The sequence below is a fragment of the Gigantopelta aegis genome, chromosome 4 (assembly GCF_016097555.1).
Source record: "Gigantopelta aegis isolate Gae_Host chromosome 4, Gae_host_genome, whole genome shotgun sequence".
NCBI lineage: Eukaryota > Metazoa > Mollusca > Gastropoda > Neomphalida > Peltospiridae > Gigantopelta > Gigantopelta aegis.
Window position 1 is genome coordinate 89946962 of NC_054702.1, and position 61342 is coordinate 90008303.

Consider the following 61342-nt stretch of genomic DNA (forward strand, 5'->3'; position numbering starts at 1 on the left):
ATCAATATGATCTGGTGGTGTCGTTAAACAAAACAAACTTTTTATTTAGGTTGTAGTTTGCCGGGCACATTTGTAGCTGATTATACACTCAGAAATAAACTTCACATGACTAGATATAATACAATTACTCTCTGAAGCAAGAAATAAAGTTCTCGATAGAAATGCCATGTACGACTAAGTACCTTTAACGGATTTTGCATGTCTCCGTGACTGTACGTGAGTGAACAAGCGTGCAGTATCTTTGGTATCATCGACTTGGTAACTGACAATATACCGTTCGCTTAGAGTTCTAAATTACAACGGTAAAAGCAGTCTAACAGTGTCCATGTTGGGGTTGTTGGTAAATGCCAGCAGTAAATTTATAAAAGTATGTAAAACGAAGGAAGAAGGAAATATTTTATTTAACGACGCACTCAGCACATTTTATTTACGGTTATATGGCGTCGGACATACGGTTAAGGACCACACAGATATTGAGGGAGGAAACCCGCTGTCGTCACTTCATGGGCTACGCTTTTCGATTAGCAGCAAGGGATCTTTTATATGCACCATCCCATAGACAGAATAGTACATACCACGGCCTTTTATGTACTAGTCGTGGTGCACTGGCTGGAGCGAGAAATAGCCCAATGGGCAAAAGTATGTAAATGCAGGGGCAAGTTCAGCCAGCTGTTTGTCGCTAAACGTTTGCAAAAACCACTCTAGCAAGCGTGAGTTTTAAAAAGTTAAAGTTTGTTTTGTTTAACGGCACCACTAGAGCACAAGTGTTAGAGACAAACGGCTGGTTAGTGTTAACCCAGATCCATGCGATCGGGTGTTTTGTCTGTAGGAGGCATGGCAATCCCGAGAACTGTATGTCCTTTCTATTCCGTCTCTAGGAGGACTGCTACTCCAGAATGGTTTGACGAATACCATTAATAGATATTTAGACAATGCTGATACCATGATATATATATATTTTACAGTTTATATATATATAAACTGTCGCAAAATTTAGGGGGCCGCCCCCCCCCCCCCCCCCCCCCCCCTTAGATCAGCCACTGGAAGCCGTTACACACATGACGATTACGAATTTGTCTTTAGCATATTCAATACCGTATTTCTGATTCTAAAACAAATTATGATAGTCATGAATGTATGCAGGTACTCTCAGGTGCTTTGTCTATTATATAGAGGATATCCGATTTTAACTACGATAGTGGTTCCAAATCTGTCTGTAGTAGATGGCCACTTAATAGCGCATCAGAACAGACGCAAAAATGTACTTTGATTTTAGTATTGTAAAAACTTTTAAAATATACTTACCTTGATATTTTTATTGTATTCTATTGTACGTTTACGACAGCTCTTTACATGTGTTTTACATAATTATACAATTTTCATTTTTAATGAAAATAATCATATTGATTTGTGTTCGGTCCGAATATTCGAATATTCGCCCACTAATTTGCTATTCGAAATATTCAAATAGTATTTTCAAGTATTTTAGGTCGTGTGGGATATCCGATTTTAACTACGATAGTGTTTCCAAACTCATCTGTAGTAGATTGCCACTTAATAGCGCGTCAGAACAGACGCAAAAACATTAGAAAAAACATTAGAAAAAACAATATATATTAAAATAGTACATAACTAATCCTAGCCTTTTTTAAAATGAAAGGCATGTTTGTGTAATGCACCATTATTGAAAAATCTTTTTTTCATTATAATGATCTAGCCCTGTGAACTTGTGAATTGGTGTATCTCCTTCGTACCTTTTAGCTAGTTTGATTGCGTACTTGGTGTTCATAGTTAACTATAGATATTCTGTGTCGAGGTAGGTAGGTAGGTAACGTGCTCATAAACCACTGGGGTTTCGAACACGCCCATCCCGAGTCCGACCTCCGATATGATTGTGTTGATGCGTGTTCTTGTCGCGTGTGTTATTGTCCTCTTGTTACATACTGTAATTAATGTGTCTTAGTGTTGTTAAATAAATTCACCCGAATCCGTTCCGTCCGCAATCCTAGGCGCGTCTCGAAATCTTTTAAATCTGAGCACTATCAGAATGTTACATTTTCTAGCCAAAAACAAAGAATACCCCCGACCCCCTACCCCCCCCCCCCCCCCCAAAAAAAAAAAACAAACAAAAAAAAACCAACAAAAAAACACCTAAATAAACAAACAAACAACAACAACAAACAACCACAAACATGGGAACGGATCTGGTGGTTCCCGCCGCATATTTGTTTTCGGTTATACTGTTTTAGTGTTTTTCATAACTTGATATTAATAATTCTGTCATACTAGACGAGAAGTCAAAATATATGGCTAGGTTATCTACCAGTCACTACTGCATTATGATTTTTATTATTTGTTTACTGTTATAACTTGCTTTTGGGGTGTTATTAAAAAGGTATTGCACAATTCAAACTATATTAAAAACACCGTTAATTTGACGAGTCAGTTGTTGTTTAGTGAAATATTCAAATAATAGTATTCGCTTGTCATTTCCATCGAATATTCGAATACCATTTTCGGACCGAATATCAAACACTAATATTGATGTACTTACCTTTGTTTGACACCCCATAGCCGATCTCTGTTGTGCTGGGGTGTTGTTAAACATTCATTCATGCATTCGGGGCGGGACATAGCTCAGTGGTACAGTGCTCCACAACTGGTGTAACAAAGGCCATGGTATGTACTATCCTGTCTGTGGGATGGTGCATATAAAAGATCCCTTACTGCTAATCGAAAAGAGTAGCCCATGAAGTGGCGACAGCGGGTTTCCTCTTTCAATATCTGTGTGGTACTTAACCATATATCCGACGCCATATAGCCGTAAATAAAATGAGTTGAGTGCGTCGTTAAATCAAGCATTTCCTTCCTTCCTTCTTTCCTGCGTTCATTCATTCATTCATTCAAAAACAAAAATTTACAGCTTCCGTAAATTATGGGACGACTGAGTAATATTTCAAAAAAGGAACTGTAGATATTTTACAGAAATATTGCTCATATTATTTCCATGGAGATGTACCTTTAATGAAAGATATAAACGTTTTCTTTCTTTATTCACTTTAGATGGATACAGTTGCGTACCAAAAGAAAGTGTCGGGCTATTTTTCTACAGCTTGTGTTCAGATGTGCTTAGAACTGGCCAAAGAGGTTGGAATTCTTGATATATTGTTCTCTGCTGAACAACCACTGACCTCTATGAAAATAGCAGAGCAAGGAAAGCTTAAGGAAAGGTAAAACCGGAATTATCTTTTGTTTATATGTGCTTTAGGCGCAGAGCGATTTTTGTTTTGACAGCGACCGAAATGAAATTTCACCCATTGAACAAAATGAACAGAGCCACGTGTTTCGTTAAAACTGAAATATGATTGGTCAGACCAAGGAACTAAAACCGTGAACAAATTCACATAAGCATGAAATAGCAAATTCACCAAGCGATTCGATCACCAGTGTGTTTCTGTCCATAAATCTATTTCTAGCATTCAGTTTTAAGACGGGTTATTGTTGTAGTACATATTTCAGCTACTAATTCGTATATAATTATTTCATAAAAGCGGATAAATCTAATTTCACAATTTAGATTTCGTATTGGCTTTCTTAAGCTATTAATAAGTTAAACATTGGTGTCTCGCAATGGTTCAGTTATGTCATAGATATAGTCATCAACTAATATCCTGAGAACTGAAGAATGTCATTACAAGGTCAATTTTATTACATACGCTCTTGTTTATTTTAGATATGTGAGAGAGATCCTTGGAGCGTTGGCCGTTTCAGAAATAATACAAGTGGACGATACCTCGACGACATTCCATGTGCCTAAACATCACAAAAAGGTGCTTCAAGTATTGACAACGTTTGGAAAAGCAGTACCTATCATGGGCATGAGGATGGAAGTAATGAAGGCCATTATTTCCAAAGATGGTCCAGCTGGTACATATAAAAACAGTGTCTACTATCTTACAGATAAAATAGTATTTTGTACAATATTGAGAAACGAAGCATGAAGGGTGATTTCTCTTCTTCTTTTTTTTCTTTTTCTTTTTTCTTCTTTTTCTTTTGGGGGGGGGGGGGGGGATGGGTACACTTCAAAATGAGAACATTCTAGTATGTTATTTTGTTAAATTATTTTGTTTATGTTTGCTTTGTTTTGGGTTGTTGGTTTTTGGGGGGTGTTTCTTTTTCAGGTGGCCTTTTTTAGAGAGGGGTTGGGTTGGGGGTTTTGTGGTTTAGTTTTGTTTGTTTTGTTTTGTTTCGTTTCTTTGGGGTTTTTTCTTTGGTATTACATTAATGCTCTTGTCATGCTACTTGTGACAAAATCATGCGTGTTTTGTCTTTATAAATTACATTGTATTATATAAATAGAGTAAATTACGGATGATGATGATGATGATGATGATGATGGTGGTGGTGGTAAGATACGGTTTTAATAGCTCCGTGCTGGTAACGATGAAAATTATTTGAGCAGAATTCTGACTTGCGAAGATGCGTCAACCATTTGCTAGGATTAAAACTGATCCTTGTCCCAAACTGTTATACTTTATTGCCAATTCTGGCATACGGTATGTGTTTAACGTAACTGGGCTTAAATATGATGGTACTGTTTTGTTTTGTGAGTATTGTGTTTCTGTTTAATTTTGTATATTAATGTGATCATTAATGTGTACGGTTATACTTTCAGGCATTCCATTTGATGATCACGTGTTTAACTGGTTGAGAGATACAAGACTACTTACACAAGATTCCATCGTAGATGATGATCTCCTGGCCTTCTTACCCGATATCAAAACTCGGCTAGGTATGCAATAATTATTGTCTCGGGTACCCAGTGTACACAATGTTACACCTGCATGATAGGGTTCATTTCAGCCATCCAGAGCAGGAAAATGTTCGCTAGACTGGACTTTTTTGTTTTTGTTTGTTTGTTTGTTTGCTTTTGGTGTGGTTTTCTCGTTGTTGGTGGATTTGTTTTTGTTGTTGTTGCTGCTGTTGTTGGTGGTGGGTTTTTTGTTTTGTTTTTGTTTTGCTTTTTGAGTGGGGCTGTGCTTCACGTTAAACCGAATGACCACATCGGGAATCAATCAAATCGTTCGCGGACGTTAGTGTTGCTCGTTTTCGCTGAACGCGTGCGAGATTTAAACAAAGCAACCGTGTCATGACAAGCAGTGAAGTTATATTATAATATTTGTTTTTGCTGAAGCAAAGTATTTTAGTTTTGAAATTGGTCTACTTTGAATATTGTTATTCTTTTCAATTTGTCTTACTAATTCCTTTATATATGAATATATTGAGAAAAGGAAGAGAACATAAGTTAATTAGCAAGTACTAGTATGCAGTTTTTAGAGTCTTTTTATATAGATGTGTGAGGTTTTGTTGTTGATCTGTTGATTTTTCTTTTACAGAAAAGGGAATACATGTTTGCGAGTTTGGCTGTGCTAAAGGAATAATTATTTTGAATCTTGCCGCAAGATATCCCAAGTCAACTTTTGTTGGTAGTGATATCTCCAAGTCTTCCCTCCTCGAGGCTCGGAAACTGGCTGCCGACAGAGGACTCAGAAATATCACATTTAAAGTAGATGATCTGCTGGAGCTACCAGAAACTATCAACAACTCTTTCGACTGGGTTTTGGTTCAAGACACGCTTCATGACTTACCAAGTCCCGTGAAGGCGCTGCGGGGCATCAGGCGATCTTTGAGGAAAGATGGAACCGCCAGCTTCATTGATTTTGGAATGAAAGGTAAACTGGCGGACAACAGAGGCAGTATCTTCTGGGGCCAGATGTTTTCATTAGGGTCATTCTTCTGTGTTCCTGGTAGTCTGGTGCAGAGCAAAGACGCAGAAGCATTTGGTCCTTGTTGGGGAGTGGAGAAAACTCGACAGTTGATCAACGAAGCAGGATTATCTGTCGTTAAGGAAGATTTTAGCAGCCAAAACCCCGGAGTCGTGCATTATAAATGCAAATGCAAGGCTTAAAAAGCTGGGATGGATTCAGATATTGTGACAGATACTGGTCACAAAATGAATATTATACAAACACTAATAGATCTAGATTTTTCATATTTATTCCATGGACGAGCCGTGAAGAACATTGGCTGTCTTTTAAGCACATATTTATTAATTTCCTTGTTTTCAAAAATTATCTTCATTAGTTAAATAAAGTAGAAACATTGGTTGTTGTTTTTTTGTTGTTGTTGTTGTTGTTGTTGCTGCTGCTGCTTCTGCTGCTGCCACCGCTGTTGTTACTCCTGTTGTTGTTGCTGTAACTTTATTATTGAGCATGTATATGATGACGAATATATTCAGGTACGGAGCAGGTATTTAGATTGTTTGCCAGTTGTAACTTTCGAATAGATCCATCATCAATGTTTTATTTCGACATTCTTGATTTTTTGTTAAGAAGTTATATGTAGATAGTGATCTTTATCGACTAGTTAATGGATTTTAATTTAAGTTGCATGCACTGATTACATTACTCTTTATCGACTAGTTAATGAACTTTAATTTAAGTTGCATGCACTGATTACACTACTCTTTATCGACTAGTTAATGGACTTTAATTTAAGTTGCATGTACTGATTACATTACTCTTTATCGACTAGTTAATGGACTTTAATTTAAGTTGCATGCACTGATTACATTATTCATTATCGACTAGTTAATGAACTTTAATTTAAGTTGCATGCACTGATTACATTACTCATTATCGACTAGATAATGGACTTTAATTTAAGTTGCATGTACTGATTACATTACATCTTTTTATTTTCATGTTTTCTTCTTATCTTATCCCAATGAAGAAAAGGAAAGAAATTTGTAAAAGACATTTCATCACATTTTAATGTACAGCTATTCTGTTATTTCAACACTTGGTCTGGAGAATGAGAGTGGAATTCTCCAGCCACCGCAAAGGCCACGCCTACCGAATAGCAGTTAGAGTTTTTTTATATGCACCAACCTTAGACAGGACATCACATACCACGGCCTTTGGTATACCAATCGCGGGGCGCTGGATGGAACGGGAGGAAATCCAATTAAAAAAATGGGTCCACTGAGGTGGTTCGATCCTACGACACAACCACCTAAGACCATCGCTCTACCGACTGAGCTAACTTCCGCCCCTGGCTGTCCAGGACAATGGGTTAATTGTTAGTGGTTAGTAAAAGAGACGTTGGTGTTGTGGCTATACGCCCATCCATTGAGTCATCAACTCGCTCTGGGTGGGACGGACTATATGTAATATTCCATTCAGAACAGTCCCCTTCCCAACGTGCTATATTATGGGGGGGGGGGGGGGGGGGGGGGGGGGGTGGTGGTTCATTTATTTTCCGGCAAATTAATTAGGCCTAAATACATTGCATTATAAAGTGTAAATGTTGCTGTTGTAACAGCTAAATATATGATTTAACCTAAAACCATCTACCTAGTAACAGTACTTGTTATATTTACATCAAAATATTTAAATAAACATATTTATGTTAGTCTTGCATGACGATTATTTAAGGTAGGTAGATGTCCAACATGTTAAAATGAAGACATTATTGTACACGTGATTATAAGCGTAAGTGGCAGGCAAAACAAAACAAAACTAATATTTTTAAATCCCCCCACAACAGCCGTAACCCCCAAAGAAAACCACATTAACAACAACAACTCTGCCCTCAAATATATATATATATATATATATATATATAATATATATATATATATATATATATATGCTAACATGGATAGTAGTAGTCGGAATAAGACAGCATAAGCTTGGGAGACAATTCTTTTTAAGGTTTACCGAATTTATCCGTAATTTCTTTTATTAATTTGCACAACTTTTTTAGAAGACTTATTTTGTCATTTGTCATTAGTTGTTTAAATTTCAGCATATTGGGTTTGTTATAATAATATGGCTTTAACAAAAAATTTCGGGAGTTATTAAAGAAAGAGCATGTAAGTAGATAGTGAAATTCGTCTCCGATGTCATTTTTGTTACATAGTGTACATAGTCTGCTTTCTACTGGGGTGTTGTTCCATCGTCCTGTTTCGATTGGTAAGTAATGGTTTGATGTTCTAAATTTTAGTAACGTAGTCCAGGATATTTGTGGTAATTTTATAATATATTTTTCTAATGTTAGGTGTTCTTTAAATGTGGTGTACATTTTACCCCTTGATGATGAAGCTATGTCGCTATTCCATTGTTGTAGGTACTGATCGTTTTGTCTTAATTTAACGTGATGAATAAGTAGTGGTATAGATGAAAAGTTTTGTGACATCCAAATACTGGTCATACCTAGTTGGTTAAATATATTTTCCACGCGTTTTATCCACTTATAATTATATCCAGATATGTTAAAGTCGTGTAACATTAGTTTATACAATAAGAAGGATGTTTTTGTTTGTTTTCCAGAAACAATTCGGGCTCAGATACTTATCATCCTTTGTTGGATAATTAATTTAAGGGGTTTTCTTCCAAGTTCACCGTATATCATGAATAGTGGGGTTCCTTTCTTTACTGGTAGGATGTGTTTTAAAAATTTAATATGAATAGCTTCAATAATATCAGTATTTTCATGGCCCCATATTTACATCCATATAAAAGAATCGGGACAACCATGGAATCAAATAATTTTAATTTACATTCAACTGAAAAGTTATTGTCTTTAGATTTTGATAGGATAAAGTACAATGCTTTTGTCGCCTTTTGTGTTAGCAGTTTTTTGGTGATTTTAAACCTATTTAATTTGGTAAAAGTTAACCCTAAATATTTGTACTCTTTTACGTTTTCGAGTGTTTGGTTTCCTAATGTAAATACTTTCTTGTAGTCAGTAGCAGTACCATTAAAAATTATTATTTTAGTTTTGTTTACGCTAACTTTAAGTTTTTTTTGTTTTGTTTTTTTGTTTTTTTTAAATAAATTTTTATTACCCCCAGATCAATTTAACAATGACAAGGGTGGGGCGCCTTGCATCATTGCCTTACAATGAGCTAATATACATAATTATATTATATACACATGGTTACAATAGTACATAATACATACACATATTATACAATCTTAAACCAACATTTACAATAATACACATATACACTAACATTCATGTACATAGAATAGAGGTTTAGCTTTATATATATAAATACATACATACATATATATTGTACCAAAAATATTTACTTTTTGTATAGCATAATCTTTCATAAATGTGAGATTTAGGCATAATTCTTTTTTAAAACTCAAACATTAAGTTGACACGCCCATACGTTATTTCTAAATAACATTTGGTCTGAGGAATGAGAGACAAAAATAAAAGAAACTTTGGAAGGAAAGAAGACAGTAGAAAAGAGGTAGAAAAAGGAAAAAGAGAAGAAAGGAAATGAGAAGTAGAAGATAAAGAAACTAGACGAGTGCTTGGACAGGTGTGTAACGCTAGAAATAAACGTTTGGATGGAGTAAAAGACCGAATTTTTTTAAAGAATATAGTTTGTTAATTGTATACGTCTGTGTCAATATGTATTTTGTTTAAGCTAGAAGATCAAGCCACTTGGACCAGTTGTTATAAAATGTATCATATTCGCAATTTTTTAAATATATATTTTTTTCTATTGGAAATTTTTTACGTAGAATAACTTTAATCGCATTGATACATAAATTTCTTTTAAGTATTTTCATGGTATAAATATAGTATTTAGTATTAATTATTAACCAGTTTATATTTTGGGCCATTTTTCCATCAATCATCCCAAAAATCACTAAATGTTTTGTTAGTGAAATGCGAAATCCCGTTTCATGAAATATCCAATTTTCTAAACTTTTCCAAAGCTCTCGTACCTTGTCACAATCGTAAAACAAATGTTGTAAAGTTTCAGGTAGTTTATTGCAGAATGAGCATTTATTTGATTCAGAATAGTTTATCATATATAGAAATGTATTTGTGGCAAGAATTCTGTGCAGCAGTCGATATTGAAACCATATTAATGTATTGTCTTTTAAACATTTAAAAGGTAAAACATAATATTTTGTCCATGTAAGATGGTCAAATATTAAACCCTTGCTTGCATACTTTGTTTGTGACTTTGGAGTGGTGATTTTATTATTCAAAATATTGTACATAACCTTACTTGTTGTATTCTTGTTCAACAGAAAAATCAGTTTAAAAGGAAAAATTGGTATTTTAATTTTGCTAAACTCTGTTACAGTTAAGCTATCTTGTGTTTGTAAAAAGGCTTTTACAGCGTTTGTTAGCGATGCATAATGTAAAAAGTTAGTATTTATGTTATATTTTTTGGGTAAAGGATTCAAATGTAAGAAAGTCTCCTTCCTCGTCCAGTATGTCGCTAATAAAAATGACTCCTTTGTTAATATAGTTCTTATACATAAATGGTTTATTATTTAATAATATGTTGGTATTATACCAAATATTCAATCCTTGGATATCTTCAGTGGTTTGTAACTTTTGATATTTTTGAACTAGTGCCCAACTACACAAAACATCTTTCCAAAACATATTTCCTTTTTAATTACAAGAAAGTAATCTCCGTATATAACAAGGTCTTTAGTTCGTAACTTTGTGGTGGACTCAAATAATGTAACCCATTTTGTACTTTGTCGGAAAATTCTTTGTATCCACGTTGCTTTTAAAGATGTAACAAGGTGTACTATATCAGGAATATTTAAACCGCCATATTTATAATCTTGTACTAATACATCTCGCTTGATTTTTTCTGGTTTATTTTGCCAAATAAATTTAAAAAACATGTTTTTAAGAGCTTGTATCATATGTGTTGGTGGATTTGGCAGTGCTATTAAAAGATGTGTGATTTTTGGTATTATTAAGGTTTTAAGGACTGTAACCCTTCCAAGTACTGACAATTTCCTAATTGACCAAAGTTTCATTACATTCTGCATATCTTTAATTTTCGAATTATAATTACAATCTATAATTTCATCTAAATTAACTGTGAAATTTATACCAAGGAGGTTAAATTTTCGTTAACTTTAAAACGTTAACTTTAAGTTTCCATTTATTGCAATATTGTGAAAAGGCATTAAGGGATTGTTGTAAATCGAAGGCGTTTGTTGCGAGAAGCGCAGTATCGTCGGCATATAATAAGCATAGAAAATAAAGAATGGTTTCCGAGATTGTTGCTATGTCATCTGTGGCTATAGATACCCCAGTACAATTGTGGCTTTTTAAGTAATTATCTAGATCATTTAAATAAATAGAAAACAAAACAGGTGACAAATTTTCTCCTTGACGGACACCGATATTGCAAGGGAATAGATCTGATGTTTCATTGTTTGTACAAATGCAAGATTTTATTTCTTGATACATTTGGTAGATAATTTTGAAGAATTTTCCATTTATGTTATTTTTAAGCAATTTTTGCCAAAGACATGTCCTATAGATTACATCAAATGCTTTTTGAAAATCTACGAAAGCGCAAAATAATTTCTTTTTTCTTTTCTTCAGAATAAAATAAAAAGTTTTATCTATGTACATATACCAGTGGCGTAGGAAGGTGGGGGGGGGGGGGGGGGCGCACATACACGGGAATAGATAAAAGTGGCCGCTGATTACAGGTTAACACATATACTCTTTAAAACATTTGTTGTTGTTTCTTGTTTTACCGTTTGTACTGCTAATTAACGGATGTGTGCTTCACAGTTGACTATAAATCAACTTTGAACATGCCGCCTCCTTCCAAACAAAAGCAACTGGAATGTATTAAATTAAGAGTTCTCAACAAGTTTTTCTTTTTCATTTAATTATTTAATTCCTACTACATGCGGTGCAATGCTCATAGTAAGTCATATGCCAAGCGTAGCCTGCCCAGAGGCAATTAGCTGCATTCCAATGTCATACTTTGTTAATTGATACACAATTCAGATGTCGGAACTGAATGGGTACTAGTATTCCTGAAGGTGTGAAGATCGGTTATTTGCTGCACTTTATTGCTGTTGTTAAAATATCCCTTTTATATAACAGTAAACATTTACTGTGTCCGCTTAATACAGGTATTTTAGCGATTTGGGATCTGATTTAGGTGGCTGCTGGTCGCGTTAGACAAGTGAGACAAGCATATTACAGGTGTATTTACATTATAAATCGTTTGGTAGGGAGAAAAGTGACCGCTTAAGGCAGGTGACCGCCGATCACAGGTGGCTAGGACAGGTTTGACTGTGTGTGTGTGTGTGTGTGTGTGTGTGTATATATATATATATATATATATATATATATATATATATATATATATATATATATATATATATATATTGTCACGGGGATTCTATAATTCCCGTAACTGAATAAAACACGATTATCAAAATATCTCTCCTAACTGTATATCTATTAGATCTCTCTGTAACAGGCGGTTAAACCCTAGTATGGCTCGTCTAGGTATGATCAGAGATACGATCTTATATAAAGTATATATTATTATAGCACGTTTAGCTCACTAGAACACAACAAAACACAATACACTTTGGAATCTGTATTATCCTACGCTGACAAATGTACAGCCGTAGTAGTTAATTAATAACAGCAATAATAACAACCCAGAACTGATCACTTAATTAGTTAATCTCTAGGTGTCTAGTTACACAATATGCGAATTACTTCACCGTTACACCACACCCACACGTGTGATAATTGAGAAACGCTTCCAGGAGAAGTTAATTAATAAAGGAATTACAAAACCATTCCTAAATGGTTAATTTTTAATTAACCCTTACTACTCGTTCAGTAACGTGTGATAATTTAGGAACGCTTCCAGGGGAACTTAATTAATAAAGGAATTACAGCTCTATTCCTAACGGGTTAATTTTTAATTAACCCTAACTACTCATTCAGTAACCTTGTAACACAGAATTAATACTGGTACCTATCACAATAAAGACAATAACCTACAGTTTACCTAGGTCGTCTAGGATGACTGGCTAAGCTTTATATTACCAAATACTCGTATAATGTTAGAACAAAAAGTCTACGATTTACTTCGTCAGATGACCGAAAGAATATTGGTATAATACAGTATTAAAATATTTAAAGTCACATCAATCACATCAAGGTTATACACAGAGCAGAAATAAAAATATTTACCAAAGTCCAACGGACTACGTTCCCTGGGAGCCGTCCTATTCTGGTTCTCCTCGATATCTCTAAAAACTAGCTATTTATTATAAATCAGAATTCGCCTGGGGGTACAAGGCGGTACCTCCCCCTATCATCTGATATTTCACCTCTACTAGAGTCGATATATTTCTCTCTGATCGTCAGACTTACTGACGCCATGGTCGCCAAATCACGGTTGTAAAACCCGCACTTGCAGAGGTATTACGTAACTACTCGCCACATGGCTCCGCACCTGGGCTAAGAGTGTACGGTCGCGCGGAGATATTACGTAACAAGTTGCCCAGCTAGCTAAGTGCATGTGGAACTGCACACGGCCTTCTAAAACAATTAAAATCGCCACAGGCGAAAACAAATTTAAGAGCATGTTCCGTCACATATATATATATATATATATATATATATATATATATATATATATACACCATAAACCATAGCTGCTGCTAATGGATTAAGAATCCAGGCTCTAGGTGGGAGCCGGTACCGGGCTGCGAACCCTATACCTACCAGCCTTATGTTCGATGGTTTAACCACGACACCACCGAGGTCGATATTCCCTGACTACTCTTCCACCTAAACATACGGTGCGACAGATTTATTACTCCCCTGTCGGCTATCTTAAATTGACCCCTGTTGACCCACGCATAACAGCGAGCAGTGGACCACAGAGACTGAGCATGCGCATACAACTGATAGCGTTATTTGGTAGGTGTTGTTCCTCGAAGTTGTGAAGTTGGACAGATCAAGAAAACAGAAGTAGGTGTTACTAAATTAGTTTATGTCGAACAGGGCGTCTAGCGTTTTCGATATATTAAGAGGGTTTTCATGCAGCTAGCATTTTGTAATAAATGGCGTTAGAACGTCTTGTCTGCAAAATTGTTTTACGTGTAAATAAAATGATACTCAACAAAATAAGTTACTTTGTTACACACTCGTTGGTGAGAAAATCATGCCTTATTTCTTATAACACATGGTTGTTTTCACACGTACGTGTGGTAACAATTTCAAGACATTCGACTGGCTGCACCTAGGTGATGACCAGGTCACCAGTGCCATACATCCAATGAAAAACAATACGGTGGAAATCGATTACACTGTGGCGTATAGACAGTCATGTGTCTGTGACGCGTAAGTTAGCTACAAGTACAACGGCTGTAAATAACTTTTAGTCGAAAAAGATCTTAAAATTTGCTTAAAACCTGGTTTTTGAGGATATTTAAGAAATAGAATAATACATTCGTGTCCATTAGATACCATTTATCTCACAACTTGTTGTTTAAAAACGTGTCAAACTGGCTTTCGCTCGTTAGATACATTTTAAAACAACTCGTTGTGAGATAAATGGTATCTAACGGTCACTCATGTATTATTTTCTGTGTAGCAATGCAAACAATGACAGGCGGCACTGTGAACAACTCCGACAACCGCTGTTGCCTAGTTGATTATTTTCTGGACGATTTATGCCTCATCACACATGTGGATACTACAGCTTATTACCGGCCTCGGTGGTGTAGTTGTTAAGCAATCGGACTTGAGGCTGGTAGGTACTGGGTTTGACTCCTGGTACTGGCTCCCACCCAGAGCAAGTTTAATGACTCAATGGGTAGGTGTAAGGCCACGACACCGACTTCTCTCACACTAACAACTAACCACTGGACAGTTTAGATAGCTGAGGTTAGCGTGCCTGACCCTTAATTGGATATAAGCACAATGAGACCCGTCCTGTTCTCTTGTAGCCTGAGTGTGTGGAGCTCATAGTGGCATCCGTCTGGTAGTGGTTTCCAGTTCTGGTTGGAAAACCGGCCCCTCAGCTTCGCTGTATCCGTGGTGTCACCCTGCAAGTAGTCGTGGAACTGAGCCTTGAGTTTCTCCAAAGCCAAGTGCCAGTCATCCTTGCGAACAGGGGCGTGAGGCTGTCGCGCTGGCTGGACTGAAGGAGATGTTGCCTTCCTCTTTCCAGCCGCCGTCGCACCAACAACATCCACATGCGGCTCAACGGGAGCGGTCTGTAAAGTCGACCGCTGCACCGGAGCAGGCATGGGCGTACAAGTCGACACAGGAGGCGGCGGCGGCGACTGGGTCATGGCGGTGTCCAGCAGGCCTGCCGTAGCGTCGAAGGAAGTCTCCGCTGGTGGCGTCGTCTTCCTCTTCGGCGAAGTAGTGGGGGACGGCGACGCAGAAGGGACCGCCGCTGGTGGTTGAGCCGTCCCTGACGCACGTTCCTTCTTCCTTCCTCTTCTTCTCGTCTTCTTCATAGAGTCCGCGTCGCCGTAAACCAAAGACCCGGTATACGCGACGCGGAACTCCAGCAAAGTCCCAAACGAAGTTATCATACCTCCCAGGTGTGTGTGTGTGGGGGGGGGGGGGGGGGGGTTAAATCGAGAGCACAAGGTACAGCGTCTTGTCTCATCGCGAGCTCGAGTCGAAGTCTTTTGGTTAGTCTAGTGGTTAGTGGTTAGGGGACGTAACTGCCTATTTTTTTCTCGCGATTTTTTAATGGAGGCTATAGAGGTTTGCAAACGAATCACAACACATTTTTGCATGGATTAGGCCTACAACTAATTTTGAGGGTAGAATGGTGGAAATACATGGTAAAATGGTCGGGGGTTAGCACATTTTGCCCGAATATTTGTATAACTTTTGCTTGAATTTGAGGTTTTGCTCCAGCACTAGGAGGGTAGTTGTTCCCTTCCCCCACCCCCCTCCGCCCGTCTCGTACGCTTATGGTGTTATGGACGATTAAAAAAAAAAAAAAAACTTAGAGTCACGCATATTTAACTCCGTGACTTCACATATATACTGCGTGTTATAGTCGTCGGTAGTGAGGGTGGGGTGCCGGGTACTGTCCTCCAACTCTGAAGCTGAAATAGACCGATTAAGCGTTGATACATAGGCATCGGAAGAGGGGAGGGGGGCGGGCAGGGGCACTGGTCCCCAACTCTGAAGATAATGTATTGTCACCCCCAGTTGAAGTTCAAATATATTTTGCCCCCTCCCCCTCCCCTATCGCTGTCATCTTCTGATGCCTATGTGAAAGATGAATTAATAGCTGCCCCCTCCAATTACTGCCATCGTCGGACGTCTATGTCGAGTTATGCACTTATTATATTACCTGCTGAGCTTGAAGAATATATGCCATATTGTGCCTCTTCATTGTTACTACTGTTAACATGTGCATGCGAACTTTACAAACAACGGGCTTAACCTCTAAGTCCGGGCCAGGTGTGGGGTGGGTAAGTTTGAGGTGGGCGGTTAAAGACTTAAAGCTGATTCATCCTACTTATGTCCGGACAAAAAATTAAATCCAAAAATAAAATTAGAGTGCTCGGCCAAAAAGGTTTTAGAGTGATTTGAGCAAATGAAGTGTGTCGGACTGTTTACCAAAAAAAATAAACATAAAAATTTGAACCACGGCCAAAATATTTTAAGTCCGACTAAGCCCCAAAAAGGAGGTTACCTGTTCCAGGAGAGGTTGGCGGCGGAACTCGTGGCGGGGTGAGGGGATGATCGACTCGGAGCCTCGGGAGAGCCTTCGCCAGGTCGATGTAACAATCCAGAAGAATTGCTGGTATTGATGATACGATGGATCGTTGTAATCCATGTCTAATCGCAGCAATCCTTGTCAATACACTCAGTTCCGCTCAGATGTTAGGTACCAAGTGTCCCTGGGTTCGTAAAGCTGTAGCTGGTACCGCCGCCCCTGATCTGATGGTAGTGGTCGCCAACCTGTCTCCTTGTGTGGGTATATTTCCCCCTCACAGTTGTGCGGAATTTCGATGTTCCAAGTTTCGGGTTGGGTCGGCGGGTCCTTATACGACACTTTCCTTTTCTTGGCTTCTCGCTCTGCATCCGCCGCAACAACAACCGCTGGAGACGCCTGTGGGCTGGACGGTAGAGTCAAGACAAACACACGTCCAGTTTCCATTGGCGCTGGTGCTATTGAGGGAGGGGCCGCTACTGACAGCTTTGACACACCCCCCACCCCCCACCCTTTGCCGCTCCTGGCGTGGGATGCATCCTAGTGAAAGATGTTTTAATGTATTAAAAACATAACTATTTTTCTTTATTCATATCAGATGGATAGAGTAGCGTACCAGAAGAAAGTGTCTGACTATTTCTCTGCAGCTTGTGTTGAGATGGCCTTACAACTGGCCAGAAATACTGGAATACTTGACGTCTTGTTCTCTGCAGAACAACCACTGACCTCCGTGGAAATAGCAGAACAAGGGAAGCTTAAAGAAAGGTCAAAACGGTGTTATTTTTATTTTTCATATGACTAAAGTTATTTTATCGTTAAATTTAGACATCGGTTAGTATGAATAGATATTTCCATTCATGATTCGTGTATAATGACTTCATAAATATGGACAAATTTAACTCGTTTGAGGGTTTGGGTTTTTTTAACCGTCTGTAAACATTGAAGTCAAACTCTCCGAAATTGAATATTAAAATGTTACGTATTTTGGTTATTATATAATGCCTGCTTCTGTTCTTGAAACATGTACACATTTACTTCATAAATGCAAACACATTTAACATGCATTTTCTGTTTTCGTTCCACCTCTCTAAGCTACTTGTTATGAATAATTTGTGAAGTCATGTCTCACGATAATAATTGATGACATTAATATAATCAGTAAACCATATCTTGAAAACTGAAGTATGTTACTACACCAAACATTTCAGGAAAAGGAAAGAAAAAAACATTCGAGATATTTTTCTATATTTTCTATTTATGTCGTACTGTTCTCGTTTCTTTCAGATATGTGAGAGAGATTCTCGGAGCGTTGGCCGTTTCAGAAATAATACAAGTGGACGATACTTCGACGAAGTTCCATGTACCTAATCATCACAAAAAGGTTCTCCAAACGCTGGCAGTCATCGGAAAGGCAGCACCTATCATAGGTTCGAGGATGGAAGTGATGACGGACATTGTTTCCAAAGATGGTCCAGCTGGTAAGTAGACAAAACAAAAAGTTGTTCTGACGTCGGATGGCCATATAGTATGTCTGTGCAATATTGAGAAACTCGGCATGTATTGTCGCTGGAGATTTACCCAGGATTTCTTCTTGGCTGGGGTGAATCTTAAACGAATTCTACTCAAAAAGGAGATTCAGTTTTCAATAAATTGATCATAAATGTATGCCTCGTATGCTAGAGTATTATTAAGGTACAATGTTTGGGACGAGTTCATAATGCAATAACCCTGCTAAAGTCTTAAATCGCTACCGCTATTAGAATAATTATCATACTGCAATAACCCTGCTAAAGTCTTAAATCGCTACCGCTATTAGAATAGTTATCATTATTATTTGGTGTGTGTTTAGTTTCATGAAATACTGCGATTATAAAAACGTACACGTTTATGTGTTATAGTGCCACTCTTCAGAAAATAATATATGTATTTCGAGGTGAAGTACACAATGATAGGACCTAAGCACGGTATTACTGTGGGCCTGTTTTGAAGTGTAAATATGACAGTAATATGTATTTTATGCTTATCTTGTACTTGTATATTAATGTGGTCATATACGTCTTTACTTACAGGTATCCCGTTTGGTGAACCCGAGTTTAACTGGCTGAAAGAAACTAAAATGCTTACACAAGATGCTTTCATAGATGGTGATCTCCTGGGCTGTTTACCTGAGATCAAAAGTCAATTAGGTACCGACCAACTCACTATGTCTCGAACACTCAGTTAAACTGTATGGTGGCACCATGTGGAGGGCAAAGTGGGCAGTTGCCTGTAAGAAAAATACAAACGTTTTTTTTTAGGTTAAAGATACCCTTTGCTAAGTGAGGTCCTGTTGAACTAATTTAAACAAAACAGCAGTATTACTGAATAAGCAGTGCAAATATATCCATAATTTCAGTGGGAATACAATTACTTTCTTTTGGGGATTTTTAGATAATAAATATCTATTTTTGGTTTGTTTTAATTTGGAGGGGGGGGGGGGGGGGAGTTGGGGGTGTGGTGTTGTTTTTGTTTTTGTTTTTGTTTTACTTGAATAGACTGAGAAATGGAGAGAAGAGATTGGTTAATTAACAAGCATGTACAACCTATAATATTTATTTTATAGATATATGATTTTTATTTTACAGAACAGGGAATACATGTTTGCGAGTTTGGCTGTGCTAATGGAATAGTACTTCTGAATCTGGCCGCACGATATCCCAAGTCAACGTTCGTTGGCAGTGATATCTCAAAGTCTTCCCTCGACCAGGCGCAAAACGTGGCGGTAGAAAGAGGACTCGGAAATATTAAATTTGAAGTTCATGACCTGACTGACCTACCGGACGCCATCAACAACTCGTTCGACTGGGTTTTTCTGCAGGACACCCTCCACGATTTGCCGAGTCCCGGCAAGGCCATGCAAGGTGTAAAACGATCTTTGAAGAAAGGTGCAACCGCTAGCTTTGTTGACTTAGGAATGCAAGGTAAATTGGCAGACAACAGAGGCAATTTATTTTGGGCCCAGATGTATACATTTGGGTCATTCTTTTGTGTTCCTGGTAGTCTGGTGCAGAGCAAAGACGCAGAAGCATTTGGTCCTTGCTGGGGTGTGGAGAAAACTCGACAGTTGATTAACGAAGCGGGATTATCTGTTGTTAAGGAAGATTTTAGTAGGCGATCCCCCGGATTTGTACATTACGTATGCAAGTGCGGGGTTAATAAAGTTGGGGTGGATTCAGAGTTGGCAAAAGTCACCACAAGCAAAATATAGAAACACTCGGCTTCGGTGGCATCGTGGTTAAGCCATCGAACATAAGGCTGGTAGGTACAGGGTTCGCAGCCCAGTACCGGCTCCCACCCAGAGCGAGTTTTAACGACTCAATGGGTAGGTGTAAGGCCACTAGACTCTCTTCTCTCCCAGTAACCGCTAACAATTAACAAGTAACCCACTGTCCTAGATAGACAGCCCAGATAGCTGAGGTGTGTATCCAGGACAGCGTGCTTGAACCTTAATTGGATATAAGCACGAAAATATGTTGAAATGAAATTAAATGAAATGAAAAAGAAATAAGGGATCACACCATTATTAACAGCAAAGAATGACTGAAACAAAATCTGTCACCCACAGTGTCACGAAATCAACAGTATTACTGGCTTTCAATCCCACTTTATGTACAGACATTGCGATGCTAATGGTTAATTAATTACGGTCTACTATACCAAGTGTTCCCTTAGTTTTGTCTCAATATATTTTACCGTTTCATTTGGGAAATGTTTGTGAAGCACACGCTATCTTTGTATTATCTGTTTTTAATTTTATCTATTCAAGATTATGACACGACTTCGTATTAAATTAAATAAAACAGAAATTTTGGAGTTTGTTTTAGATTTGTGTTGCTGCTGTTGCTACAATTATGATTATAGTTGTGTACGGAATAGATTTTTTTAAAATGACATATGCAGAATCTATATTTCATTTTTGCTTTCTTTGTTGCATGTTAAAAAAATCAAGAATGTTTTATTCTTTTATTGTGGCTGGTTAATCAACATGCAGTTGAACTTAAATAACACGCAATTATGATCGGCGTCTAAAGATGTTGTCCAGCAGTTTGTAGGGGTGGGGTCAATGCAAGGGGGTGCAGTTACTAGTACATGTATATATTAATTTGATTTTTAGCTGGGAGAACAGCGAGACTTAAGGCCGGTATGTACTAGGGTCTCCACGAGTACTGGGGCACGGACCGAGTCTAGCACGACTCGAGTCCGTTCACAGAACTCGAGTACTCGTACATGGAAGAGCATTCCTATTTAATTATATTTTTGTACGTCATTTTGCTATATGCTAGTACCCGGTTAGACCTACATGTATATTATAGGGCTATGAGAATGTATGGATTTTAATACAATGGCATGATTTGGCATCCATGTTCAGCGTTGGAATTAAGATGCCTAATGCTATTTTACTTTATTCCTTAGTTTCATAATCATCTAGTGTAAGTGGCGGGTACTCGGGTCCGGGTCGAGTTTCACCCTCGAGTCCAATATTTTGGACCAGTGGAGGCCCTTGTATGTAATGGGTTCGCATCCCGGTACCGGCTCCCATTACTAATTAAATATGTAACGAGCAATCATTGCCACGATGTGGTTTAATTGTTGTCACGGGTCTTGTTGGCGTTTGAACGAGTACACCATGACAACTACATATTACATGGATACGTGTTTAGTATGTGTGTTATAAATGAGGATAATTTGCCCATGAAATATAGACTCTGGGAGAACAGATTCTGTTCACACGTCTTGCAGTTTTCTAGCAAACCACGAACTATACTGGGAGACAGACTCGGGAAGAACAGATTCTGTTCACACGCCTTGAAGTTCTCTGACAAAGCACAAACTCTACTGGAAGATCCGAGTGACAGTTTTGTCATAACCATAAATTATTATTGCACGTTGGAGTTAAAACTAACAACCTACAAACCAACTTGTGACTTCTGTTATGCATTTAAACAAAACAGGAAAACTTTACACTGTGTAAATACCAAAGAAGAAAATTCCATGTCAAAGTTGGAGGGGCACCTGATTTTATAGAGTAAAAACGGCTGTGGCTGTAGTTAGTAGTAATATGTGACAATGGTTATTTGTGTAAATACTATTACCCATTGCCAATAAATATATAAATACTATTTAATTTGTTTTACAGTTGTTACACATGATGTTGAATCCAGTGCAGGGTACCCCACAAAATGGAACTGCGATTTTCAGCAAAAAATAGGGTTGCTAGTAAAAACATTAATAAAATCTCTTAAAGCCGCACACCCTAGTTCCATCCAGCGAAAATAAATTATAATTTGGTTAATCTACAAACCTGTAACACACTTAGATCACGTTTTTATCAAATGGAGTGAAAAAGCAGGTTTTATATCGATAAATACCATGGGAATCCCCATGTCCCAATTGCTTGAAATAATTTTGAAAGTTAGTATTCTGATGTCACCGGTAGAAGCACAACAATGACTACGTCACGACAAATTTCACAGACTTGGGGTGCGTTCGTTTCACCTCTTCCTGGACATGTTCCAAATGCTCTGTCCTGGTTGTATCCCCTCTCCAGATATCGTAAGACTTAGCAAAATTATTGCTTTTAAGGGTTTGTAACGTTTTGTATTGAGACACTTACTTGTCTGAACTTTATTGTTACTAAAAATGTTCACGAACTGTGAAGAAAAATCTCACAAATGAACAACAACAAATCGGATGTTGATTGCGCGAACCGTGCATGAGAAAACAAACCGAACCAAAATGATAACGGTCACGTGATATACCAACGTCTGTGACATTAAAAATAGATTGGACGCTTGCTTAACGGTTTTTTCTCGACAACACGTTTTGTGAAAAAATGCAAAAAATGCATTTCGTGGTTTTACAAACATCAGGATTACCAAAAAGCACTTCAGGTGAATGGAAATGTGTATTCTAAATAATAAAATGTAAGTAAAGTGCAATTTTATTTGTGAAAAATGGGGTTTAATAGCGAAAAACAACGCCGTAATGGTTAACAAATAAACGTAACTAGGGTGTGTCCCTTTAAATGGTATGTATGACCTATTTTCGTGCAAGTAGATTAAATGTGAGGTGCCACACATTTTATTGGTGTACTGCCTGGGTGTGTTGATACACAGCTATATCAGTTTTATCAGTAAACGTTATTTCTCGTCGCCGGTTTAATCTGATTCGCGGTTTTAATTTGGTTCAATCACGGCTCAACTGAAATTCTCATTTCTCGTTGCAAATCAAATTTGAATCTTGGATCAAAATCTTTTTAAACCAGGTTAAAGTTAAACCTCCAAATCTGGCGTTTACGGCCTTAATCTATGAAAATAGGTTCGACTCAGTTAGTGATGATCTTGAAATCGTGCAACAAAAACGCCATATCGTTAACTTACTGCGTGTTTTAGGGTACAGTTTGACCCATTTGACGCATACAGGGAAGATACATTTTGGCAACGATTCCGTTTTCCAAAGAAAGGTGTGCATAATTTGGAAATTATGTTCTGCGATGAATTATAACTTACAAACAGAGGCCATAACATTACAGCTATCCAGCAAATACTTTTGACGTTGATGTATTTTGCAACAGGTTCATTTCAAATAATTTGTGCATATTTAACTTTAGTGAGTATAGCTAGTGTACACCGTGCAATATGGCGTACTACATTGGCTATTGCAGCACGACAAAGGCAATACATAAAATTTCCATCTGGTGATGAGATAGATCGTACCAAACAATATTGTTCCATATACAGTGAATTCCCATGGGTTGTAAGTGCTATACACATATCATTTTATATCGGTGTGGCATCATCGTTAAAGTTATTAGGTAATTGGTCATATACATCGCCTTTTCTTCGCCAGTTGGACTCCGTACTAGAGCTCAACCACCGGTGCGGATGGTTTCCAGTCTGACATTCGTTTTCATTTATTTTATTTTTTCTTCTTCCGTGTTTTGAGATTTTTCCTGCATGCCTTTAATTGTTTGGGAGTACGGGTCTAACCTAACATTTTTAGTGGCAAGGAATGCAATTATATATGTGTAATTACAAATATTACTGGTTAGATTTTTATAAAAGAAACAAAATGTAGAGAAATATTATTACGGAAAACAAAAGTCTATTGTGCATTAACAGCTTCTCGCTTTAGTATCGTTGCGTATTAAATAGTCTTTAAGCAGAAAATGTACAAAGAAATTTTTAAAAAATATTTAACGCCGCACAACACACTAACGGAAAACAAAACAAAACAAACACATTTTACTTATCAGCCTATGTTGAAACTACTTGTTAAACGAGTCATGTTTTATCTGTTTGTATGTCTAGATTGGCATATTGTATTGGAGCGAAAGCGGAGACGGGGTGGGGGCACGTTCCAATTTTTAAAAGGAAAAAGGTTTGATAAAAAAAGACATTATTGTAATAAACATGTACGTATATTCGGAATGATCGTAAATGTATAATTGATTGTGATGCAGTTAGAGTGTAAAGAGTTGTGTCCCGTTAATCAAGTATTTTGGATCACGCATAAATATACTCTTCAAAAAAAGAAACGCAAAAGGGTACAAATGGGTTATAACTCCGATTTTATGTTTCCTACCGGTTCATGCTTTGTGAATATAAGGTCATTGCATGTCCCAAACACATTCCCACGGTTACATTCGATAAAACGCAGCTACTGTACAATAAAGTTCCAAAATGTGAATATTCGCAAAAACGCAGCCACGTGCAAACCATGTCACCACTGCAAGTGCGTTGTCTGCACGTGCAACATGAACACCGACAGTATAAAAGTGCAGGGTGTTCGCTTGCCTGGCCTCTGTATCTGGCCGACAGTTGACAATCCAGGACATGCCACGTCTCAGTGAACCGCAGAGAAACAATGCCATCGGCCGACTAGACGCAGGCGAATCCAGAACAGCCGTTGCCAGGGCATTCCATGTATCCCCAAGCACCATCTCCAGACTGTGGGACCGTTACCAGCAACATGGATCAACACGTGACCTCCCTAGATCCGGTCGACCACGGGTCACTACCCCCGGGCAGGACCGCTACATCCGGGTACGCCACCTTCGGGAACGATTGACTACTGCCACCTCCACAGCCGCAGCAATACCAGGTTTGCGCAGGATATCCGACCAGACCGTACGGAACCGCCTACGCGAGGTAGGAATTCGTGCCAGACGTCCAGTTCGAGGTGTCATCTTAACACCACAACACCGTCGACTCCGACTGCAGTGGTGCCAGATTCATCGACAATGGCCTCAACTGCGATGGAGACAGGTGTGGTTCAGTGACGAGTCCCGATTTCTGCTCCGACGTCATGATGGAAGATGTCGCGTGTATAGGCGTCGTGGTGAACGTTATGCGGCAAACTGCGTGCAGGAAGTGGACAGATTCGGCGGGGGTAGTGTCATGGTGTGGGCAGCCATCTCACACACTGGCAGAACTGACCTGGTCCACGTGCAGGGCAACCTGAATGCACAGGGCTACATTGACCAGATCCTCCGGCCACACATCGTTCCAGTTATGGCCAACGCCAACGCAGTGTTCCAACATGACAACGCCAGGCCTCACACAGCACGTCTCACAACGGCTTTCCTACAGAACAACAACATTAATGTCCTTCCTTGGCCATCGATATCACCGGATTTGAACCCAATTGAGCATCTATGGGACGAGTTGGACCGACGCCTCCGACAGCGACAACCACAGCCCCAGACCCTGCCCGAGCTGGCAGCAGCCTTGCAGGCCGAGTGGGCCACCATCCCCCGGGACGTCATCCGTACTCTGGTTGCTTCAATGGGCAGGCGGTGCCAGGCAGTTGTCAACACACGCGGAGGCCACACCCGGTATTGACTCCAGATGACCTTGACCTTGGTGGTGTGTCCTATCACTTACTCACAATGGACTAGAGTGAATTGTGAACAATCCTGCAACATTTGGTAATTATCGGACTCACCATTCAATAATTAAATCAATTCTCCAAATGTTACGACAATGTGGTTTTGCGTTTCTTCTTTTGAAGAGTATATTATATACATTTATACTTCTTTTCTTTTTTTACTATCAGATTGTTCTGTTGGTGTGAGGGTTTTTTGTGGGGGTTTTACTGTCAAACAGTAATGCATGCAAGTATGTCAAAAATACTTTGAAGTAGGCCTACATCGAAATCTCAGCTGAAAACTGTTACTATTCTGTGTCGGAGAATGCTTACAGATGATATATTACATGTATTTAAGAGATAGGTCTTTTAGGACTTTTCCTAACTGTTCAGCTTTGACGTGCTGGTTAAGAGTGTATACCACCATTAATTACTGCGTGCAGTTCAACACATTTTCTATGTCAGAATATATTATGTGAAAAATACATTTCATTTCATTTCAACTTAGTTTCGTGCTTATATCCAATTACGGTTCAAGCACGCTGTCCTGGGCTGAGTATCCAGGACGGGGGGCTAATTGTTAGTGGTTAGTGAGAGAAAAGAGGGTGTAGTGGGCTTACTCATCGAGTCGTTAAACTCGCTCTGGGTGGGAGCCGATGCCGTGCTGCGAACCCAGTACCTACCAGCCTTATGTCTGATGGCTTAACCACGACACGACCGATGCCGGTGAAAAATACAACAATATCGAGAGCGTCGTGTGACAACAGTTACTAGTTTTAGTACTCTCCCTTGATATCTAGGTTCATAAACTTTAAAGCAGCCCATACACGATTAATTAAATTGACAATAATATTGATGAATATTTATTGGTCACCAACGACACAATTATTTATACAATATTTTAAGTAATTTGTTATCTAGCCATTGCTCTAAGCTTTTGATAAGCGAAAACATAAAAAAAAGAAAACCATGGTCCAAACAATGGTTAGTGCAGAAAAAAAAGTTTGGCCATGTTGAACTGCTAAAGGAACTTAGAACAAATTTTCTTCGTATGGATGAAATAGCAAATCATTATTAAATAATATAATTAGCATTTTATTCATAAAATACTAATTTGTCTAATTTTGCATTAATGATGACATCAATAGGTAAATATGAGAAAATGCTTTTGAAAAAGAAATGCTAGTAAATATTGCAAAAAAACATAATTCAAAGTTAATATATATTTTAATAAAAAATAAAAGAAACAAAGCAGACAGTGGATTGATATTTTTATTAGTGTTATATTTATAGAGAAGAAGAAATTTGCTCTCATCTTCTTTTTCCTGCCTGGACATGTTTATCCTGAGATAAATGGCTTCAGAAAGAAATAGTGTGCAATAATTTGACAAAGTGCCATCAACGACACAATAGTATTGAGAAACCTTCAATAAATATCTACCGATGTTTGATTATGTCAATATATTGTGTCAATCAAAACCTTGCTTCAATATCACACACTAATGATCAATAATATTGTCAGTTTTTATAATTGACAATATTATTGTCAATAAAATTGGTCGTGTATGGGCTGCTTAACGAGACTGAATGAATGAATGAATGAATGAATGTTTAACGACACCCCAGCACGAAAAACAAACTTACGAGACAGGCGCGGAGGTGGCAGCTGCTCCCCTAGTGCTGGAGCAAATCCTCACATTCGGGCATAAACGATAGAGATATTCGGACAAAACGTGCTAACCTGAATTCTTTTTAACATGTACTAGTATTTCTATCATTCTACCGGATAATCCAAGTAAAAATGCGTTGTGATTCGTTTGCAACCGTGTATAGCTGTTTGACAGTAATAATGCTAAAGTGAAAAATGTTGTTATGCAGATTAAGGCATTTTCGTTTAATTCGGGCAAATACCAGACTGCTCTCCTACAAAAATGGGAGCCCATACGTTTATACTTGTAATCATCCTCGGTGCATTGGCTTTAAAGCGACTATTGTCATAATGCGTTTTGGATCGTCCTATTGTTTGTAATATCTCAAACTTAATTATATTTCCAAATACGTATGTTTTTCGTAAGTACGAAATTACTGGGAGTTAAAATACAGTTTGGGATACCACAAACATTATGACCACCGAAAATGTGGTGTATACACAAGCACTTTTTGTTGGCGGGGATGGGGAGGAGAAAACTAGAGTGGTCAGTTATTAAATGGGAGGTCTTATATGAAAAGAGTCTTTTAGTTGAAAAAAAGCTGGAAGGTTCTGGAAGCACAAATAACTGATGAATATACGTAAAACAGTGAACATACATTTTATCAGATACAAGCACCAAATTGAATTAGAATGAATGATTCTTCGCAACAGAATTCGACATCGAATTGCATTCAACAGTTACTGGCTCTAGTTCGCGAGGTAATGTATCTTTTCTGTGTGGGATAAAATAATATCAGACTCACATAAGACATAATAAACTACCTTGTAAAAATTGGATACATGTTATAAATGACCGATTTTTCAAACCCTGTTACACCCACAGGCATACACACAGCGAAAATGTAAACAAAAAGGTCCGTTAGGTTCATATTCGAACCCCAAACCGATCCAGGTTCAGACTACGATATGCACCTGCGCGCGCACATAAAATGTTAACCACAAAATTATCCTATAAATGTCCTCAAGACTGTGATGGGTGACAATCTTGAGTGTTATGCTAGGTTCAGACTGTCAACTGTCACGACGAAGTTGGCCAACTCAACGGTTGCGTTGTAATTTCTCCAACTCCCGACTTACGACGGGTGCGCTCATATTAACAATTAATGGACGAATTGGAGTTGTAAGAGCGCTCAGACTAGCAACCGAACACTCGTAGAAGTCGTGACAGTAGAAAGTTGTCCAACTTTGTGTTGGGAGTTGGTAGTTCTATCCTAGCATTAGGCTACCTAATTTTAGAGGCATAAGTGTACGAGACAGGGGGCAGGGGAGCAACTGACCCTAGTGCTGGAGCAAAACGTCAAATTCGGGCAAAAATGATAGAGATATTCGGGCAAAATGTGCAAATCTGGGAGCATTTTACCATTTATTTCCATCATTCTACCCGCAAAATTAGTAATCAATATAAAAATGCGTAGTGATTCCTTTGCAACACTATATAGCTGTTTAGTAGTAATGCTAATATGAATAAATGTTGTTATCCAGATAAGGGCATTTTCGTTTAATTCGGGCAAAAAACAGCCTCCCCCACTCCCTTTACAAAATCGGAGCCCGTACGCCTATGGGCGTGCTAGGATTTGGGGGTTTTCAACTGTACACTCAAGCTACAGAGAACAGAAGTGTTTCACAGAGAACTGTGCAGACGCGTTGTCAAAGCGAATTTTCATTTTAAATATAGTTTACCTAGAATCTTCGCTCACCACAGTCAAGACCCCTGCACATAGGCGAACAGGCTCCTATTTTTGCATGGGTTGCTGGTTTTTGCCTGAAACTAACGGAAATGCCCGAATCTGGATAACAACTATTTTTTGCTCATATATTAGCATTAGGGGCCTACTGCCAAACAACTACTTATATAGGGTTGCAAACGAATCTCCAGGTATTTCTACATGGATTGCAACTAATTTTACGGATAGAATGATAGAAATACATGGTAAAAAGGCCGAATATCTCTATTATTTTTACCCGAATTTGAGGATGTGCTCCAGAATTGCGGTAGATGCCCTCCCTCTGCCCCCACCCTCGTCTTGTTTGCTTATGCCCCTGTATAAACCCCTGCGCGCGCGCCTCAGAGCTAGTGCACGCACACGGTGTACTACAGCGTCAACACGAATCCGCGGCCGAATCCTTGACAACCTGAATACGAATTTGTATGAAATTCCGAAAAATGTCACTGACCGTACATGGGCAAATAAAATTATAATTATCTCAATAGGTAGGGCCTACTGCCCAGTCCAAAAAAGGAAGAATATATATTATATGCATTTAATATAATAAAAAGGTGTACCATCGACTTAATCATTTGCATTTTGTAAAATGTCCATTATTAGGCCCCTATGTTCTAGAATAAAACAGTTAAATGCACAATATTATTAAAATAGTTTACACAGATAACAATAGGATAGATTGATTATTACAAAGAAGATTTATCAATATCTCATGCATATACATGAATCTAATTACGGCCACATCTGGAACTTTTTTCATCGCTTCATGTGTAATCCATACAATAGTGTGGTTTATCTGGCTCGACACAACTATTACCATCAAGGAAGAAAAAGCTAGCAACACAGTTAAAATATTTTTTATTACGAAATTTCAAATAGAAAATAAAAGCGTTTTCACAACTTATATATATATTTTTTAAATGACAAGTTATTTGAAAACAGTTATTGCCATCTAAAAGACATCGTCAACGATTTTGTTATCAATGAAACAGATTGAGTAAAGCCACCATATTTGGCCTTGGAAACCATATATGGCCGCCCCATTCTACCATAAATGGCGTGCATCCACAAGCACACTATTTAAAGTATTTATACGCATTGTTTAATATAGTGTTAAAACATGTTTAATAAATACATATAATTTAATGCTTGCAATTCTATTAATTATTTATATATTATGAGTATTTTTAAGGTTTAACGGTTTATATAGCTATCTGCCTTGCTTAGACCTATTTCTTAGCGCGGACGGATAAAAGTAGCACTCAGACAGCATTCCGTTTATGGCGATACAACAAACAAGGTAGTAGGAAGTAGAGAAATTATTCCTTTGGAGACAACACGATGCAGAACGTATCTCTAACGAGCTCACAGAGTGCCGGTGGAGGTCATATAGCGGGTTTGAATGGTAGTCATAACCAGCCACAATTTCCTGTCACGCCAGGCGGAAATAAGTTTATTTTGGAGCAAGTTGACCCCACAAAACTGGAAGATGATGATTCCGATTCGGATATTGGGGATGTTCAACAAATGCATCTTCTGCAACAGGAATTGCCGAATGTTGGACTGTCCGGTCCGAAACCCGGGAAAAAGACGAAAGGGAGGGTGAAGATAAAAATGGAATTTATTGAAAATAAATTGAGAAGATACACAACTTTTAGCAAAAGAAAAACCGGGATTATGAAGAAGGTAATTTTTCTTTAGAAGTTAAAAATAAGTTGATTGAAGTTTAATTAGGCCTATATAATTTTAATTATAATTATTAACATTACAGTAAAGTTTACTAATTATTACTGTTTATATTCCAAACAAAATAACTTGACTAAAGCTGGTAGCCGTGCACGTGTAGGAGGCTTATAAATGGGAGGGGGCAGTCAGTCTGCTACCGACCTGCCCTGGTCAAGCTGCTGGTGCTTGCTTGCACCTGCAAACATGGGCCGTCCCTCCTCCTCCAACCCACCCAAAACCATTTTCCTGTCCTGGATGGAGGAGTCTGCTTAGGTTGACAGCTGCACCCATGTCAGGCGTGCACTAGAACAGCTTGCTCTGAATGTGCACGTTAAACCCTATGACCTGACCTGCAGTTAGTCCCATAATATGTCAAATTAATCAGGGTTTCTAGATTTGGTAGCCCCACTCCCATGGCTAGTGATATTCAATGTTGGGCTAGTAAATAACTACTATTACCATGCCCGATGGCTAGTGAATTTTTGGGGGGTGAAATGTTGCAGTTAAGTCTATTTTGTAAATATGAATATCCTGCCCCCACCCCAGCCTCCAGTGTTAGTGGTTTTAAGCTCTATCTCATATTAGGTGACATCTGATCATTACTAGTATTTAGCAAAATTGTATTAACTTAAAATAAAGTAGGGCTAGTGAATTTTTATTAGTGGCTACTATTTTCTTTTTAATCACTGATCCCATGGCTAGTGGATTTTATAAAAATTCTAGAATCTCTGAATTAATTTTATGAAAGATTTATGGTACAAGGGGCAGCAAAACAGAATCTGGTTATTCTCAAGTCTAGTTCAATACATCAGCTGTCAATTGAGTTGTATGTTATGTTAGTCCAATACAAGTTGAATGGATCCAAACAATATGGTCAGTGGTGGTCAAGTAGCCAAGTCAGTTTAAACCAACATTCAAGGGATTTTTTTGTTGTTATGTAGTTTTCTCCAATTTGTGACGTTTATTATATAATCCGACAAAATATTCATCCCACCCAGAGCTAGCCCTGTTTGTTAGTATTTTATTTTAAATACCATTATTATTTTTGTAGGCTTATGAATTGTCAACGTTGACAGGAACCCAGGTTATGCTGCTTGTGGCAAGTGAAACTGGTCATGTGTACACTTTTGCAACTCGTAAGCTGCAGCCTATGATCACAAGTGAGAGTGGTAAAGCTCTGATACAGACATGCCTCAACTCTCCTGACCCCCCTCCCATTGCCCCAGGGCAACAGCAAGCCATGGAACAACGGATGAACCCATCTGGTTTTGAAGAGACTGAGCTGACATGTGCTGTTAGTGAGGAAGAAAGCAAGGTAAGATTCATGAAAAAAGTTCTCGGAAGGAATGATGGGTTAAAATCCATACCCTCAAATATTCTGAAGGTAGACAAGTTAAAAAGTAGTTTTAAATGGTCCTATTTAGTTTACAAAGAGAGTGTGAAGCATAAGCATCTGAAGATGGCAGCAACTTGGAGGGCCCACTTATTACATGTGAGTGCATATTGTGTGCCCCCCCCCCCCAGGTTCCAACGCCTATGTGATGTACTTGTAACAGTATGTTCTTTTTTAATCCCAATTTTGGACTAAACATTCCAAATCTGAATGTAGATATTACTTTTGTTTATTATTATATACAGATATATTTTGAAATCGATATATAATACTTAAAAAACATACCTTCCCTCATCCATAACACTTCATAATGCAAAATAGATATATTAATTTGAATAAACAAGTCCATGTATATGTATAGTATTACTCTTTTAAAATTTGGTTCAATATGATGAAAATTCCCTCTTCAGTTTTGTGAAACGACACAAAAATTCCCAAAGTCAAAGCCATGGATGTCAAGTCAAATTTTAGAAATAAAACCCTGGGCACGTTTTAATATCAGAAATTAGGACACCAAGGCAAACGTTTCCTTCAATACAGCAGTATTTACAATTAAATGATTTCATGCTGGTGAATGCCTTTCATCATATTATGGTAATACCAATATTCCTTTCCTTTTAACTTATTTTTTGTGCTTATATCCAATTAAGGTTCAAGCATGCTGTCCTGGGCACACACCTCAGCTATCTGGGCTGTCTGTTCAAAATATGGTTAAGGACCACACATATATTCAGAGAGGAAACCCACTGTCACCACTTCATGGGCTACTCTATTCGATTAGCAGCAAGGGATCTTTTATATGTACCATCATACAGACAGGGTAGTACATACCACAGCCTTTGATATACCAGTCGTGGTCAACTGGCTGGAACGAGAAATAGCCCAATGGGCCCACCGACAGAGATCGATCACACACCAACCATGCATCAAGCGAGTGCTGTACCACATGTCCTATCTGGGCTGTCTGTCCAGGACAGTGGGTTAGTTGTTAGTGGTCACTGAGAGAGAAGAGGGTGTAGTGGCCTTACACCTACTCACTGAGTCGTTAACTTGCTCTGAGTGGGAGCCGGTGCCGTTCTGCGAACCCTGTACCTGCCAGCCTTATGTCCAGTGACTTGACCACAACACCATCGAGGCCGGTTAATATTACTATTTCTTACATATACATTTACAACATGGAATATATGGACGGCCACAGTGACAAACCAGGTAAATCATCACAGCATTTTTTTTGTCATGGACAACGTCCGATTTTCATGGCAAAGCGGCAAGTAAGGAAGGTCAACCACATCATTTACCATTGTTGCTGTGGTAAAATTCAAACTCTGCACATTTGATAAATCTATGTCAATCCAGAAAAATTCTTATCGATGCTGTACAATGCAGCAAAGGGTTAGATGCCAACAGAACAGGCTGGCACAACTATTTGAACGTAATGTGTGACAAAAATGGGATTAATACTTATTTGCTAAAGTCCATAGCTACAAATAGCATACATTTTAAGAATCGTATCTCAACGGTGTTACAAAACAATAGTAATTATAAGCACAAAATATCTGCATCAAAGAAACTACTTTACTATAAATTTATTGACTGCCTCTACAAATGTGCAACATACATTGATAAGATAAAAAAATGCAAACTTCCGACCGGCCATAACTCGAAATAAAAATTGGAAGGTATAAAAATTTTGAATACCACAAAAGTATATGCAAAATATGCAACTCTGTTGTTGAAGATGAATCACACATTTTAATAAAATGTCAAGGCCAAGTACAAAATGCAGAAATATACTATACAAAAAAAAACTACACCAAATAAACCTAACATTTACTCTATTAACAGACACTGAAAACCTTTTATTTCTACTTCTCTGTCCAGCACATATTGTGCCAATCCTATTGCATCCAGGGCTAGCTCTGGGTGAGCAAAATGTTTCGCCAAATTTTCTATTAAACTTCAAAAATTGCAGAAATAAACAGTTACTTTCGCCAAATTAAAATAAAATTTGCCAACTATTTTCAAAATATGTCTTGTTTTTGTTTTCTTGCTATTGATATTATTGTTCATGTAGTTATAATTGATTATTCATATATGGAAATAAATTGTTGATTGATTGTTTTGCATCAGGGGTTTTTATATGTGCTTTTTCACAGAAATCCACATGTCAACAAATCTGTTAGCCCAACAGGCTGGTGCTTTTAAAAAAATGTAATATCTGTGATCCATTTAAAAAATAAATCAATCTACCAGTGGACTTTTATTGTATCTAATTTGTAAACCAATCAGGATACGGTGTGAGAGGTCTTTCGTTTTTCAGAATTAAAATGATCATTGGTAATATGGTCACTGAAAATAGGCCACAAGCATGTTATCATCACCAGTCTATGTAAAAATAGGCCACAAGCATGTAATCGCCACCAGTCTGTGTAAAAATAGGCCGCAATAATGTTGTCACCACCAGTCTGTGCAAAAATAGGCCGCAAGCATGTTATCGCCACCAGTCTGTGCAAAAATAGGCCGCAATAATGTTGTCACCACCAGTCTGTGCAAAAATAGGCCACAAGCATGTAATCGCCACCAGTCTTGTGTAAAAATAGGCCGCAATAATGTTGTCACCACCAGTCTGTGTAAAAATAGGCCACAAGCATGTTATCGCCTCCAGTCTGTGCAAAAATTGGCTGCAAGCTTGTTCAAAAATAGGCCGCAAGCATGTTATTGCCACCAGTCTGTGCAAAAATAGGCCGCAAGCATGCTATCACCACCAGTCTTTCCAGGATATCTAGGGAAGATGTTTCATAAAATAAGAAGTCCAAAGTGAACATTTATCGGTACTGGTATATTTAGTAATATGGAAAGATTCCAAATTACACTGTTCAAATTATAATATTTTAATAAAGAAAACTTCTACTTCCGGTTATAAAATTTACGCTAAACAGTTGTCTGTTTTCATTAAGAATGCAATATCATTAAGTAGTTAATAAATAATGTGTCATTGAAACTAATAAATACAATGTTTTGATATGACTAAAATGAATGCGTCTGAGAATTAACAAAGTTTGACTGGTCCCTGCAAACGGTCCGACATGGCAACAAGTGAGCTATATAACACTAAACCGTCCGTGTCTTGATGTCTGTTATGTGAGCCAAAAGTGAAAATGTACTAGTGTAGCATCCTTATAAAAGGTAATTACATGGATGTGGATTTGAGCCAACCGTATGGGGGCCCTCTTTGGGTAAATACTGAAAACGTCAATTTTTTTTATTTTTTTATTTTTTAGGGGTGTGTGTCAAAATGTATATTCTAGAGTTCTTACATGTAATAACAAATTGATCTGAGTGTCTAACACTGAGTTTCTCATTGTAAAAGGTCAAAATTGAAGGTCACACGGTCAATATCCAAATTCACCCTAATTTCTGTGATTTTGTGCATAATGAATTTTTTCGAATGTACAGTCATAGTGAGAAACAGTTTTGATGGTATTGTGAATATATAACATAGTATTCTACTATAAAAGTAGAATTTGTATCTGCCATTAATAATGTGTGGATCTTCATGCTGAAATATACAGAAAAAACAGATTTCAACACTTCATTATGAAACAATTGTCACCCATAGCAATAATTGATGAAAACTAATATTTTTAATGAACTAACTAGATAACTAGCTTCTTTGTATGTTCCTTATATCAGAACTACCAAACAGGTAATACATTACCATATAGTGGCTGTTTGTTTGATGGTCACCTATTGTGTGGATGACCATGGAGTAACAATGTGATATGAAGTTTTATTGGATGGTATGGTGCATCTATCTTTTGGTGTACTGTTTACAGTTCTTAAGTTACACTGGTCTCGTATGGCTTTCCATGGTGTAAATGACCCATATTATCAAATTAACTTCAAACCAAGTTTGACAAAATCTGTTCATAAACTTTAAGGTCTCACTACACAGATCACTTCCGGGTGAGAGTTCATTAATCACGGTCCACTATAGTTCCTAATTGTGACACATGTTACTGTTCACATATTCACTTCTAGGAAATGGTGAAGAATTAAAACAATATGTATGTTTAACGGTAAGCCTTCCGGCTGTATTTTGCCCATGTTATTTTGTAATATTGTGCATCAACCTTTTGGGACATGGGTATATAGCGCAAATGACAGCCAGAATGAATCGGTTAATGAACCACCTGTTCGGACTGGTACTACATCCAGATGCGGTCATATAGCAAAAAACTGAGACGAAAACGTTCTCAATTTTGGAGTGAAAATAAATGCTTATATAATGTATGTTTGCAATGGTGTATGTTGTTAGTGCCAACGAGAACCCGTTCTATTAGCAATCTTCTTTTGAAGTTGGGCAATTTAACATGGGTTTCAATGGCAGATGACATCTGTGTAGTGAGACCAGAACATAAATATAGCGAAAAAGGTCATAGAAAATGCCTTTGCTCAGTCAGTAATGGAAGTTGGTTTGACACAAAAAATTGTATGAAGTTGAACCCCCATTACCATACACAGTGTATGAATGTATGATATTGAAATCATTTTATTATTATTTTCACTTTATTTGTAATTTGTAATATTTTAAGTTATTAATACACATGCTTTAAGAATCTGAGATAAATAAATGAAGTAAGATGTGAATGTGTTTAAATAGTTCCACAACATTTGTTTCAGAATCAAAATATTTGGTAATATTGTAAACTTGTACTGATATTAACCATTCCAAATTATGCAAAATTAATCAATGTTCTAATTTTAAAAAATGCAACTATAATTTGTAAATTACAGTAATATTATGAGTCATGAATTTTACATTGTGAATAAAAATAAGCCCGTTTATAATAGTTGAGTCATCCATTTCAGTAGAATTCTTGCCATTTTTAATACATTTATTATTTTATTTCATTTTGTATCAATTATTAAATAAACCTAAGATAATAATGAAACCTTTATATACAGATTATTAACTTTCTAGTTTTCTGTTTTCATTTTAGTGTTAATCCAATATTCTTTGTATTAATAATAAATACATGTAGGTTAATGGTGTCTTGGTTATAATATAGACCTGTATATTTTGATTATTTCTTCTAAGCTCCATGTTTCTAATCATAGTCTCTAATTCAATGCATGAAATGGAACAGCGTATGTTCCATGGTCTTCTTTCCGGGAGTAACTGCTCAGCAGTTGTGCCTGGCTATATCAATGAATTGAACATGCTCTGACTGAGGTGTAAGGTTTCCTTATTCAGAATTCTGTAGGTTGAGGCTCCACATGGTGACTGCAGAAAACGTTTTGCTTTCTCAGAATTTTGATCTATTCAGTTTAATATTGAATAGCAACTACTGCTTAAAGTTTTAAAATTAGGTAGTGATGTCCAATACTTGCATATTGAATTGTGATGTAATACTGAACAAAATGATCCCTGGTGTTTGGGTGTAAAAAAAGTTTGTTTTATTTAACGACGCCGCTAGAGCACATTGATTTTTTATCTTATCATCGGCTATTGGCCGTCAAACATATGGTCATTCTGACACTGTTTTTAGAGGAAACCCGCTGTCGCCACATAGGCTACTCTTTTTACGACAGGCAGCAAGGGATCTTTTATTTGCGCTTCCCACAGGCAGGATAGCACAAACCATGGCCTTTGTTGAACCAGTTATGGATCACTGGTCGGTGCAAGTGGTTTACACCTACCCATTGAGCCTTGCGGAGCACTCACTCAGGGTTTGGAGTCGGTATCTCGATTAAAAATCCCATGCCTCGACTGGGATCCGAACCCAGTACCTACCAGCCTGTAGACCGATGGCCTGCCACGACGCCACCGAGGCCGGTGGTGTTTGGGTGTATGCTGCTTGCTAATTTAATATTAGTCACATGACGACATTTGGATTGACTAGAAGTAATGAAAAATAAATTGCATCAACAACATCACACTGTTGTACAACATTTTTGGTGTAGCTTATTATTATTTTTTTATTTCACATGCATCGATCAACCACAAATTCTTTGAATTCCAAATTACAAAACACAGTATATTATAGCATCATCTTAATTCTTACATGTTCACATTCTTTTGAAATATCTAGTGAGCAAGCATGCAGGAAGGTTTTTTCACCAAAATATAGTCTGGTTATAATTGTCTTGCAATGCATCACACAACAGGCCAGCACTTTGTTACATCCTGTTCCAGGTATAATTAAAATTGGATAAGTTAACAACACTAACATATTCTGGTATTTATTTTAGCTCTATAATGTTTAAAACTTTCAAAAGCTGTATCACTGATTTCATGTTGGACACGGGACAGATAAAATTTCTCTCATGAACTTAATGCTAGACGACTGGCGTTGTGGTTAGGCCTTCGGACTATAGGCTGGTAGGTACTGGGTTCGTATCCCAGTCGAGGCATGGGATTTTTAATCCAGATACCAACTCCAAATCCTGGGTGATTGTTCCACAAGGCTCAGTGGGTAGGTGTAAACCACTTGCACCAACCAGTGATCCATAACTGGTTCAACAAAGGCCATGGTTTGTGCTATCCTGCCTGTGGGAAGCGCAAATAAAAGATCCCTTGCTGCCTGTCGTAAAAGAGTAGCCTATGTGACGACAGCAGGTTTCCTCTAAAAAAAACAGTGTCAGAATGACCATATGTTTGACGTCCAATAGCCGATGATAGGATAAAAAAATCAATATGCTCTAGTGGCATCATTAAGTAAAACAAACTTTATTTTAATGCTAGACTACCAATTGTCACGGTGGAGTTGGCCAACTCACTGATCTCACAATTTCTGCAACTGTTAAGTTGCTAGTCTGAGCAATGCTAGTCTGAGCAATCCTACAACTCGATTCTCATCATATACAATTTTGCACATTTGAAAATATGATTACATACAGTAAACTAACCTTTCAGTCATGTTTATTTGCTGCAATATTCAGTTGAAAAAAAAAAATTATGTAGGAAGGATTAAAATTGCCATATTTGAAAAAATTCTAAAGTTAAAGTCCTGCTGTTTGTGTATTGTCTGTAGCTAGTGTGTATTTAATTTCTCTTTCAGAAAATCTATCACAGCAAACTGTTGACTTTTTTTTCTTCTTTTTTTGTACTGTAGGGGCAATATTAAAAGAATCCTTCATATGTGTCCATGTGGGACAGGGCTTTTCCACCTGAGGGTACATAATTTGTTGTCAGGGACAAGGCTTGCCGAGTCCCTGACATCATATTATGTATCCGAGGGTGGAATAGCCCTGTCCCACATGGATACATAATGGAGGATTATTTTTCTCCCATCCAGTAGATAAAAAAACAAGCATTTTGGAAAAACGTTGAAAAACCTACATTTTTTACATTTTATCTTACAATAAAATAATCATAACCATTTAAAAGATCATACCCAAAAATGGTTTATACTAAAGGTATAAACCGAAAATGATAGTATAATTTCATTATGACAGCAGGTTTCCTTCTTTTTATGAAATATAAAAAGCCGTTTACGGAACGTCACCCAATGTTAATATCAGCTCAAACAATAGAAGTCACGTGGTCATGCAAGACAGATTTATTCCGCATGGGCTGACGTCATGGAATACACATGTCTTGCATGACTAGGGATGGGAGAATACACTATTCTATTAGGTGTATAAAATGGTCTGCAAGATTCATATTTACAGGGGACAACATTTCAAAAGCTTAGGTAACTGGAAGTCAGTTCACATGAGTTTTACTTAGGTAACCAATTGTTCGGGTACGTGAATATAGTTCTCGTAACTGATGAGTTAGGCCTACCTAATTCTAAAACACTTGAACTATGGTTCTGTGCTACATTGGTGGTTCAAATGTATTTAAAGACAAACTGATTTTCACTTTCATTACAGATATATGGCACTTATAATTTTAGAATGTAATTGTTCACCACGTAACCGATTGGCACTTCTCGTGATCTTAAAGTTGTGTAACCAACACGCGAACAGAACAACAGTTCTTCTGAAATATTGTGCCCTGTATTTATATACACACACACACCCATTCAGATCACACTATGATAATGCACCTGTACTGTTCATACTTATTTACCACCACTATTTATTTTTGCTTAGTATATAAGTAGCCCTTGTTAGTGGAGGCTATATACACGGCTGTCATATATACATATGGAAATAAATTAAGCAACACCCAATTCATAGACCTATAATTCTGTGAATTACGAAAATACAGCATTTTTTTGAATGATTTATTGACATGTGGCATCTTGCTGAATAGCATGACTTTCATGGAGATATTTAATGCACGTGCAATGACGAACAATGCACGTGAAATGTCATACCCTTAACAGTGTTGAAATCAAGTTTGTAATGATTACATGTCACACTCTCTCTTGTCAATTTGCATTGAATATTCAGTACCATAATTGTCATGGCACGTCGTAAATTGTCAGAGGCGACAAGGTGGCAAATTATTGGCATGAAAAATGCAGGAATGTCCCTCAGACAAATTGGACGTCAACTTGGGCGCAATATTTCCATCATTTCAAGACTTTTGAACAAACACAGGGCTACCAATGATGTTAAAAATTGTCCAAGACCTGGCAGACCCTGTAAGACAACAATAAGAGAGGATAGAACATTGTTGAGACTTGTTAGGCGCCGTTCATGGGACTCAAGCACATCTTTAAAACAACAGTGGTTACCAGGGAGAGCTATTTCCTACAGGACCATCAGGAATCGGCTGAAAGCAGCAGGATACAGGGCCAGAAGACCCATCAAGCGTATAAAACTGTCTCCAGCTCACAAAGCAGCACGACTTGCCTGGTGTAATCAACGTGTTCGCTGGAACATTGCATCGTGGCGGAGGGTTCACTTTTCCGATGAGTCGTTTCTTATTGCATATGGTGGATGGTCGTACACGTGTCTGGAGACAAAGGAATACAGCCATGGTTCCCCGCAATATCCAGGAGACGGTTCCCTTTGGGGGAGGGTCAGTCACCATTCATGGTAACCTTAATGGGCCTCGGTATCAACAGGAGATCCTTGAGAGAGCTGTTGTCCCCCATTTTGATAATCATCCTCTAGCCACAAGACCTATCTTCATGGATGACAATGAAGGTCTCACAGAGCACGTGCTGTCACCCAGTTCTTGCAACAGAATGCTGTTGAGACCATTCCATGGCCAGCCATGAATCCAGATCTCAATCCCATTGAGCATCTGTGGGACATTTTAGGCCGTCGTGTTCGACAGAGAGACCCACCTGTCCAGACTCTCAATGAATTGACTGCTACTTTGCATGAGGATTGGAACAGGATTCCTCAAAATCAAATCCAGAGATTGATCCAAGGAATGAGGAGGCGTCTTGAAGCAGTTGTTCGTGTGCAGGGAGGTTACACGAGGTACTGATGGAAAGTCAATATTCGGACTTGCCAGACATTATTCTTCAATTCCGTGAACCAGATGTGTGCATGGTACTGGCAGTTAAGTCTGTGCAACAACAGTGAAATTCGTAATGTTTTTGAATGAAATGAAGACATTTTCCAAATCTGTACCATCTTCAAATAAACCACATTATGTCATGGTATTATTGGCTTTGTTTCTCCTCATCCCTTGCTGTTCATTGAAAATTTCATATGGTATGGAAATCTTTGACACATTTCATGCACCAGTTCATTAAAGTCGCTCAGTCTGAACAAATATGGGTGTTGATTAATTAATTTCCATATGTATATATTGCCATCTCCTATATTTATAAACACAGATTAGTATACTTTAAATTGTAATTACTCATGGGGACATGGCATATTTGGCATAATAATGGATTTGCCATGTTGGAAAATTAATGTGGTAATCTTAAGCCTGAAACTATTGATGTTTTGTTTAGGTTTTTCCGTGTACAACTAATGATAAATTTGCCTGCACATATTCAGTTGCAGTATTTGTTTGTTATGTACATACACCTGCAAGTTAAGAGTGTAGAGCCTCACTGACTGTAGATAGCAGCAGATTTATATGGCCTTCCTTGCCTTATTTGGCTCATCCTTTGTTACCATATGGGTTTACAATCTTTAGGCTAGTATGCATAAACCTCGGTAGCAATATACTTGGAAATGATAATTACTAGCTTGTTTTGCTAATCTGAAAGCTCATAATTCTAGGATCAGAGGCGGATAGATACAGTTCAGACAAAGTTAACATAGCAGTCGCTTGTTTGCTTTTGTGTGGAGCCAGTAATGTTTATGAATACTGGCCTGAAATGAGTTAATGTAAGTTTCCCAAATTGGTTCTTCACCATGTGTGTATCTTGTCTGTTACTGGCCTCTTGGAATTCTATTTTGGATGCTTTAGATTACAGACCATTTCAGGCTGTCTATGAATACATCTGTTAAACTTCAATGCATTTAATATATATGTGTGTGTGTGTGGTATTTTTATTACATTTTGTGCTAATTTCAGGCACGGATGCAGGATTTCTGAAAGGGGGGTCTAAATGTGATGACTGATCTCTCCTTTTACGCAGAACAGTTAATATAATCACGTTTCCCCTTAAAGGTTATGGTCGGTTTTCAAAAAGGGGGGTGGGGGTGGGGTCCAGTCCCCTGGATTCATTACTGAATTTTTATTTGAAAATCCTGATGTTATATATACTGAACAAAAAAAGAAACTTCCGATTTGTACATATAGTATTTGTTGTGTTAAAGAATTCATTGTGTAATGAAATTATATAGGTAGTATTAGCCTTGAGCTGTATTATCAGGATTCATGAATTTTATCGATTATGTTTGCACTGTTAATCGTCGACAACGTGAAATTCAGTTTGCACGTGCATGCATGGTTCGACATGTCCCGTGTAGTATTCAGTCAATTTGTTTTACTTGTCTTACTGACAATGTTGTCAAGTGAACGAAAACGCTTCAAAATTTGTAAAAAAAAATTAACGTTTTTTACCTTGTAGCATTTTTAGTATGCCAAGAATACCCAATAATTTACGCGAACGGGCGATTGGCATGCTTGATGCTGGCATGTCAACAGAAGACGTTGCAAGGCATGTTGGGAGTTCTAGTCAAGCGATATGAAATCTTCACATAAGATTTCCAACGACAGGAAGCACCAACGACTTGCCACATCGTGGATGTCCGCGTGTTACAATGCGTGGTCAAGACCGCTATATCATGAACACGCATTTGCGCAATCGATTCCAAACTGCCACTGCTAATGCTGCTAACACACCTGGGCTTCATAATAACCAAATCAGTGGGCAAACTGTTCGTAATCGTCTGCGGGAGAACGGTTTACATGCACAACGTCCTTACGTCGGATGCGTTTTAACGCAACATCATTGTCTAAATCGTCTTAATTGGGCACGTGTACACACTCGTTGGATACGGCAATGCTGGAATACCGTTCTTTTTTCGGATGAATCCAGATTTTCTTTACAACGTGGTGATGGCAGGGTGCGCGTCTACCATAGGAGAAATGAACGCTATGCTAGCTGTTGTGTTCTTGAACGAGATCGTTTCGGGGGTGGGGGTTCTGTCATGGTCTGGGCAGCCATTGCCCATGGTTATCGTTCACCACTAGTCATCATTGATGGCAATTTAAATGCTCAACGTTACCACGATGACATTTTCGCTCATCACGCCATTCCTCTGTTCCATAACAACGCCAACATCTTGATTTTTCAGCATGATAATGCCACCTCTCATACAGCTAGAGACACTGTAAATTTTCTTAGGACAAATAACATTGATTTCATTGATGACTGGCCCGCTAAAAGTCCTGATCTCAACCCCATCGAGCATGTCTGGGATAGTCTGGACAGACGATTGAGGCGTCGTCCCAACCCACCCGCTAATGTCAACGAACTTCGTCAAGCGCTCATTCAGGAATGGAACAATATTCCACAGGCAGAAATCAACACTTTAGTCAATTCTATGCACCTGCGATGCACTGCAGTGGTCAATTCAAGAGGTGGTCATACCCATTATTAAGTGGGTGTTTTTATTTTTAACCCCTACCACACTTGGTCAAAATTTCTCCCAGTTTCTGTTAACCTATGGCCATGATTTTTACACCAAACGATGCATCATGGAACACTCTTTAAACGCATATATAACAATTATTCCCCCGGTTTGTTTTCATCAAGTTATGTTTAAGCAAAGTTAGCAGAAGTTTCTTATTTTGTTCAGTATATATATATATGTGCTAATTTTATTCAGATCACCTTTTTTTGCTAGGTAAGGTCCTGGAATTTTTTTTTTTTCTCTCTCATCCACATCGACCCATTAATTGCCTCATTTTCATTGTTCAAATCTTATGTAAGATTAAATAGTTCAAAGTTCATTTGTGTTTTTTAAATAGTTTTGGCATATCCAGGCGCAGGGAGCCTTTCATGGGTAGAAACCTTTCTTACTCGAGTAAATTCTCTTTTTAAATGTATTTTGCAGACCAGCATGCCTTCCCACCACTCCCCACCCCCCACCCCCTCACACACACTTGAAATTTAGAAATTCACTCACCACTCTAGACCTCACCCACCCCAGCTTAAATTCCTGCACAAGCATCAGTCAATCAATCAATATTTATTGTAAAAAACACACAAATAGAGCAGGTACAAAATACATATACATGTGTATATGTTACAGAATATACTAATATCCATGCAAAACTGACCACATACTGTAAATCATGTAATTAATACGTCATGATATTATTGCGTCCGTACATGAGTGAACAAAAATGCGTATTTTTAATAATGCGTCGGGTAAAAGTCCACATCACATAAAAACACAGTTGTGTTGTTATTATATTGTTTGGGCTTCATCTTTCATGTTAAAAGAAGTCAGTACCGGTAGTTGTTTTCACAGCTACTACATAACCTGAAGCTAATCGCATGATGGGTCGACCAAGAAGCCCTAATTACTTAAAGTAGTGTAATTAGTATAACTACACCTTATTGTTAAGGATATGCCTCGTACTTTTGTGTGGTGATTGCTTCTAATTAATCCACCAGTAGGAATAAAAGGTAAACGGGTCGCTATTACAGGGCACAATATTTCACGCGAATGCAGACGTATTATTCTAACAAATGTTTTAGACTGATTTTATACACTTGATGCGCAGCACAGGAATAGACGTTAACAAATGCGATATATTGTAACAGTGACAACTTGCGACCAGTCTAAATTAAATGCCATGTATAGAGTCGAGACAAATGGTTTGAAGAAATACGCACGGATTGTTGGTTACGGTTATATAATTTTCTACTGTTTCATTTTTAAAGGAATATATTTAGTAATAAAATTTGTTGATTATAATTTTACAAATGTTCAAAACAGTTTAAATGTATACAGTAATCCAGAAGTGTAAGAAAATTTGAAAAATACTCATATCGCAAAATGAGCTTTTTAAAAACAAAACATTTGGAACATCACTGTATTATATAACCGCTATGATATTCCAGGAAAGTGAAAATAGAATGGCAACATCGAAACGAAAGAAAGATTCTTGAAGTATTTACAAAAAGACGTTTAACAAAAATTGTTTTTGTATTTTGTTTCATCTTTATATTATAAAAGTTTAATTTTATTTAGAAGTATTATAGTAAAATCCTGCACATTTTTTGTATTGGGAATGAGTTTAAAAAAATGCGTCAAGTTATTATTGCGTCGATGTGTTCGCCGCATTTTTCGCATTAATGACTTGCTCGCATTAATTTCATGATTTACAGTAATACAAATTTATTTTTATTCAAAATTAATTAGATTTAAAGTTGCTTATAAAGCGTTCAGTTTTATTACAAAATTAGCAGGTGTGTTCTAAACTCTCAAACAGGAAATATACTTAGAACCATATCTAATCCACTGCTTCACCTTTCGACTACTGGATTAATTTTTAACAAAAACCACATTGAGTGGGTACAAGTTTATAATTTTTACTCACATGTATTCACTTAAATGTTTTATAAATACATGAAATAAAGTTCATATATGAATTGGTAAGTATTATTTTTGTGTCTTTTTTGTAATTTGTATTATTTTTAGATCGGCTAATGGTGATTAAAATTAGGCAAAAAATCTAAAAAGTTGCGTTTGCATTTGTGGCCAGCTGTCCAGTATTTATGTCCATTATTCCAGATAACAGTGGTTTTCTGACCAGAATTTTTTTTTAAACCCGAACTACAATTATATTGCAATATTTGGTAATTTTTGTTGTTGGTAAAACGATCAAATTTATTATCAAATTAGCTGTCACAATCAGCTATCGATCCCTGAAAATGACCACGACGTGCCACCATTGTTGTCAAGTGAAAATACTTGCCAAAAACCACTTTTTGAACTAAAAATTTCAAGGTATTTTCAATTGAAAAAATTAAAACAAAAGCCACCATTTTGAAAAACAATCTTTTTTGTTTTATTATATTTCCGTTTCCGGTGAGTGTCATGTGCAAAACGGCTGGGAAATATGAATTGGGGAATGCACTGTATACAGTGTACAGTATGTCGACTGACGTGACGTCGGGTGAGATATCTCGCCTGCAGTACTCAGAAGGTTAAACCCAGATCATAGAAAACATTTTTTTAAACACCGTCTAAGTGACCATAACTTGAAACTTGAAACTGGCAGGCATACAAAGTAGTAGCGACATACATGTATATGTATATAAAACTAGAGTCATTAATTGTTTGTTGATATTGCAACTTTTTATGTTATTTTGTGCACTTTGTTCCCATGTGAAATATTTAAATGCAATAAATTGTATCTTGTAAATGGAAGTTGTAACATGGAATCCTTGTGTGTTGTGTGAGTGTGACTTTATTACCCTGCTGTGTTGTGTTGACCTTGTTCTCATTGTGGCTCTCATTAAAGAGATACTTGATACAGCAGATAGACATTATTGACTGCTTTGAACTGGGTGCTCCACATGAAGTGCTCTGTTAATCTGAGGCTGCACATGTGCCTCTTTATGTCCTCTGGTCATTCAGAAATGAGTATCACACAGCAACTGTTTATACAAAGTGTCAAAGTTAGTTTTTTAAGAACTAAAATTGATAAGAGTTAGTATAGGGTAGTTTAACCTTTCCTCTTGGTGTTAACACAAATCCCAGCTCTAAAATTGTTTAACACTCACTCACCCCCCCCCCCCCCCCTCCATTATATCACTGTTATTGTTGTGATTTGGCCAGCATACTATTTGCAGTGTTCTGTTTTGAATTGAACATTCAAGAGAGGGGGGAAAATTAGTTCATCTTTAAGTTAATTAATGAAACAAACAGGCAAAAAGATCCTTGCTGCTAATCGAAAAGAGTAGCCCATGAAGTGGCAACAGCGGATTTCCTCTCTCAATATCTGTGTAGTCCATAACCATATGTCTGATGCCATATAACTGTAAATAAAATGTGTTGAGTGTGTCGTTAAATAAAAAAACATTTCTATTTTCTGCTCTAGTAGTGGTGTTAAACAAAACTAAATTTTTTAACTTCTCTGGTTTTTGGCTGGCTGCATTTTAATCAAAGAAAACTTATCGTAGTGTTTTCCCTAGATATTTGTAAAGGCATGGTGGACTAAACACTTGGGGCATTTTGACCATTTTTCATTAGACAAAAAAAAAAATTAATGAAAAAAAAGAAGTAATTATTGTGCTTGCTTTAATAAATGAATGGTAAAATATATAACAGGGACATTTTATAAATTAATAATACATTTTTAAAGTGTTTTGTAAGGAAATTTTAGAATTAATTATTGAAAAAGGCTTGTTTAATCTTAGGGCAGCATGGTGCTGATTACGGTAAGATGGTGCTAGACTAAACAAGCTAGGGAAAACACTGTATCGTTCTGAGAATGTTGTAGATCTGACTCTTAAAAAACATATATATCCTTTTCCATAATTTTGTTTAACTCATCCCTTGACCCCCTTCCCATCCTAATTAAGTAATAAATAAAAAGTCCCAAAACATTGTGTTCATGATCATTGCTCATAGTGCTGAGAACAGTTTGGTAAATCATGTGGCTGCTATTTTATACATTACCAGTTAACACAACACCAGTATTATAAAAATAGAAACGGACCATACCATAACGAAGAAATTCTCCAGCGTGCATGTGAAAGATGGAAGACATAAAACCATTTCTCTTTATTTGGCTCAATGCCCTTTCCTGGAATCTTGGCTAGTTTGGCATCTGATAATTTTCTGCCATCATAAACTGGTTCCAGATGTTTCACGTACATCTGTACATGTGGAGGTATTACATGTGGATGTCAAAGATTATTTATTGGCTTATATTGTATGTGTATATGTTTATACTTACATTGTACATGCATTTTTCAGTTACACATGTATGTATTTGCTTATATCCAACTACTTTTATAAAAACTATAATTTTAATCACACACTCCCCAACCCCAATTTATTTCTAATTAATTAACTAAAACAAAATTAAACAATGAACTTTTCAGTTTCTTTGTAATATTTTACTACATAATATCAGAGTTTCTGTCCGAATTTCTTTTAGGGGTATGGCACTGTGGAATTGAATATTTACAATGTGTGTGCTGCATGCACCTGTGGTCCCCCAGAAAGAAAATGGGTTAGGGTTAAGAAAATCATACAGTAATGATAAGTAATTTAAATTTACAAAATGTTTGGGTATGGTGCCATACCGTTTTACCCTCTGGCAGAAACCCTGAATGTATGCTAAATATGAAATGTATTGCAGTATGTTTACATGTAAGTAAGTGTATGCTATTTACAGTTAAGGTTTAGGCTACACATATTAATGACAAACTAGTTATTAAATGGCTTTATATGATAGAAAGGAAATTAATGTGGTCGAGCTGTTCTAAAATGGTTAAATCATAACAAATTACAGCTTTATGTATTCTAGAATATAATTTGGAGATTCTAATTCATATGTATTTACTATACTACACCTATATGTGCCAATTTGTAGCAATGAGTGCATTTTCCCCATAAACATGGCAGCACATACCACAGCCTTTGTACTGTATGTCCAACAAGTGTAGTTGATCATACAACACATTGTACATGAGGTGATAGTTCACAAAATGATGCTGGTCAGGTAATTTTCTATAGGTGTGTGATATTGGTGGCGGTTTCAAGTGGCACTTATGTCATGAATTATGTTCAGTGCTGTAGACAGCTCAATTTGGGCCATTTATTATTATTTGTATATGCAAGGAACATTTTGTTTTCAAAATCTTTATTAGCAATATTTCTAGTCAATTGTAAAATTAATTAGCAATTACTGTTTAATGTTTCAAAATTGAGTAGCGATCACTGAAATTTGTACAGCGAATTGCAAATGGAATGTTCTCTGATATGTCCAGTTTTAATGAATTCGTTGCCAGTCCGTAATAGTCTCATTGGTCCATTACATGCACACATCTAGCTGAACACAGTAGACAAATAAGGCAAAATCCACATGGTCCATATATAATTTTAAAAAAATAACCAGCTGGCTTCAGCATCAAAGTGTTCAAAAAACACTCACCAACATGTAGATCTAAGAACAACTGTTCCTTTTAATAGTTTTATTTTCATTACTTTAATTCTGCTTGGGTTTTTTTGTTTTTCTTCAGAACATGATGGCTTGTGGAGATGGCATGTCGAAGCCTGTGTACCAAATGCCTAATATCCATGTTCCAGAGCAGTATCAGACCGTTCCAGCAACCAGCACCACCACCATGACAATTCCTGCACAGATCTCATCATCATCCACGCAGTCACCACCATCACACACTATCCACCAGCTGTCACCATCACCCACATCGTCACCAATGTTGTCACAGACCAAGCAGGTCGGATCAAATCTTTCCATGGAACTGCCACCAGGCCTTATTTTCCAACCAAGTAAATTTCTATTTTATTTTTAAAACCAAAAGTACTGATATAATCTTGTCTTTGTTTTCCAAGTAATTTAATAATGACAAAAAACCCACTACTGTTAAAATTTTCTCCAAGGAAATGTACTGTACTTTCGAAATAAATGTTTCTCTTAAAAATAAATGCCCTAACTGATAGTGAATATTCTTCAGCAGTACAGCTTTCCTGAGTTACATCCTCTTTTTTTTTTTAAAGAAAGGAAGTCTAGATTGAGGTATTATTTAAAGCATAGTAATGTATTTCATGCATATCTTGGGCTTAATACAGAGTTGAAATGAAAATAACAATCAAGAGAATACTCTTCAAGATATCAGTAATACTATTCTACGTCTATAGTATTTTGTTTATTGCTGTTTCAGATAACCCAATCACAATTTCTATTCCACAAGGTTCTACAGCCACATCACAACAACAGCTCATCTACAAAATTCCAACACCCACGCAGATCCTTTCCAGTAAGTATTTTAAACCTATCTATTGATGTTACAAAGTAGACATAAATTTAAGAAAAACAGACACTTGGTCTTTGTGTGTTTGCAAGACCCGGGTGAGCAAAAACTGTTATTTTCTAGCAAAATATCAATTATTGCATGAAATTATTTTGCCAAATTAAAATAAAATAAAATATTCGCAACTGGTGAATTTGGCAATTTGGCCCTGACACCTGTGGAACATGTATGGGTTTTTTTTTTTAGGTATTACACAGACAGTGTGTTAGAGATTAGGCCATGGGGATTGTGGCTGGCAGGGACTGACTGGGTCCTGTTAGACTGAATGAAAAGTTAACGTTATGTTTTTGTGTAAACACACCACTAGAGCTTTTGATTGATTAATCATCGGCTGTTGGATGTCAAACATTTGGTCATTGTGACATATTAGCTTAGAGAGAAAACTTGCTACATTTTTCAGTTAGTAGCAAGGGATCTTTTATATGCACCATCCCACAGAGAGGGTAGCACACACCACAGTCTTTAATATACCAATCATGGTTCACTGACCTCCCAACCCTGCCTCTATTATGCTGTATGAATGTTTTAACAATGCCCAGCATAATGGAAATCAGCTATTGGGTATATGAACAAAAAAGGTTGATCCATATATTTTGTCAAAAGAATGTAGTAAATGATGAATGAATGTTTAAAATGTTCTTGTATTATTTTGTTGCAAATTGTATTAAAAAATTTGGTTTTAATCATATACAATACATGAATGAATATTTTAACAAGACCCAGGACAAAGTTAATGTCAATGAAAGAACCAACACAGGACTTCTAGATTATGGTAGCCCCACTCCCATGGCTAGTGATATTCAGTGTTGGGCTAGTAAATAATTACTATAACTAGCCCGACATACCAGGGCATTTCCCCCCGGTCATTTCCCCCCCCCCCCCCCCCCCCCCGGTACATTTTCCCCCTGGTATTTTCCCCCCTAGGTCATTTCCCCCCCAGTCATTTCCCCCCTATTATAAAGAATTACTAATACTATTAGTGATCAAAATTGTATTTTATTTAACTGAACAGTGGGATTACATCTGCAGATTGTGGGCAATTCCATGTAAGAAAAGCAACACACGTCTGTTGTCATAATCATTGACGAGATTCTCTAGTCGTTTGATGACATCCCTGTACTGGCGGAGTTGTGGTGGTCCATCTTCGCCGGCCAGTGCCTGTGTCATGGCTACTTCTGTCTGGGACTGCTCCTTCTTTAAAACATCAAGGAACACCCAGATGTTTGGGTGATATGCTCCAACAATTGCTGACATCCTGCGGTGCCACCCCTCGCAGTGGTTGTTAGTGCGTGGCAATCCATCTCCAACTCTGTCATGGCAGTTCGACATGGAATGTTGAAATCTTGGTTCTCTCATACCACGGCGTCTAGCTCGACCAATAAATGTATCTTCAAAGTAATCAAGAATTGGCTGCAGTTCCTCTGGGAGATCTTCTTGTATAAGTTCAAATGTGGCAGGTACATCGGCAACTGGCACAAATGCCAATGCAGGAATCATCCTAATCTGTAAAGACAGCTCATTATCTGTTGTGTAACTTTCTTGTAGTCCATTTGCCTGAACTCTGCAGTACACACACTGGGATAAATGGTACAAACAGCCATGTACATGGGTGTCGGGAAAAACTTCTTGCAGCGCATTGATTGTTGCCACTTCATAATCTGTTGTTACAGTATCTGGATTAAGAGTTGCATCTGCTTCTTTGAGTTTCTGAAGAAATGACATGTACGTTACTTGACTTTTGTTGGGTAGAAGTCCGTAGACACAAGGAATAGACTGTGATCCACAGAGTGCATGGATGGTATATAACTGGAAGAAAAGTTCTGGCACGATTTTAAAAGTTCCATCCATTAACCAATGACGGGCTGTGGATAGGATTTGTAAATTACGTTGAGTGGCATATATTAGCATATGTGGTTCTTCACCTGGGCCACTGTCATGTAGGAGAAACTGATGTCCATCATTTGTTTTCTGATACCGTTCCGGAATAACAAGATCATTCACATGTTGTGGTACTGCTATAGGATGACTGGCTTGTAGCTTAGTTCTGCGGATGGCTCTTCGAATTGTCCTGACTGGCGGCAGTTGAGTGGCAGCAACTGCAATTACATTAATTATAATATATTTCCTCCTCCTCTATATGATTTGTAGCAAATATGTCTCGTTGGAACAGCAAGGTAGTAAAACAGCAATAGAAAATACATAATAATAATAATAATGTTCCACAAAATAGTTGTGACATATATGTCACAGTGGGTTCTTAAATCATAACGATAATAAGTACATTATTATCTACAATATTCTGATATATATATATATAAATTGTATATATATTTACCTTCAGAAACAGTAGTCATATGGTGACTGATCACTTGTTGAGAAGTTTCCAATGTGTTGACAGCCCTGTCTTTCATGTCAGCTCTGACTTTCAATGCTTCAGGCCTGCCTACCACTGGAGCATGTGTATGTTCGTTAACATAACCAACAATGTCCCCTTCATGGACTATTTTAGTTTTACCCTTGGTGGATTTCAAGTTATCCATGGTCTGCAGTAAATGATATTTTTAATGTTTGTACTTTGTTATTCAGGGTACTGGACAGCTACAGTCACACTAATTACCTAGGTTGATTTAACAACTAACATCTTGATTGTTTCTTTACTGTAGTTCCTTACTTGCTAATTGGATTAAGAGGATTAGCAAGTAACATATCACTACTTCAAACATTGTTCTTTTAGTAGATAATACAATCTGTTGATCTAAGAAAAAAAGGAATAGGTGGCTATGAGGGCTTCTTCACCGGCAATTAAATCAAGAGGATTAGAAAGGATTAGAGGATTAGAAAGTAACTCTACTACTGCAAGGCAACCATTTTAGTGTGTTAAAACAGTCAATTTAAGTATTGAAGGGGTGGAGGGGAACTATTTTAGTGTCTGTTAAAACTGAGAATTTACCAGGGGCGATATGTACCAGGGGGGAAATGACCGGGGGGAATTTACCGGGGGGGGGAAATGCCCTAGAACCCTAGCCCGACGGCTAGTGGAAAACAAAACCTTGTCAAATGCTGCATTTACTATTTTGTAAATATGAATATCCTGCCCACTCTTTCTACCCCAAGCTAAGGATTTTAAAACTCAATCTCCCTTTTTAGGTGACATATCTGATTATTACTATTAGTAAAATTATATTTATTTAAAGTAGGGCTAGTGAATTTTTAATCATGGATAGAACATTTTTAAAATCACTGATCCCATATCTAGTGAATTTTTATTTTAAAAAAGGCCGTAACAAAGGCTGTGGTATGTACTATCCTGTATGTGGGATGGTGCATATAAAATATCCCTTGCTGCTAATCGAAAAGAGTAGCCCATGAAGTGGCGACAGCGGGTTTCCTCTCTCTATATCTGTGTGGTCCTTAACCATATGTCTGACTCCATATAACCGTAAATAAAATGTGTTGAGTGCGTCGTTAAATAAAACATTTCCTTCCATGATTATACTAAGAATAACACATAGAATAGAAGAAGAAAAATGTGTAAAATTGCAGATAATCTTTTAAGAGACTGATGATTGTGTGTTGTATTCACCATCCTCGTGGGAAGACGTCTTTGTGAGGAACAGCACTAGCAGGATCATCTGTTATCTGGCAGCTGACTTGCCCGGAACAGCATGATCCAAACGTAATTGGTAATATAAGCATGGAAATAAATCAACAATATATACATGTACTCTGATGGGTGAATTTTCTGCAGAGTTTCCAGTTTATGTGATAAATTATACTTCATTACAGACTTGTTTCTTGTTTGTGTATGTAACATATGATAGCTTGTGTTCCAATAACAGAAAAAATTAGTGAGAGATATTTTCGTGCAAATTATGAACTCGAACACAAGTTTCCAAGTACATCAGTGAATGTTGTCAAAGCATGCAATCTGGATTTGTGTGTACATTGTGAGTATGTTGATTTTAACTGTAAGTTGGGTTGTCCTATTCCAGGCCTTCCTTCGAGCCAGCCCAGTAGCAGTGATAACACACAACAATCCTCATCCATAGTCTCTATCAGTGGGATTCCTTCTAATCTCAGTCTAGTCTCTGGTAAGCATCTCGGGGGCAAACCACAGTGTTTGTCACACACTGGAAGAAGGCCTCCTAACAGGAAGTAACTACTCTGCATGCTTATTGGTATTTACTCACTAACTCTGGCCAGTCTTGTCTTTGGCTCAACAAAATCATTTTTCATGCTTACCTGTCATATATGAATATGAAAATTTCATTATTTAGACAACCTCTACAGACTCTTTTAACTGACTGACATCACGTGACCATCTTTTAAAATTTCATCAGACTGATGATGACAGACAAATATAGACATGAGGGTTGGGGGTTTTTTTTGGGGGGGGGGTTCATGATCAAAGCTGCATGGAAACTATTTTATATATATATATCATTTTAATGAATGTTCATTATTTTATTTTACTTAATATGGTGTCAATAAATTTTCTTAAAAGTAATTTCTTCTCCCCACTTAACGTTTTTAACAATAGTTGGGAGTCCCAGCAAATATATGTATAATGTACTGTAAAATCATTTATTTTCGCGGGTACTTAATTTTCACGCAAAAACATTTAGCGCGAAATTTACAACCCCGTGAAAAATTAATCTATTCTAATTTGATCACCAAATTGTTACTACACACTTTTAACACTGTCCTCATTTTCAGACTCTTCCTCGTTTTCATCCAATCTTTTTCCAAAATTGCATACCACACATGAAAGCACCGTTTCAATTCATCTTTGAAAATTCTGTTGACGGTTAAATCCAATGGCTGAAGCTGATCCGTACAACAAGCAGGAATGTACACAATCAAAATGGGGTTTTTTGTTAACAGTTCGCATATTTTCTCCGTTCTGTGAGCTTTGTAAACGTCAAAAAGACACAAGGCTTTTTGATCACGTGGCAGGCCAAGTTCTTTTCGGGTCGAGGTCACATACGGGTCAATGACGTTCTCAATAAACTGGAGCATGCTCGATTCGTTACTCCAATGTGTTTCTGTGTGAGTAACGTCCCAATCGTCAGGAAAGTTTATATTTTGAATTTTTTAACCACGAGAGTAAAGACAATTTGGATGGTAGTGATTTACAAACGATCTACGCTTCTATATATAACGACTAAACACAAGCAGCCATTTATTTAATCTTAAAGAGGCCCTTTACCTGTGAAACCCTAATCGTTTGATCTGGTAGAAAGCCTACACAATCAAACGATTGTTTTTGGATCGTCTTAATTGTTCACTGTATAAACACTCATACTAATTTTGTTAATTTTAATTTTTTTTGGTTTAATCAGGGATGCGCGAAATATTAATTCCGCGAACATGGCTAATTTCTTTTAGCGCGAAAATTACACCCCTCGAAAATAAATGATTTTACAGTAATTTGGAATAACTGAGGACTAAATTGTTTGGGATTAATTCATTTAAGGCTGTAGGTGTACTTACAGGTGAGTATGTAGACGACACATTGCGTCTCTTACGTTTCACCACTCTTTGTGTGTCATAATAACTTGTAATTGGTCTTCAGCATCGTCATCTGGTAGTGGAATGCTGACAACGCCTGGTATTGTGATGTACCAAACACCTCAGGGAGTCGTGTACGCTACACCAACGGCTTCACTTCAAGACAGAACCATATTCAACTTCCAGCAGCCCGCGACCGCCATATCTGTACCACAGGCAGACCAGCAGGCTGGTGTGTAGTAATAGTCAGTCAGTCTCTCTCTCTCTCTCTCTCTCTCTCTCTCTCTCTCTCTCTCTCTCTTTCCCCCCCCCCCCCCCCTCCATCCATTTAAAATAACATAAGAATATATTGTCAATTTGAGTTGGAACATCATAATGTTGATAGATTATGTTGATGATTGCCCTTTAAAAAGGGGAATGGACACTGGAAAGTAGTGGAATTGTGGTTGATAATGAAGTGTATGAACACTGAAAATAATTGCATTTAAAATAGAATATTTTATCAATCCACAAGTGTTTAGAACTAGCGTGGGTGGGATAAAACAGTTTTTTTGTAGAAGATTATCACTCTTTGGTTTTTGATAGAGATACACAGATTGACCAATTCTCATGGCTAGATCTGAGTGAACAGAATATTTCACCAAATTATCTATTACACTTCAAAAGAGGCAGAAACTCTTGTGTTATTTTCCAATAAAGTATCGATCAATATATTAATTTATTTCGCTAAATTAAAATAAAGTTTGCTAATTGTTGTTAAAAGTTAGTTGTAGAGCTCGCCTTGAATTCTGGTCACTTGGTATCTGTTGTACATCTATATCATTCTAAAAAAAAAAATTGTAAATAATTTCAGTTTGGTTTGATGTAATAAGAAAAGTAAAAGTGTTTTGGAAATAACACAAATGTACTATTTTTGTGTGCAATTTACAAATAAATCGGCTCAGAAATAAATGACTTATAGTAAATTTCATAGTATGAAAAAAGGCTGTTACCTTCTTTTTTTATTCAACTCTTCAGTCGATAATAATCCGTAATCCATGCTGTTGTCAATACATTTCCTATGAAATCTTTTAAATCTTGTATTTCTGTCAAATGAATAGTTATCGTTACACTTTGCAGGATTTGTTATTCTGCTTCCACTTTTGTGCTAGTTATCTCCCTTTAACTATAACCACTTCATATTTGATTAGACTTGTTTATTTTGGGGTTCTGTTTTTTTATTCTCTTATTCTGTTAAAAACTAGCATGTTTGTGCAATCGCTGATCAATTGGGATACAATTAAGTTGTTGCCTTATTAGAAATCTGAATAACATCAATTTCATTAAAGTTTTTAACTTCTAAAACATGTTTATGTGCAATTCACAAGTCCCCCAAGTTTTTGAAATATTAGTCTTTTATGATATCATAAAAATAATTTGTTACTAGAATGCTTTGAAGTTAGTATTGTACATGTATAAGTAGTTTTGTGGTTTTATTTTCCTAGGAACTCAAATTCTTATTCCTGTACCGGTGTCATTAGCTGGAAATGGAAATGCTCAAGTGAGTTTTTCTTCTATGCATTAAATTTTAAACAAAAATTGAGATATAGATAGATAGATTAGATTTAGGAACGTTACTACTGAGATGAAGGTAAAACTTAGATGTCAAACACTTGATAATTTTGACATATAGTCTTAAAGGGAATCCACAACTATTTCTTATTTGTAGCAAGGATATTTTATATTCATATTCTCATTGACAGCTTTATTTTGATTTTTTTAATATAAATTTTATAATTTAAATTTCTTCTTTAACTTCTTGTAGGTTTTACAGTTTGCTTCACATGAAACAGGAATATTAGAAGTGGCACAGCCTCCTGTGAAGAAATCTAGAAAATGATCTTGGTTCTAATCCCAAGATAACACTGCTAGCAGTATGACTTAAGTGCCATAATCCATCAAAGAGCTTGTACAGTTCCATTTTAATCAATGGATTTGGGCATGCAGTTGGGACAGCAAGCTTTGAGAATGTAGTTCAGATTTGATCAGCATGCTTTAAAAATGCAGATTTAGTGTGATCAACACATTGAGGATGCAGTTAGGTGTGGTACGGTGGTTTTCAGCGTGCATTTAAAACATGGCTTGTGTGCTCAGATGCGATCATCTGGCTTTGGATATGGAGTTTGACAGGCTTGTTGGTGTATGTCATTTGTGAATGGTTCGGTTACACCCTGCAGGCAGTTGGTGTACTCGGAATAAGAACCAGGCATGTGAAGTCTCTTCTTAATGCAGTATCAGTGAGCTGTGTGTTACAGTAGATCAAAGACATAATATCGGTTCAACCAATATCTACCTGTGTGAACACTTGATTAATTACATACATTTGTATGTTGTTGCATATTGTGGACATCAAAAATCTCCTTGTTTTATTTGCTACATACTGCTGTCTGCTTATCATTATAACTAGTCTGACTCTTAGACACAACAATGAAATTTGTAGTTTTGTAGGTACACACCACTTTAAAATAAATTAGGTATACCTAGACCCTAATCTAGCTGGTGAAATGGAGCTGTCTTTTTTTTCCGCCAAATTATTAGCAGTAGGAAGACATCAAATTATTTTGCTTGGATTTTATTACCAGACGTATTAGTATTTAATAACAAAATATTACATTTCAAACCAAGTGAATAATTTGGAACCTTTTCAAATGAATGCAAATATTTATTAGTAGTAGTAAGAAGTCAAATTATTTTGCTTAAATTTTATTACCAGAAGTAGTAGTTTTTAATATCAAAATATTACATTTCAAAGCAAGTGAATAATTTGGAAACTTTCGAAAATGAATGCAAAATGTTCACTCGGGGCTCGGAACTTAACAATGGCAACGACAACAATTACCGTCGTTAAGATTTAAATTGCCATAGGTAGAAAGAAGCACCGATGGCAGTTTTGTGCCATCAGTAAAGGTCTTCAACAATTGCAAACTTTATACACCTGGTGTACATTATCTGCCAATATTTAACATTTGCACATTTGAAATATGTCTACATACAGCAAAATAACCTTCCAGTTATGTTTATTTGCTGCAATTGTCACTTTTTAAAAAATTGCCATAGGCAGACTCAAAATTGCCGTCCATGGGCCGTTTCACCCGTGGCAATTCTTTTAAACATTGCCATGGGAGACCAATTCTAAAGTTCAAGCCCTGCACTTGACCTATTTTTAATCAATAATCTCCCCTTTTTCCAGAGCAGGGCGAAGTTACTTTACGTTTTTCCAATTGAAGATTAGTGCCTGTATACATTGAGTTTAGTAATTCATGAGTGGTGGAAATAACATGTTATTTCTTTAAAATAATGTCAAATTGATAACTTTATTCACAGAGGTGCTCGACATCATCAGTACTGGTCAGAACTTAAAAGTTTGGCTAGGCTACCAAACTATGCTACCAAATATACAATCACAAAAACAATCCTTATACTGTGAGTTTGAAATATCCATAGTTTTTATCTTCTTTACTGTGATCTATATTCCATTGTTACCTAATTGTCTGCATAGATCAGGGATGACAGTAGGCCGCCTTCCGGTGGAATTCTGCCTTTTTAGTGCACCCAATTTTTTTTTAAAATAATAAAGGCGCATGTCTTCACTTGCAAAAAATATTTCATCCTTTTTTGTCAAACATGTAAATGTATAAAGTTGTGATGTTTTGGGAATTTGGCTCCAGGTCAGGGCTGAGCAGCACCTACCACTACCACTGTGTAGAACCCTGCGTAAGAATAGGGTGAGAGTTTGATTGCATGGGCAAATATAGGGTGGGTGTGAGCATACTTACCTCCTTTTTTGATGCACTGTTTGATGTATTTGGCCAAAATACAGGTTCATCATGCACTAGAAATTTGAAATTTCTGTTTTTGCCCTTGGATTAGATACTAAGAATAAATATTTGCAAGAGACATTTAGACTACATACTGATCAGGTATTGGCACATGATGGTAGACTGATTTCTGAAATGATGTTTTTCCAGTTGGTCAAGACCAGAATTGAGTAACATTTTAGGAATCCATCATATGCGAACATGTGGGATAGAACATGTACACCTGGTGTGGTAGAAATTTCAATTGGGATAAGGCTTGCTAGGTCCCATGGTTGAAATTTCAATTGGGATAAGGCTTGCTAGGTCCCATGGTTGAAATTTCAATTGGGATAAGGCTTGCTAGGTCCCATGGTTGAAATTTCAATTGGGATAAGGCTTGCTAGGTCCCATGGTTGAAATTTTAATTGGGATAAGGCTTGCTAGGTCCCATGGTTGAAATTTCTACCACAGAGGCTGTTCTTTTTCTATCCCATATGACTGCATATGATGGATTTTTTATTTATTTACCACTACACTTTTGTGACTCATATTCATTGTTTGTTTAAAATTCAACACTACAAATCAACAAGATAAAAAGAATCACAAAATATCAATCTGAAATACTTGTCTGATGACCATATATATAATAATAGTTATCTCCCTTTGTTAAGCAGAATAACATTAAAGGGTCAAACCGGCCTCAGTGGTGTCATGGTTAAGCCATCAGATGTAAGGCTGGTAGGTACTGGGTTCGCAGCTCGGTACCTGCTCTCACCCAGTGAGTTTTAACGACTCAGTGGGTAGGTGTAATACCACTACACTCTTCTCTCTAACACATTGTCCTGGACAGACAGCCAGATAACCGGTGTGTGCCTAGGACAGCGTGCTTGAACCTTAATTGGATATAAGCATGAAAATTAGTTAAAATGAAATGAATAGGGTCATGAAAGATAGAAATATTTTTAATAGCTTTGTCCTACATACCTATGATTGAGAGAAAATGTGTACTATATATATATGTTTATTTTATAATAATAGTAATTTCATCGATTTAAGTTAAGAAATGGTTACTTTTTCTCCTTTTTTTTTTTTTTTTTTTTTACATAGTCCTTAGAACATCATTTGTTTTCTTAGAACACATACTAATAATGCATAAATGTGTGATAACAATTTCAAGACATCTGATTGGATGCTCCAAGTCGCCACTGCCATACCATCCAATAAAAATTGATTACACTGATGTATAAGTTAATTTGAAATTCATTTGTCTCCGACAGGCAAGTTAGCTACAAGCATGTGGGCTGTAAATAATAGTTTTGGTTGGAAAAGACATAATTTACATTTGTTTAAAACCTTAGGTTTTTTTAGAATATGTAACAAACAGAATAATACATTTGTTTGTCCGTTAGATACCATTTATCTTAAACTGCTGTTTAAAAACATTTGTTAGATACCTTTTAAAACAACTCGTAAGATAAAGGATATATAACTGTCACACGTGTAGTATTTTCTATATATGTTGGTAATTCTAAGACAGAAT

The 61342-nt window shown here is 37.1% G+C and overlaps 3 protein-coding genes across 4 annotated transcripts in view; all 3 read left to right on the plus strand.

The window, feature by feature from the left end:
- The window catches only part of LOC121372366, a 7802-nt gene extending 1641 nt beyond the window's left edge, over positions 1–6161 (plus strand). Inside the window, exons 2-5 of the mRNA XM_041498669.1 lie at positions 3064–3230; positions 3734–3927; positions 4676–4792; positions 5397–6161. Of these exons, the coding sequence (XP_041354603.1) occupies positions 3064–3230; positions 3734–3927; positions 4676–4792; positions 5397–5968 (1050 nt within the window). The 3' untranslated portion in view covers positions 5969–6161. The remainder of the gene's footprint in view (positions 1–3063; positions 3231–3733; positions 3928–4675; positions 4793–5396) is intronic.
- Positions 6162–13811: 7650 nt separating this feature from the next.
- LOC121372368 lies at positions 13812–20436 on the plus strand. Its single transcript, XM_041498670.1, has 5 exons — positions 13812–13869; positions 17190–17356; positions 17876–18069; positions 18661–18777; positions 19216–20436. Exons 2-5 carry the CDS (start codon positions 17190–17192, stop codon positions 19836–19838), a joined length of 1101 nt encoding a protein of 366 aa, XP_041354604.1. The 5' UTR covers positions 13812–13869; the 3' UTR covers positions 19839–20436.
- A 9792-nt stretch (positions 20437–30228) lies between these two features.
- On the plus strand, positions 30229–60601 carry LOC121371379 (serum response factor-like). Of its 2 annotated transcripts, none has more exons than XM_041497223.1 (7): positions 30229–30619; positions 31710–31973; positions 49643–49913; positions 50306–50401; positions 56031–56198; positions 57451–57506; positions 57771–60601. In XM_041497223.1, exons 1-7 carry the CDS (start codon positions 30275–30277, stop codon positions 57843–57845), a joined length of 1275 nt encoding a protein of 424 aa, XP_041353157.1. In that variant the 5' UTR covers positions 30229–30274; the 3' UTR covers positions 57846–60601. The 2 variants fall into 2 exon arrangements, with proteins under 2 accessions (XP_041353157.1, XP_041353158.1); XM_041497224.1 differs by having other exon boundaries at positions 50336–50401.
- Positions 60602–61342: the final 741 nt, after the last annotated feature.

Bases quoted from the DNA above. Each gene is read 5' to 3' on its own strand.
- LOC121372368 (XM_041498670.1), top strand. From the start codon at position 17,190: ATGGATAGAGTAGCGTACCAGAAGAAAGTGTCTGACTATTTCTCTGCA. The intron at 17,357-17,875 runs GTCAAAACGGTG...CGTTTCTTTCAG, and splicing joins CAAGGGAAGCTTAAAGAAAG to ATATGTGAGAGAGATTCTCG. The intron at 18,070-18,660 runs GTAAGTAGACAA...CTTTACTTACAG, and splicing joins TTCCAAAGATGGTCCAGCTG to GTATCCCGTTTGGTGAACCC.
- LOC121371379 (XM_041497223.1), top strand. From the start codon at position 30,275: ATGCAGAACGTATCTCTAACGAGCTCACAGAGTGCCGGTGGAGGTCAT. The intron at 30,620-31,709 runs GTAATTTTTCTT...TTATTTTTGTAG, and splicing joins AAACCGGGATTATGAAGAAG to GCTTATGAATTGTCAACGTT. The intron at 49,914-50,305 runs GTAAATTTCTAT...TTGCTGTTTCAG, and splicing joins AGGCCTTATTTTCCAACCAA to ATAACCCAATCACAATTTCT.